The sequence below is a fragment of the Taurulus bubalis genome (assembly GCF_910589615.1).
Source record: "Taurulus bubalis genome assembly, chromosome: 5".
NCBI classification, from domain to species: Eukaryota; Metazoa; Chordata; class Actinopteri; order Perciformes; family Cottidae; genus Taurulus; species Taurulus bubalis.
In genome coordinates, this window is record NC_136593.1 from 21,748,468 (window position 1) to 21,820,556 (window position 72,089).

The 72,089-nt window shown below is 42.4% G+C and overlaps 3 protein-coding genes across 3 annotated transcripts in view; 1 reads left to right on the plus strand and 2 right to left on the minus strand.

Moving 5' to 3' along the window:
• The window catches only part of wnt4 (wingless-type MMTV integration site family, member 4), a gene marked incomplete at both ends in the record, with an annotated part of 22,738 nt that extends 1,732 nt beyond the window's left edge, over positions 1-21,006 (plus strand). The window contains 5 exons of the mRNA XM_079218597.1: positions 18,366-18,447; positions 18,650-18,803; positions 19,547-19,678; positions 19,957-20,099; positions 20,536-21,006. Coding sequence (XP_079074723.1) covers positions 18,366-18,447; positions 18,650-18,803; positions 19,547-19,678; positions 19,957-20,099; positions 20,536-21,006 — 982 coding nt within the window. The remainder of the gene's footprint in view (positions 1-18,365; positions 18,448-18,649; positions 18,804-19,546; positions 19,679-19,956; positions 20,100-20,535) is intronic.
• A 10,425-nt stretch (positions 21,007-31,431) lies between these two features.
• On the minus strand, positions 31,432-44,666 carry cdc42 (cell division cycle 42). Its single transcript, XM_079217950.1, has 6 exons — positions 44,613-44,666; positions 38,700-38,840; positions 38,253-38,325; positions 37,430-37,539; positions 36,889-37,086; positions 31,432-32,447 (listed from the first exon to the last, which is right to left on the minus strand). Exons 2-6 carry the CDS (start codon positions 38,802-38,804, stop codon positions 32,358-32,360), a joined length of 576 nt encoding a protein of 191 aa, XP_079074076.1. The 5' UTR covers positions 38,805-38,840; positions 44,613-44,666; the 3' UTR covers positions 31,432-32,357.
• A 685-nt stretch (positions 44,667-45,351) lies between these two features.
• On the minus strand, positions 45,352-47,920 carry snrpe (small nuclear ribonucleoprotein polypeptide E). The gene is made up of 5 exons (XM_079218424.1): positions 47,754-47,920; positions 47,157-47,183; positions 46,998-47,060; positions 45,824-45,902; positions 45,352-45,572 (listed from the first exon to the last, which is right to left on the minus strand). The coding sequence occupies exons 1-5, from the start codon at positions 47,805-47,807 to the stop codon at positions 45,511-45,513; spliced, it is 285 nt and encodes a 94-aa protein (XP_079074550.1). The 5' UTR covers positions 47,808-47,920; the 3' UTR covers positions 45,352-45,510.
• Between the last annotated feature and the right edge of the window lie 24,169 nt (positions 47,921-72,089).

Below are 72,089 nucleotides of genomic sequence, written 5' to 3' on the forward strand. Positions count from 1 at the left end.
CGAGCTGCCAGTCGGCTCCACGGGAATCGCTCCGGGGAGGAAAACCTGTGTGGCGGCGGAGCTGTGCGTCAGACGCCTCGACGAAGCCCTGGAGCTTCAGCTGGTGCGCTCGGGGGCCAAAAGGATGGGAGGCAACTAGGGGAGAGAGTGTTGCTGTTAGGTAGAGGACCGAAAACAACAACAAACATGTTAACCAACTGTACACACCGAGGAGTTTGCAAAGCACTCTCCGTGCTGTTCCTTTGCCTCGATCCCTCTCACGGCGCTTTACTTCAAACGTCGAGAGTCATTTTGCGTGCAATAAGAACTATTTGCGTGTCATTTGTTCCACAGACTGTATGTAAGAAGTGGACGTCGTCATCGTGGCGTCACCCGTTGGTTTGTGGACCGCCGTTATGAAGCCTTGAGTTTGGCGATTTGGTTGTCGCCATCTTGGCTTTTGTGCAACCGATGAACGGAAGTTACTTTATTTGGAATGTGGAGGAGTGACGTAGAGACGGCGTATAGTCTCTCTGGTAGCGGCAGCGACCTGTCAATCAAAGTAAAAAAGCATACTCTGCTTTATGCTCTATTTGACTATAAATGGGCCATAATTTACTAAATGAACATCATGCTGTATTGAAGAAGACTTGAAACTAGAGATTGAGACCATAAACTCATGTTTACAATGTTTACTTAGGGAATAAATCAAGAGAGAAGTAGAGTAATTTTCTCATAGACTTCTATACAACCAGACTTCTTTTTGCAACCAGAGGAGTCGCCCCCTGCTGGTCAGTAGAGAGAATGCAGCTTTTAAGACACTTCCGCCTCAGCGTCACTCGGCAGAACTGGAGGTTGCCTGATTTGTACGTCTGGTCTGTGCTGACTGCAATGTAGACGCATCTGCATGACTGTGATGCGCTCTCAACAGGTGACTTGCCGTGTTGGTAAATTATTAAGTGAGAGAGAGAGAGAGAAAGAGAGAGAGAGAGAGAGAGAGAGAGAGAGAGAGAGAGAGAGAGAGAGAGAGAGAGAGAGAGAGAGAGAGAGATGGTCAGTGAGTGTTAGTCAGTGACGTTTGTAACGTGTTTTCCTGTTTTGTTTTGTTGACATACTTATTAAAAATATAACATTCACAGTGCTTATTATCATGTAATAAGTATATTGTAATTCTAAAATATATTATTATTAGTTGGGTGAAGAATTTTTTTTTTAAATTCATGTTGCTAGACCCAGACCGACAATGTGATATGACAATCATAATACTGTGTTGTCTTTCCCTAGTTTTAAAGGCTTCATGACAGTAAAGTGATGTGATTTTCTGAATTTACCAGACTGTTCTTAGGTTTATTAGTTGCTGGGTCATTATATCCTCATCACTGATGTTTTATTTATTAGAGATCTCATGTGTAAATATTTAGTAAAAGCACCAAAGGTTGATCCTACAATATCGTTGCGTTATCGATATCAAGGTATTTGGCCTGATATTCTCTTCTTTCCGTATTGCCCAGCCTGTTGATATGCGACAACAAAGTAAACTAGTTGAGCTGATGCCAGCTGTAAGCTAGGTACGTTTTTATCTAAATTTGTGGTGGAGGTGGTGTTATTCTTCTTTTACTCCAAACCTCCACTTTGTAAGCGAGGCTCTCGGTTATAAATCTGTTTCTCCCGACCCAAACATCTCCGATCACTGTGACTTTTAGTTTTAGTTTTACTCCTGTCAAGCACTTTGTGACTTCTGTCTGTAAAAGGTGCTCCATAAATACATTTTACATTTTACTTACTTACTCACAGCGTCAGGGTTATTTTCTCAGACTTCACAAAGCTCCTCCAGAGCGTACATCAACTTCTTTGAGCGAGTGTTAACTTTTCAGATTGCATTTTGTTTGCCAAATTATCCCCTAAAAAAAATGTGCCGAGCTATTTTTACCAAAAACATTCACCTCCTTCTTTTATAATTTGCATAACTTCAAGGTTTTGGACTTTAGACATTTGGATAAAATCTGCATTATGTTGCCTTTGGCTGTCAGAAATGGTGACAGCCATTTTCCCTATTTAATGTTTATTCATTTATTAATGTAGTCATAGTGAAACATTATTATTAGTTGCAGCCCTGTGTGGAGACATTTGACGGGTTATTATTGTATGAAGAGGTGAAATCTCCACTGACACGTGTTGTATATAGAACAACTTTATTATTGAGACTAAATACTAAACTTGTTCTTAATAGTTGTGACCTCTTCAGGCCTCTTCCCTTCTCCATGGAAGTAGGAGAAGTTGTGCCAGAAACCTCCCCCTACTCGGCTCCCAAGTTATTATTGTTTCACACATCAAACGTGTCTTAAAATGATTCAGCTGTAGAGTTTCTAACACCTCTCAGCTGCTCTGACGTCACGCTCAACCACAGCCTGTTTGTTTACCTGCAGCTCCTTCAGCCCGTCACCTTTAGCCCCAAAGCCAGGATGCGATCACTTTGCCAAATCTCCGCGGCCGCTGAGTCATGTATAGTGTCCCGCTGCCCGAATGGGGATTTGAATGCAACTTTTCATTAGTTTGTCCGTCATCACCCTCCTCCTCCTCCTCCTCTTCCTCCACTTGCCCTGCTCCAACTGGTTCTGCTGCACCTGCGTGCTGCTCCAGGGCAGCAATGTGTGTGTGTGTGTGTGTGTGTGCGTGTGTGTGTGTGTGTGTGTGTGTGTGTTGAGCATGTAAACTGGCATCTTCCCCAACAGTGGCACACACTCAGTAATTACCACACTGGCGGAAGAATGGTGGCCACACAACGCATGCTCCAACTCCCACAGAGACGCATGCACAGCTGAACACCATGTTGGAGAAGAAGAAGGAAAGTGTGTGTGTATGTGTGTGTGTGTGTGTGTGTGTGTGTGTGTGTGTGTGTGTGTGTGTGTGTGTGTGTGTGTACATGTGTGTTTGTGTATGGGCATGGGTTTGAAATCAAAACATCTAGGAATGTACTGGCTAGTGAGAAGCCGAATGAATTAGCAAGAGGACTTCACTCTCGTCTTCAGATGAAGAAATTCAGTGGTTTTAACCCTTTTAGCTACTTATTCATGTATAACGTGCAGTTATGCGTGCTAGCGTGCTAACATGCTAACCTCGGTGTCTGAAAAGTCTAACCAATGCAGAAGTGTCTTAAACTTGCATTATCTCTACTGACCAGCAGGAGGCGACTCCTCTAGTTGCAAAAATAAGTCAGATTGTATAGAAGTCTATGAGAAAATGACTCTACTTTTCTCTTGATTAATAGACTTTTTTTTGTAATACTTTTCTCTCAGTAAACATTGTAAACATGGGGTTATGGTCTCAATCTCTAGTTTCAAGTCTTCTTCAATACAGCAAGATGTTAATTTTGTAAATTATGGTCCGTTTAGAGTCAAACAGACCATAAAGCAGGATATGCTTTCGGGCCTGGCTAACTTGTGATTGACAGGTCGTTACCACGGCCATGTCCAGTATGGGTGTTTACATCGCCGCCCAAAAATGTCTTATTCAGCGCTTGTACCTACTACTTCTGGTGGCTAAAAAACGAAATGGCGACAGCCAAAAACCCGAGCACTGAAAACCGCCGTCCACAAACCAATGGGTGATGTCGCAGTGATTTCTTAACTACAGTATATGATAGCACTAAACATCTAGCAGCTCATGGGATAATTATATGGTAAGTATTTGGTCATAAACCAAAGTTTTGGCGGAATGGAAGCTGACAATGCTCTGGTAAAGGTCTGGTTGGACTCAGGCAATAGACTTGGTGAGAGTAAGGGTTACTTGGTTTGGGATAAAATGAGAAGGAAGCTAAGCTTAGCCAAACATCGGGGTGTGAGTTAATGTTTGTCCTTTGTTTCTACTTTGTTCGGGAACAATTGTGGTCATAGTCCAAAGAAATAAACGTTGACTGTAGCTATTAGGAAACCAAGAACAGTCTCCTGTGTTAAAGTCAAGTCTTCAGACTTTGTTGTTCTAAATTGTCATGTGACTTTCTCCTATGCGAGTGTCATTACTCTACCGCTGCTAGAAGGCTTTGTCACTTCATTTTAAATAAATGTTATTTTGGGGCATTTGCTAAAACAATTCGTTTAGTTCTTGGGAAGATTGTCTCTACTCTACTGTCTATAATATAGACATATAAAAAGTCCCGAAAATACATTTTTGGACATGATTGTGAGCCTGGATGAAAAGTCTGGCAATCACCAACCATCAGGGCCTGCTAAGCCTTCTCTGCTGGCCTAAATAGAATCACAAAGTTATAGCTATTATATATATATATATATATATATATATATATATATATATATATATATATATACATATATATATATGTATGTATATATACATATATATATATATGTATATATATATGTATATATACATATATATATATATATATATATATATATATATATATATATATATATATATATATATATATATATATATATATATACATATACATATATATATATATCATGTGCATATTTATGTATACGATATTAGACAGCAGGCCTAGGTATAAAATGCACGGCCCGCCACTGCATTATTACAATTCTGCCAGATGTAAATGTCAGTACCACCTTTCATAACAATCCATCCATTAGTTGTTGAGATATTTCCATCTGAACCACAACGACCCACTGACCAACATCGGCATCCATAAAGCAGAGTTTCAAATATGAATACAGCAGTCTAAATATAGGCCTACAGCCAGGAGCAGATGATGACGCTTTTTTGTTGAATTGACTATTTTGAACATGTTGCAAGGTCCGACGGTCGGCGCGTTTAATAGTGCGGAATTTAATTTGTCAACATAATGCTTTCCACAACAATCATCTGCAGGTCAATACCACCGTAGTGCATGATTACAATTACAATTTACAAATAAAACTGGACCACACTATAAATTGTCATGTTGTATTTTGATTCAGAATTCAGTTCCACAGTTTTCAGTTATCATGTTGTGCTTCACAGCCATACCTGTATTGTACTTCAAAACATTGACCCTGGTCAACCATTGTTTTAGACACTTGAGGAGGACTGGCAGTCCAGAGAAAGGTTGTATTTGATTGATGATTACCATGAAGCTTGTGTGCACTGTTTTTAATATCCAACGCACCTTTTCATATACAATTGAGTAGAAACTGTAGAAAATGACGCGTTTGATGTGCACATAAGCACTGCGGTTTTTGGGTGGTTATTTTGCTAAATGTCTGGTGCAACTAGTGGATGTGCAGCGCATAACTGTGGTGCAGCATCACTCACCCTGTAAGATTATGCCGATAGAGCCGATAGCTGCTGCCTTCAAATAGCTGTGAATAGTCACAAGAGTAAAGGAAAGGCCTTCAGAAGAGGCTGCCTACTAACTGTAGGCAAAACATAAATAAAAGTGTTTGTGTGATTTCAGAGAGGTTTTTATGGGTGTATCCTTCCCCAAATGAAGTGACCAAATATTATGGACCGTGTGAGACACACTCATTCGTGGCACCAAGATTGCAGTGCGCCGCACATCCCCACACCGAGTTACCAAGATACCAAACTAGCGCAGACCAGGGAATAAAAACAAATCGGTACCAACAACTTTCATTGGAGGAACTTTCATTGTGTTTTGATTTTGCTGGTGGTGTTTCCGATCACCAGACTCCCTTTAGAAAACCTTCTATTTTACTGCAACAGGGTGGTTCCGGTTCTCCCGGGCCTCCTTTCCCTTCAGTAGCCTTTGACTGCAAGTCAAAGGCTGCAGCGAAGCCGGATCTGGGTCTGTCCGTGGTGGGCCGGTCGCTGCTGGAGGCCCTGCTAGAATCTGAGCTGAAGGAGTTTCTGGTGAACCTGCATGCCGTAAATGCCGTAATGTAAGGCATTTACAATAAATACATTGTAGAAATAAGCCAATATTCTTGTTCATGGTATTGTTTGCTTATATAGGTAATTTAAAGGCATCAGTTTTAGACTCTGACTTCATTAGCAGTTAAAAGCCCTGTCAAAGTAACTTAAAGCAAAAGCCACCATGGTGGTTGTGAATAATCCATCTCACCGCTGCTGTGGCAAAAGAAGGATTACATCTGGCATCTGTCTGAAGACGAGACAAAAACCCGAGAGCGGCCTCGCACGGCTTAATTTATTTGTTCAGTTAAACTGTCACGAATTGGCTCTGGAGAAAGGATTAGGATCCTCGTTTATTTGCTCAGGAGAGGACATCCCCTTTAAAGTCTCGAATGGGTTGAGTGTTTGCTTTTTAAACACTTCCCTTTCGGTCGGGAACAGTGGGTTCAAGTTTAGACGCCGTTTGCTGCCGTCGACATGAAGCAGAAGATGCGGCCGAAGAGCAACCAACACATGGAAAAACAAATGTGATTGGGAGTTGGTTTTGGTTCACAGAATAGTTTTGATTGCCCTCTAAACTACCAAATACTCGAGTCGTAGCATCATGGTCTTACACAAACAATAGATAACTCTCCAACAGCACCTAAACCATATTTTGGTATGCACTGTAGGACAATGAGCACACACGCTGGTCTCTCTTTCTGCGTTCCTGTCTCTTTGTGTCTTTGTGTGTAAGTGTGTGAACATGCATGCACGTGTCCCCGGCAACCATGGTGAGGTGCTAAAGAGATGGCAGCTGATGGGTAACCAGAGAAAGCAGAGACCTTGGCATTGCGGTACTTACTGGCGCCTCACACTTCTTTAAACGCACGCGCACTCACACACATGAATGTGGTGAAGCCGTGGCACTCTTGTCACTAGAGTGTGTACAATTATCGTAACCCACTCAGAGCCGTGGGGGTCGCTGAGAGACAAGAGGGGGTTCTGTCGGATCCACACCGGCGGCCATGTTTGAAGAGGCTCGCGCTCCGGGGGGCAACAATGGCTGTGAACAGCTGATCGCATTTCTGAATGTACCCTGCAGCTTCTCTGAGATGCATTGGCTAGTAAAGCAACTTTTGAAGATCAATGAAGTGCAAACACTGTGAATCTGGGTTTTTTGGGGAGACTTGACAGAGAGATTGAAGTGAGGCAAAGATACTGCTGAGGTGAACAGGACAGGTGCATGCTGGTTGTTCTAAACGCAGCTGGTGGGTAGTTGTTGTATTTGGCCCCCTCGCCAACACGGTCAGCAGCTCCAACAGCGGTTGTGACTCTAAAACCACCTTGAGGCCGACTGCTTTAATTTACTTCAAAATTGAACTTCCCCTCGAAGTTCCCCTGACTTTACGAGAATATTTCCATCTCTGACGGACCGCCGTGAATCAAGTTCATAAAGTTCTTAAGAAATCATAATTTTAAAAAAGCCGCTCCAGAACACTGAGAATCACTGAGTTTTCTTCGGTGTCAAAGTAATCCAGTGATAGTTGTCTGCAGATCCACAGGGTACGTTGCAAACTTGAAGGGCACTGCGAGATCACAGACCTTCGCCAAGGCCATTTCCATGAGGGGAAAAGTAATGTGCGAGTTCGCCTCATGATGTAATTTAATGTAAGCGGTTCCTCTTTGCCTTTCACAAGGTTTCATGAAAATCGGGCAAGCAGTTTTGTCCAAAGTCCTGCTTAAAAACAGACAAACAAACCGAACCAAAAGACCTCCTTGGCGGAGGTAACAATAACTAGTAATAGCTCATTTGCTGTACTTTTAATCATGGCATTTTCCCAAAATGTTCTAACATAGGCTTAAAAAAAAATGGGACACCAGTTGGGGGTTCCTCACATCAAGATCCTGTCCTGGGTTGAAAACCCCCTAGTTATTACTGCAAGAGTATATGGTTTTGACTTTGGTCTAAGAAAAAAGGTATTCCCCCCTTTAGGTTACTAACACACATGTACTCTTTGTTTTACAATGTAAGGACTTCTGCTCATTAGTGATGAGTACGAGATAGGTGAGAACCGTGCTGAATGTACACACACAGAGGGTTCTTTATACACACAAACTTGTCTACAACACACAGTTTATACACGTGTGTTAACTGTGTAAATAGTTAGCAGGAATGGTGCGTGTCCAAACCTGCCCGCCGCACATGAATGATTCCACTTTCGACAGCAAGATTATCTCTTTATCTATCCAATCTGAATGTGGAAATAAAAAACAACAACCACAAACTCCATCAATTATGCAATCACATTTCTTCTCAGCTCGCGATTTCATAACCTTTTTTTTTATCCAACAAATTGGCAGCACGGGAGAGCCAAGCATTCGTCTGCATTAGTGTCAAGCCGCCCCGTTCACTCGCTCAGTTTGCTGCTCTTTCATTTGAAGCTTAAAATTCTCAACGAAGCCAAATTAGATCGTACTCAGCGTAATATCGTTTTATCCTTTGACATTAAATAGGCCATAACTAACGGGACACATTTCTAATCTCCAATTATTGTTAAACCAATTGACAGGGGTGGTTCCAAGAGGTCACGGGACACTGGCCCCCTAATCCGATCGGCCACCTCAACGCTTCATCACTGAAGGGCTTTTTAGGTACCTGCGGGGAAAAATCTCAGCAATGTCCAGATATTCATGGTCCCCAGAGGATAAATCCTAATGACTTTTGTTGGTGTTTTCAACTTGCGTTGTCATCAGGTAAAAAAATCTCAATTTGCCCAATACCTTGTTTGATCACCAAATACCGGCAAAACAAATGACATACAAATCACCCTCAGTTGTACTGAATCAGCAAATGTTAGCGTCGTCATTGTGAGCACGTTGCCAAGTCGATGTCATTCTTTAGTTCACAGCACTGAGCGTGGCTGTAGACTCCTAAGTCGTGTGTAAATATTGGTCAAAGGGACAAGATGCATACATTTTTACTAATGAGTCATTCAACAGAAGGAGGAAAGAAAACATGTTTCAGCTCTTTAGAAAGTCATGAAAGAAACCAGGTTTTTGGTTAGTTGCCTGAAATAGTGTCTGTGTTTAACACAAGCTTAAGAGATTTTCACATCTGTTGTACTTCGTGAATTTTGAAACTTTTACGTTCATTAAAAAAAAGGAGGTCGCTCACAAGTGTCTAAATGAGACTACCGAGTGTTGTCGGGGACATCAAACATCATCACGCCAAACAGGGAAACTCATGCACCAACGAGTCTGTCTTTACAGACTCTGCTGTCTGTATAGTTGTGTTTCTACTTGTGTTATTGTGGACTAAACTCTCCAACTTGTAGATTCACGCTGGATGTCATTGCTAAGAGGAAAGACTTCTGAGAGAGGTGTGCGAAATCAAATGAGCCGCTTGAACGCTTGGCGGTGGTGACGTTGAAATCACGGGACCGTGGCGTCGTTCATTTATACCCAAACTTTTGCTTTTCGTCTGCCGATTTACTCTTCAAAAATCATGTCAACGTGAAGATGATCTTGCTGAACAAAACGCATATGTAATGTCTTTTGGTGCGATGCTAACTTTTGGGTTGGCCTACACAAATATGTCGTCCCTGCAGCAATCTTTGGGTGATGTCCTACAGACGTACAGAGACTTGCTCTCTCTAAAGCTGATATGATCATCTTTGTCCTACTAAACAGCACAAATCTAAACTCACGCCCCTTTTTTTTGGTACATTTCTCATGTGGTTAGCTAGCTGATAACATGATTTCACCAAAATACAATAATGGTCACAGGTACACGGCACAGGAATCGTCTTAAGCCCAGCCCTGCATTTAGACAAACAATTTAAACAATCTGCAGCAGTTGGTTACCAAGAGCTCCACACCTCCAACATGGTGTTACATCAGAGTGTTGCATCACCTGAAAGACCTTTGTAGGCAGAAACAAGACAATAGAAAGCACGACAGTCCCCGTAGAACAGGCTGATGTCGGCTGGGTGAGGCTGGTATGCATGAACATTGAGCTGACACACACACTAATCGATTCCTGGCCTTCAGTGGGCCACGGCACTAACACCAGGCAAGGAGGTCAATGTCATGGCTTTTATTGCCACTTTTCCCCTGTGTGAAAGTGTGTTTTTGTGTGTACGTGTGTGTCCGTGTGTGTGAGTGGTTGTGGTGTTGGCAGAGCATGTTATTTTTAGGGGGAAATGAGCTCTAGTGGTGCCAGCAGCATATAAATACACCCAGACACACGCGTGGACCCACGCGCTCACACACACACACACACACACACACGCATGCAAGCCTCTAGCTGCTTAGTCACTATGTTAACTGGACTCATCAGACACATTTCACTTCCACCTCTTTCCCCTCTTATCACTTTCCTGTCTCCATGCTTTGCTTTCCATTTTTTTCCTTGTGAACTATAAATGATCCTCTTTGACCTTTTTCCATTGTCTCATGCTCCCTAACCTTCTAATCTTTCATTCCTTTCTTTGAAGCTACCGTTTCCCCCCTGCATTTATTTCATTTGTCACTGAATACATAAGAGCAAAGGCTATTTTGAGCATTGTGATTTAAAATTAGATCCACGTAGTCCTTCATGCAAAAACCCAGCCACTGTTGCTACCTCCACCGCCCCGAGGCTCCTGGACCAACTGCTGCATGTCAGCGGGGCTTTCTGTTTCCTTTTGATGTTTTGTTATGAGTTGCATTCCTCAATGAGACATCATGATTTCAGAATGGTTAGTATTTACATTTTTGTAATTCACTCATGAGAAAACATGACAGATTTCATATTATCTTAGAGCTTTTTTTATTTTTACAAAATCACAATTTTTATGCTCTATTTTAATATTATCAAATCAACAACAAGCGTTCAGTATACAGGTGGCCATTCATGAAAACCCTGGTCTGCCACCTTCAGATCCCCAGAATATTTTGGAAAATCCATTTATTTATTGGACTTTTGTGTCATTCCAACAACAAGCCTGTTGTCAGTATGGTTTGACAAAATAAAAACATGTTGTCAATGTCGCTGAAAAGTGTGTGAAAAGTGAATCCTAAAAGGAGAAAAGATGCAGAGGGAACCTCGACCGAGATGGTCCAAAACCTCCAAACGATCCAAAACCTTTGGAAATGGAACACACACTTACTTTCACCAATGACGGGTGGGTAATGTAACAAGGAGCAGATGCACAGTTATGTTTGAGGCGGCCTCAGAAACCTGCCAGCCAATCAGATACACTTATTTAAACTGTTTCGTGTTCACGGCTTCGATTAACCTTAGTGGGCCGTTCAGGTGAAGTAGTATCTGTTTCATGTTGGCGCTTTAGTGTATCATCCAAATGTTGAAGGGAAACCTCTGTAGGTTTCCCTTGGGGACAACACAATGGGGACAACACACAACGTTGACTCGTTGCTGGAGGACAACGGCGGAAACAAGCTTGCGAGCCGGAGAGAGGAGCGCCGGTGTTGTCGAGGTTTGTTGCGTTGGAGTGGAGAAATTGTAGCTCAGTGTTATCTAGAAGATCGTCAACGTCATGGCTGGATATTTGGAGTTGGGCGATGTGGATGAGGGCTTTGAATTCAACGTCACCTCTCAGAGGCTCCTCCTTGAGTTAGTCTTGGCTAGACGCAATAACAGACTGGATCCAGAGAAACGGTGAAGAAAAAGGGTTTATTTCTCCATAGGGTGCTTTCCATAATGATATCAGCCTGTCAGTTGCAAAAACTAGCCCGTTTTAGCTCATTGGGCAGTTTGTGGGCAGTTGCCCCTCAATACTGGACAAATGTGTTTGTCGTTGTCCACTCAAACATAAAAAAACATGGGGACAACACGGTCCAGGATGAAAGATACCGAAATCTGCCTTTAAGAAAGCTCAAATGTGTCAAAATGAATGATTCAGACACAGGTCAGAGGTCAGCTTCAGCACAGTGTCTTCTTAAGACAGCAGGTCATAACTGGGTCATAACTAGAAAGCTTTTGTTTCTGTGCTGCTGCGCCTGATCTTTCCTTTCTCCCTTTGGAAATCACTGAGGTCTGGTGGCAGCTTTTCTTGGACGTGTAGATCGATGCGTACAACAATACGACATATTGAAGCATTTTATGGATTTGCTGGCATTACTCAGATGTTTCACGTGCTGATTTCTCTAAATGTAGATCTTCGGGGTCCAGATTCCAGATTCTAGATATATATATAATATCTGTCATTAAAGAACATGTCATCAGAAATTGGTCTAACTAGGAAAGAAGGGACTATATTTAAAGGCTTTAAAGGCTTTTCTTTCTGTCTTTTGGGCGCATCAGGCAATCAACGGAGGCATTTGGTTCATCAGGGGAGCCACAAAAGGTTCAGTGCGGTAAAGTGGCTAAAGGTAAACTGAGAGGATAGTGCCCTCTACAGCTCGCTCTATGTCTTACATCCTGTAGGAGTCCACTGCAGAGGGGGGACGGGGAGGGTTAGCTCAGGTCACACTTGTCTTCACACGAGCACTTTGAACCTCTGTCGCCTGCCGGTTCTCTTCCTGAAAAGGCTTTTCTGTCGCACTTCACTTCATTGGCACAAAACTAATGCACAAAATATTGCCCACGCGTCAAAGTCAAGAGCTGTAACCCGCCGCAGCGCCTCGGTGGAGGAGAGCTCTCTTAGGCTCTTTTCTTGCAGCTCTCCTCCTTGCTTTTCCCACCCATGCTATATTTACCTGTCGCTGTGTACCTCTGCTGTGTGCTCAGCGCTGGAAAGGCAAACACGAGGGTATTTTCATATAAATACACAGTAGACGGGATGGATGCTTACAGTAGTTTGCTGAAGCGCATTACTGTCATGCAGATGTGGCCAGCCTCCACCTGCATTTCTCTCTTCCTTCTCACCTTTAGGCCTTCATTTTAGCCGACTTTATAGGCCTACTAGAATGTTGTGTCTCGCCCGGTATAAAATGGTAATGAAAATAAGGAAAATGAGGACAGGAAGCTGCACTGAGGGGGACAAGTCAAGTCCTCTCTTGAGCCATTGGAGGTTTCTCTTCATGCTGAACAATAAAGAAAAGCTGCAACTAAGGCTTCATCTGTCAACAGTTTTTGGGTGGGATCAATTTCTTTGTTGTTTACTCTCTGGCATGTCGGAAAAATAATGAACGAGTTGCCAAAAACATGAGGGATATTTACTAATTGATTCTTCAGTCTGACAGCCCAAAAAGGAGTCAATTAGAAAAAATCTTACCAAACAAATAAAAAACTAATAAGTAGCGAAATAATCTCATTTTAGAAGGTGAAACCAACATATATGCAGTTTGACATTTTGGGAAAATACGCTTCTTGGCTTCCTACTGAGAGTTAGATGAGGAGATCCGAACCTCTGAAGTCAATAGAAGAAATAATCCGGCACGCATGTTGTTTTCACTAGACTTCGTATTGATTAAACAATGTATGAGCTTCAGAGGTACGCATTGATTTTTTATTTTTTGCTTTGGACAGAGCCAGGCCAGCTGTTTCCCCCTTGTTTCCATTCTTTATGCTTACCACACAGACATTACAGATTATTACTTTAAAATAAAGTACTTTTTTTCTCTTTTTTTACCAATCTTCTCTTCTAAATCTACGAGAAAGCAAAACAATGTATTTTCCAAAATGTAAAACTTAACTACTTTAACCACTGGAGGTAAACAAGTTGAGCACCTGGACTCGAGGTCCAACTTTATGAAAGAAAGAAAGTTCCACTTTCCAGCTCCCGGAGCTTTCAATCACTTCCCAAGGTTTTCATTCAGAGTGAAGCTCTGACAGCTGTGGACCTCAAGCTTCTTTCTTTTGTTTCATAGGACATAACTATTGATGGGTTTTCCCCAAAATAATATTCATTTATTTGATGTTGACTAAAACAATCGAATAAACTTTAAAAAAGCAAGAAATCATTTTCCTTTATTTATTCAAATAAATAAAACACCCAAAGATTAGTAAAGTAATATGAAACTAAACATTCATGAAAGAAAGACAAACAAAGAATTCTAAGAAAATAACCAAGTCTTTGCCTTGAAGTGCCAATTTCTATGATCTGCAACACATATCTGTCAAGTCAGCATCCATCACCGATGAGGCAACTCAATGGCGACCGAGCCATCCATGAAACGCACCGCACACTTACACTATACACCAGCTACTGGGTGTCTGTGGCGACGCCCGGAAAAGTGCTGTACCGCAGTCTTTCTCCACACACACATACACTCACAAATGGAAATATGCACACAATTCCGAAAAACCTAAAGCGCATGACCAACAAAAACACTCCAGACTGCCAAACTCCTACTACACAAATCCCATTGTCCTCCCTCAAATAGAAATCCTAATGATCCACCCTCACTAAGTGCAATATTTAGGATCATGTTCTTTATGTTTCTGACTTCAACAACGGCAACTTCTTCATGAACAATGCAGTAATTCACAAAAGTGGTTCAAACGGGAGCTCTTTGTCGGATCCACCATTTCTTATGTTCGCCTTTATTTCCTGTCTCCAGATAACAACCTGCGTCATGAACGGCTCCTCTGTTTAGAATTATCTCTTCTGTTCAGTGCGAGCCTCCCATGCGGCCGTGGGGGGCTCTGGGTGGGAGGTACGGGGCATTCCACCTGGACCGTGGTGCGCTCGCGTGTTTGTGTTGCATTACACATCGCAGCCTTCACAACACCACTGGCTCCACTGGGCTTAGGCCCCTGGGATTGAAGCACGCAACCACCAAGAGGCCAGAGAGGAAAGAGGGGAATGAGGATGAGATGTGGGGATGATGGCGTGCGTGCATGTGTGCGTGTGTGTGTGTGTGTGTGTGCGTGTGATGCTCTGTCCTTCTACGGTTTCGACTCCTCCGTCTCCTTGTTGAGGCGTTTCGTTAACCTCGTCTCTGGGAAGCGAAGGGCACACACATGCAGAGGGAGCAGATAAAAGTGAGACGGGGATGAAACGCTCACACACACTGGCCCAAGGCCTCTGCTGAACTTTTCCCACACACACACACACACACACACACACACACAAAGACGTATCCAGAAAAGGACCCGCATAGCGGCTTATCCGATGTTTATTAAACGTTTCCAGGGTGAATGTCGGGCCAGCGGGATGCCATCCAGCTGTTTGTGTCTTTCGTGAGTGGGATGCTGCCCGTCCCGTCCCGTCGGGCAGCATCCCACGGGCTCTGTTGTGTTGTCGCCTTGTGTTTTTCTGTCCGTGGGTTGTTCTCATCGCCATCTGATGGTCTCCCAGCTGGATGCCTCCACCCGAACGCAGCGCTCTGCCCAAGGCTACGCTACACAACAAAGAGGGATCAAGCGGCACACATGGCTTTGATGAAAACCCCCCTCGCTACTGCAACAGAGCAAATCAGAGCTGGGCAGAGCCGAGTTGGACTCCATCCACACCGGGAAGGGGGGGGGCAGGACCTGCAGATTTTGGGAAAAGATATAACCATGCAGAGGGCTCGAGGAGAGACATCGGGCTTTAGGGTTCCCTCAAGAGTTTAGATTTACCACAACTCAATTAGTATATATTTTTGAAAGTGTTATGTTTATTAGTGTAATACACTCATCCATACTTCCTGCCACAATCTGTTTTGGTCTGGTTTGACCAATAGAGCTTATTGTCGTACCAGAAAGAGGCCTGGGAGGCCTTCTCGTGGTTTCAGCCGGGACGCCTTGAAATCTTTTATTGGCCACTTGGAGGTTGTGAACACAACATCGACATATTATCCTCTTTTAAGGTTTTTGATATGGCGAACTTGTCAGCAGGAAAGCATAAGGAAATACTTTAAGAACTTTCTATAAAGTTCCTTTAGATTTGTTCTGAGAACACATTATTGTGCTTCTCTTGTTGACAGTGAATGTTTCTTAATTGATAGAGCCTCATGCTGCCGTTGGTGTTTATCATTATTATTGAAGTCTATTAGGGTTGATCGCACTTTGAGTCGAGTCTAATTATGCTCTATTGTTTTATAGATCGGTCTAAATGTGAGCTCTGGCCTATTTTGTCACTTGGAAAGAAGCTTTGTGCGTAGTATCTTTACGCAGGTGGAAGGAGCGTGGTCAGCGTCGTGAACCGGTCGCGGTTAGGTTTAGGCAATAAAACTGTTTGGTTCAAGTTTGGAAAGAGAACACGAGGTTTGGTTTAAAATAAATGCGCTCGTATTGAAACGCGTCCTGACTTATTGTCGTCAGTTACTATAACATAAATGATAAATTAATATAATTTTGGTTTCACACGGGACACAAAAGCATTAAGGCGCCGGGTGCTACTGCCCAGGCGTCGCTATTTGAAGCCCAAGGAGCGAGATCCGGCTTTTCAGGTCCCTCTTTTTTTTAAAGGAATTGATGCACCGGTTCAGGTATGTTTTCCACAGGTCCATCTTGGATCAGGTGCAATATGTTGGACCTGTAAATACATCTACCTGTAGTTCAACTCTCCAGCCAAAGATGCAGCCTTGCTCATCTTGTTTCCAAAATGTTGTCAGACCTGGTTTTCAAATATAATAAGTGTGTAAATATAAAATGACTTTGGCTACGTTCTACATTTACTTTAAAAGATCTGTGTTACTGCTAAAATATGCTTAATGAACCACTTAATTCTGTCTCGGTCTGTGTTTGTGGATGGTGTTTCACAGAGTCCATAGTTAATATAGAAATAATTATTCGTGGAGCTTCAAACTAAATGTCGGGGTTGGTGGGGCTCCTGAGTCAACCTCACGAGAGAGTGAGGTCACCCCTGAGGGCGGATGTGGCGGAGATGTGGCGGAGTGGCGGAGAGCGGCGTTATCGCAGCGATGAGTGCTAAATACTGACAGTGTCTGGAGGGGAAGAGAAAAGGAAGAGCATCAAAGAGACGGAGAGAGAGAGAGAGAGATGTTATCTGAGCTGTTGAGAGGAGGAGACGAGAGGGTGGATGGAGAGGAGGAGCTGTTTGACCTCTGGAAGGATGATGCACTAATTATACGACCACATTTACAAATAGCATTGAAGATAATGCACTGATGCAGCACATGCACATTACCACCCCAAAACTCAGGAGGCCGTAAAAGAGCTGAGATGAAAAAGCCGATCCATACGTAATAAAATCAATACCTTGGATTTCACAAGAACACAGCTGGTGTGCAGCATTGTGTCTTGCGTTATGAAAGCGCTGTCAATGATCTGACAGCCGAATTCTCTGCAGTCTGGATGTGCGCCACGGCTTGATTGAGACGGCTAGCAGGGCTTTGCCGAGGTATGTGTGGTCTTGGGAACTCATAACCCGGGACTCATAAAACAAGCTTTTGAGAAACCTTAAGGGAAAACATGTCCGCCTGAACGGAATCATAGCCTGGAAGTTAATTTGGTTGGAATTTGCCTTTATTAAGGGCCATTTTTTATATTCAAACCCACTGTAAAATAAAGTTGTTTTTTACTATTATAATAATAGTTTTATTAGCTACAGGTTTTTGTTGTTTTTTGTCCTTAAAGAATCAGCAGTGGTGCTATATTTCACAAATCATGTCAGCTGTGGACAATCGCATGTAAATGTGCTGCTCGGATTTAATGCAGTTTATGTTTTATATATTTTCTCTATATTGGATGTCAATACTTAAATATACTTTGGGTTTTGCCTGGTAAACGACAGGATGTTTATTCTTTAAACTACCTGAAAGGAATAGTACAACATTTTGGGGAAATACACCGATTTGCTTACTTTCCTTGAGTAAAAAGACACGCTTAATATTATTATGTAAGCATATATATATTGTGTGTTTGTGTGTGTATAATCATCAGAATTGACTACTGCCAACAACAATGTGTTAACACTACGTAAGGAAATCTATGTCAACAATCTGTCTACTTATTCTAGTGCTAAGTCGTAAATATGAAGTAAATATCAAATGACTAGTTTCCACCCTTTACAGTGTAATTAAACTTTCCTTCAAAAGGACTCTAGGACTGTGTTACGTTGACCTGCACTAGAAAGGAGTTGGCACATGGCATCTGCAAAACTTTCCATTGTTTGAGGAACGTACACTTTCTAGACTCAACATACGTTTACATGAGTGCACGTTGAGGAGTGTAGACGGTACATAATCAGGGCTGCTCCGCGTCGGGAGACTCTCCGCCAGCTTATGAGAAAGCCTATTTCTGTAAGGTGCAGCTGGGCCTGGAGATATGAGACTGAAGTGAGGTGAGGTGGATGTGTGAGGGTCAGGGCATCCAGACTGATGCCATTTTCTCACACATCTCAGATTGTGTGTGTGTGTGCCGTATATCTCCCCGACCTGTCTGGCCTGGAGGTGGTGTGTATGATAAGCCACTTTCCCTCCTCTCAGTGTCCTCACAACCAGACATTTATCCAAAACATTCCCACAACGTCATGGGAACCAAAGCCCTTCTATACACAAGCTGCGCTTCATTTGAATGATGTGGTCAAATCTCTGCCTCGCCTGTATCTCACCGTACGTCTCTTCAAACACAGACATCAGATGCTGCACTTCCAGCTTCTTCTCCTGAATGTTCCTTCAGGCCGTCTGCTGCACACTAACAAGGTCCTGTTGGTTGTCTTCTTTCTTCTGTCTGTCAGGTACCTGGCCAAGCTGTCGTCAGTGGGAAGCATCCGGGACGAGGAGACGTGTGAGAGGTTACGAGGCCTCATCCAGAGACAGGTACAGACCTCCATCTTGTGTCCAGCAGTGGTTTCTTTCAGCATGGGATAGCATCTTTTGGTATCTGGTATTGATTGACAATGATGTTTCAGTACCTTTTTTTTTTTAATTCCAGGACAATTATAGTTCTAATGAGAAAGTGAAGTATTTGGTCAGGATGTGTGCTCTCTGCTGACGCAGCTCCTGTGTGTCTCCGCTCCAGGTCCAGATCTGTAAGCGCAGTGTGGAGGTGATGGATGCGGTGCGTCGTGGAGCCCAGCTGGCTATAGACGAGTGTCAGTTCCAGTTTCGCAACCGCCGATGGAACTGCTCCACTCTGGAGACCATGCCCGTGTTTGGCAAAATCGTCACCCAGGGTAAGATGATGCACTGCGGACACTCCTGCCACCAACTCCCCGCCAGCATCTTGGCACAAAAGAGACCGACCCCAGCCTCATTCCCAACGTGTCACATAAGACGGACTTTTGGTTAGGAACCCATGGAGAAGCTTAGGTTTGGTTAGGCTTAGTTAAAATGAATAGTTTGGGCGAAAATTGCACTACGTAGCTTATGTTCAGCGACGTGATGTAAATTAGGTATGTTGCGCAACGTGTCCTACTTACACTGCTGAAAATAGCCTTTTGGATTTCACTGCTAACACAAACAGTGGTCTCCTGGGTGAAAGTCCCGTGTTTGTTTGACCCATCCATCTGCGGCGACCCCGGCCCTGTCGCTCGTTACACTACGTCCTCATATGTTCGCTCTAAGCGACAGATATTGCTTTACTTTGGGGTTACTTGACAGTCCTGAGCATCGGTATCAAACGTCAAGGGCCATGACGAAACGAGACCGAGCTGGCCCTACAGGCAACTGTCCAACCTGCATGCGTTTAGAAAATGTGGATTATTCCATTCCATTCTAAAGTATTGTGACATTTTAGAGCCGGTTTCCATTTGTATTGGCTTAACCAGCTCCTGTAAGTCAATGTTGGCGCTCCCTCCCTGAGACTTTAATACAGTCTTCATCTGTAGAGGTTTTCTTGCCATTCAAAATGAGAAGCTCTTTTCAGTTACATAATGAAACAATACGACGTGTGTGCCTGTGTTTGTGTATGTGTTAGGCACCCGTGAGGCAGCCTTTGTGTATGCCATCTCAGCAGCCAGTGTGGCGTTTGCGGTCACAAGGGCCTGCAGCAGCGGAGAGCTGGAAAAATGTGGCTGCGACCACAATGTACATGGAGTCAGTCCAGAGGGTAGGTCTCTCTTTCCCTTTCACACACACACACACACCCAAAGGAAACAGAAGGACCAACTGATCCAGTACGTTTGAATGCAATGATTTTAAAGGCTAAATAACGCAACATTTTAAATATTCATTCCATTTTGAAAAGGCCAGACAGATGTCATTGGTAGCATTTTAATTATGCCATCTTATCTCCATGTCTATAGAGGCAGATATTTTACAATATCCATATCACACATTACTACAATGAACCATCAATACAGAATGATCTTATCTTTGTTCCCACAGGGTTCCAGTGGTCGGGCTGCAGTGATAACATTGCCTATGGCGTGGCCTTTTCCCAGTCCTTTGTGGACGTGAGGGAGAGGAGTAAAGGCCAGTCCTCCAGTCGGGCTCTCATGAACTTGCACAACAACGAGGCAGGCAGGAAGGTAACTTGCTGCCATATATATATATATACCCTTTACATATATACACTTATTTTAGTACAGCACACCCAAAGAGTCATGTTGGCTTCTTTTTTTTCTGAACCGCTTTGACAGTTCCCTCACAATATGTATTTGATACAAGTCGATGTATTAAGTCATCCAAGAGAAGTCCAGGTCAAGTCTTAATTCATTAGACACAAGTCACAGCCAAGTTTCAAGTCATTAAAATAATTCCAGGTCAAGTCTTCGAGTCATATGAGACAAGTCTATTTCAAAATACAGTATTTTAACTCAAAGGAAATACCAACCCTTTATTTTTGTGACTCAAGTCTACAGTTCAGGTAGTAGAATATGCTATTGTATTAAGGGGTATTATGCATTGTCGTCACATTATTTCAAGGTATTTCTGCTCACCAAAAGTTCTTTGGCATCTCCGCAGGCCATCCTGTCCCACATGCGCGTGGAGTGCAAATGCCACGGCGTGTCGGGCTCCTGCGAGGTAAAGACCTGCTGGAAAGCCATGCCGCCCTTCCGCAAAGTGGGCAACGTCATCAAGGAGAAGTTTGACGGCGCCACTGAGGTGGAGCAGCGCAAGGTGGGCACCACCAAAGTCCTGATGCCTCGGAACTCCCAGTTCAAACCTCACACAGACGAAGATCTGGTCTACCTGGAACCCAGTCCAGATTTCTGCGACTTTGACCCGCGCACGCCGGGAATGCTGGGCACCGTGGGCCGGCAGTGTAACCGGACGTCGAAGGCCATCGACGGCTGCGAGCTGATGTGCTGTGGCCGCGGCTTTCAGACGCAGGAGGTGGAGGTGGTGGACAGGTGCAGCTGTAAGTTCCACTGGTGCTGTTATGTCAAGTGCAAACAGTGTCGCAAAATGGTGGAGATGCACACTTGCCGGTGATGGGAGTGGCGGGGCACAGAGGGCGCTGCTGTTGAACAAAACAAACGCCCCACACTTCTGCTCGATTACGAAACGCCAGATGGAGCAAGGAGGACTTGTTAACCTCCCTCTTCTCCTGCTTGAAACCACCCCACACCCCTACTACTGGTCAACGGAAACTGACTGAATGGCTTAGAAGTCGAATGACATCATATTCATTTTATGACACCTTCATGGATATCAGTAGATCGTGCATGGGATGTCCTACAAAGCCACAGAGGCAGTATGTTCCTTCTCAAGTAGAGAGTGTCTTTCCCTTTCTGTCTCCCTCCCTCACTCTGATGTTTGCTTTGTCATTGATGCTTCTTATTTTTGTAATGTTTAACTTATTTTGTTGAGACTGAGGAAATTGATGAGGGGTGGACCTAGAAGGAGGAGACAGACCAAGTAATAAGGGACAAACTGGACCCACGGGTGGGCAGACGGGTGGGTGGGGTTCAAAGGGTTGGGGTCAAGAGGAGGGTTGTTGGCCCTCTATCCTTGCTGCTGCTGCTTTTGGAGGACTCAGTTGGAGTGCTGGATGTCAAAAGAATTAAAAAGGGAGACGCCGAGTCTGTCGGAGAATGGACTTGAACAAAAGGAGGAACACGTTGCAGACGGACTTTCTGTGATTCGCTTCCTGAGTGTAACATGGCTGAGCTGCGCTGAGGTTCAGTTGCTGTTGAGTCATTTATTTTGCCCCCTTGCAATGCCCTGATGCTGCTCCACACACACACACACACACACACACACACACACACACACACACACACACACACACACGCTCACTGTCTTTCTGTCAGAGGGAGGAGGAGGATGAACAGGTGGACAGCCTCTGTCAGCTCCTTCCTTGTCTTTTCTGTACAGTACTGGCAGGCGATGGTCAAGAGACACACACACACACACCAAGCAAACATTGTTCTAAAATCCACACCCGTCTTCATCCTCAGCTGCTTTGCCGGCAACAAAGAAACCAGACACCATGCAACAAAACAGCTTCCAGATCCCATTGGAAACGATTTGTGAAAAAGTCTTCGCTCATTCAGGATTGCCGCTGATCTTGGCCTCCACCCGCATGTCGCGTCTGCCACAAATGCTCGTTGGGTTATTGCAAACGCGAGTGAACGCGCCGAGACGTGCATGCACCGGCAAACACACGCAAATGTAAACACACGCGTACACAAAGGGGTCTGCCAGAGGGTTGCCGAGCATGCTCACCATGCATGAAGACTGAAGCACTTTCTCTCCAAGCGCACATAGAGCCCTCGACTCCCACAGCACCCAACGATACGACCACATACTCAATATTCCCTGTTCCTCTCACACACACACACACACGGTTTCCCATGCCACTGTCAGGACTCTATTGTTGTCTTGTCCCACCATAAAGCCAAGCTTTCCTATAATAACGTGCTATCATTATAGAGACATACTGTAGATCTGTAAAGACTTATACACTGAAGAAGACTATACTGCCTATGAATGTATGTTAATACGGAATATATGCTGTGTCAAAAATGACTGTTGTCGCTTCTTTCGTGTGTGTGTGTGTGTGTGTGTGTGTGTGTGTGTGTGTGTGTGTGTGTGTGTGTGTGTGTGTGTGAGCAAGAGAGAGAATGCCACCAAAACAATGTTTCCAAGAAGGAAAGAAAGAACGTGAGAGGGATAAAAAGATGGAAAGTGAAAGAGAAGATCCCCATTCCACCACCAAGCCCTGACACACGCACACACACACACACACACACACACACACACACACACACACACACACACACAACACTGCTGACAGACAGACACATATTTCAATAAAGTCGTCCATTTCCCGTGTCTATCAGCTGCGTTATTATGTGGCCAAAGTGTGTGTGTATGTGTGTGTGTGTGTGTGTGTGTGTGTCTGCTGTTCGTGTGAGGTACATTACACCCCGAGGTCCTTTCCACGCACCCCTGACACCTACCAACACAATTTCAATGTGCCATGTACCCCTGCATACAGCATATCAATCAGAGGTAAATGGATGTGTTTCCCGCGGCGCTGGGAACCTGGTCGTCTGGTTTTGGGAAGAACTGGAGGAGCCGCTCGGGTTTCAGCGCCCGCCTGATTGGGTTCGGGGCTGAAGAGGGGAACAGAGGCAAGGAACACCGAGCTCGAGCAGGGATTGCAGCAAAATGCAGACCACATGGCACAAGCTTTTTCCCTCCTTCTGTCTCTATCAATATCATCCTGCCCCCCCTACTCAAGCTTTCTCGGTCTTTCTCCTGCAATATCTTTGACTTGTGCCGGTTCCAGTCCGCTCTCCCTCTGCGGAAAAGTGTAACCCAAACTGCTCTCGGCCTGCGATGGGGAGGATCTGTCCTACATTAAGCCACCATGATGGCCGGGATGAGGTGGGTGGTGGGGGCCACACTGATTGGGAAATGTCTGTGGGTTTGTGTGTGTCTGTGCATGTGTGTGTGTGTGTGTGTGTGTGTGTGTGTGTGTGTGTGTGTGTGTGTGACTGTGTGAGTCTGTGTGTGTGGGTGTGTGTGTGTGTCAGCTGTCAGACAGCCAGATGTACAGTCAGACAGTCAGTTAGTCAGTCAGTCAGAGAACTCTAATGCCTTTTGTGGTTTGCTGCGGTTGTGGCGGAGACAAGAGGCTGACAGTAGGGTTTTACCACTTAGTGTGTGTGTGTGTGTGTGTGTGTGTGTGTGTGTGTGTGTGTGTGTGTGTGTGTGTGTGTGTGTGTGTTTGGTGTTGAAGTTAAGATGCAACAAATACAGGGTTATAAAAGCTGGTTCAAATATTTGTGGAATAAGAACTACTCATAGTCTATATTTTGTGCTAATATCTTACATCCATATGGCCAATTTTCAGGCCAAAATATACCCCCCAAAAATGTATACTCCACATATACACTCTTTTGATAGACATAGCCTACATCAGAACGAGTGTGTAGTCTACTGAAAACCAACTGCTTGATCATCATGTCTTTCTTTCATTAGTAGTCATTTAATTAAAAAGTGTGTTTAACAGTGAGCGTAACTCATTTAGCCTACTGGATCAAATGCAGTAAAACCAAAGACTGTATATCAGTAGCTCATGGTGGCTAACGTTAGCTAACGCTAGTTAATTTTAGGTAGATATTGCTGTGTAATTAACATAATTGTGCCAGTTCATTGACTTTTTCTCTACTTGTGCTAATGTTACTATTATTCTGTAATCATCACTTGTGACTGCCGTTCAGCAAAAGTTACATTAGCGCACTAAAATCCCAAAAATGAAGAGATTACAAATCGTCAATAATGCTCATTTCTCAACATAAGAAGCGAGCCACAGACAAACTGTTGAGTACACGTCCTGCATCTCTAATGCATTATAATCCAAAAGGACACAATAAACGGCAGTATTGGATCAATCCACTTTTAACAGTCCAAGAACTAACATTAGATTTTATTTTTGGTGGGGGGAAAAATTAGCAACACGTGGAAACCTCTCAAGCTCCGTCATAGTCCGAAGATAATCAATTAACAGTGGAATACAGAAGTGTTTGAAATGTTCCTTATTTTAATAATGAAAATAGTTTTACCAAAATGCTACCCCAGTCGCACATATGGGATATATTTTGGGACATATGGGATATATATATATATATATATATATATATATATATATATATATATATATATATATATATATATATATATATATATATTATAGCTAGCATTATATTGATTTCATTATTTGGCTCTTTAATTACAATATTTGTGGGTTGCCATTTATTGTGATCCACTGAAAAATCCAGAGTACAGTAAGTTGAAAAAAGCATTAAAAAGTGATGTATATTATTTCCAAAAATGTTTTTTAAGCATAAACATGTAATTGTAAAGTATAGTTGAAAAACACCCCCAAAATAAGAAAAAAAAACTAAGTAAAAAGAAAGTCATAATATACTATGTAAAAAAGACTTTTACTATTATTGTATGTGGAAAAAAGTCATGGTATAGAACGCCACCTGTAATTTTGGGCAGACTTGTATGTGAACGTGAGGCCAACTCTGACATTGTCTTCTTGTTTCCTCTCTAGATGCGTGCAGTTTCTGGACCGAAATTGATGAGCAAGGAGTTTCACTTTATCCTTGTCGGATTTTACTCAGAGGGTCATTAGGGGTTCATGTGCCACATTGTAATACAACTTTTTTTTAAATACTTGCTTTTGTGTTTTTGTGTTGAATAACCACATAATTTGAAAAAAAAGTGATTATAAAGTTTGTCTGGAAAAAAATGCCCACACTCCTGAAGTATGGCAAAAGAAATCACTGAAAATGTCAAAACAAGTTTTTAAAAAGTCATATAAAAAAGTATAGTACGTCGATCAGTCATAGTAAAGTATGTCCAAATAGTCATAGTATAGTACGTTAAAACATAGTATAGTATAGTATGACAAGTCATACGTATGTATAGTATGTCGATATAGTATATAGTATAGTATGTCGAAAAAGAAGAAAAAAAAGTCTTGGTTAGTGCCGTTAGCTACCATGAGAGCCGTGAGGAAACAACAAATAATGCTCGGAATCTTGCATTTATCGCCGAAACAATGAACATGAACCCTGGCATAAATCACACAAACGTTGTGATGAAAACAGTGTAAGGAAACAAGTCAACGAGTACAACGTGACTGAGGCTTTGCCTAATTAGCATGTGTGATTCACCACCCACAGAAGAACCGGCACTTCTCTCGGCATACTTCCTGAAGGTATGAGAGGTAATGAGATAACGATGCAGTGATTTTGCCCTTTCACATCAATCTTCCAGCCAATTCTCCTCCCAGACAGGCGGCTAATCATTTGAATAACACCTCAGGACCCTCTGCATACCTCGGGTTAAGGTTTCTGTCTGTCTGTCTGTCTGTCTGTCTGTCTGTCTGTCAGCGTGTGCCGTGAGTGTGAAGGGTTAACGGTGCAGGTTGCCTGGATATTAATGCCACTCGCTCAGAGCAGGCTGGCTTTAGCCCAGGGCCCGGCCCTCCCAGGCCTCTCTCAAACTCCCAGATCTCTTCAGCATACTTCTCATATTAAAAGAAAACAAGTTACACAAATGAGACAGATGGTTCTTGTTTGTGATGACAGTTGCATTTCTTTCTCCTGCCCCTACCCCTCCCCCCTCCTCTATTCCCTCTCAGCTTTTCCTCTGGTGTTGCGCAACAGCAACAAGAGACAAGTCTCTGCGGGGCACATCGGACATGGCTACGTACTGGCAGCGCGGGGAACCGTCTGTTTGCTGGTTTTACCTTTACACTGCTTTGGGGTTTTACGTGAATAGATCTGTGCAGGTACAGGGGACCAGGACCCTATTGACCCATGAGCATCGTCTGTCCATCTGTCTGAGGCTCTATTGTTGTGCAGCCAAAGCTACTCTAAGTTATTTTTGTTTTTGGCAAACATTCTCCAGTAAATTTGAGTTCCCTCTGGTGAACAGTTAGGTCTAGGTCTTTTATTGTGAAAGGTCCTTTGTCAAGGCAGAGGGGAGTAATAAAGTCTGGTTTGTTGTACAAAACATAGTGAACGTACGACGTGATTGGTTGATGCCTTTTTTAGGCCAGAAAAACAAAACCTCATTCCCGGAAAAAACTACATTGTTGTTTTTTTGTTTTTTTTTACCATGTAACAGTTCTGTGTTCTGTGTGAAAGTACTCAAAACAAAAACAACAGTTTGAAAAAAATATATACACAGATATGCGAATCAATCACAGAAAATAAATAAAAAGGGCCCCCAGTGTGTAATGGCCTTTATGAGGGAATAATTTAGCAAAGGAGGCAAAGATGGTGGATCATTGGCTGATTTGAGGTCATTGTGGAGGCACAGACACCGCAGGAGAGGTGGAGAAAAGGTTGTCGGTGGTTGACTAAACACATCACTCAACCCGTCCAGTGGAGGAATCCGTGCTTTCCATTGGGCTGACACCGTCCTCACTCACAGCATCTTGAATAAGCCTCTCGACTCTTCTTGTAGAGCGTAGGCGTCCACTACCAAACGCTTCACACAGGCGAATCATTGGAAACCTTCCCCCAAACGGCCTCGGAAGCTTCTTCATCCCGTGGAAATGCTTCAGAACTGACATTGGACCCTGGACCCTCAAAAGACCCCAAAATGGCTCGGTATGAAGGTGGACACTGGGCCAGACGTATATTTAAAGGGATAGTCCACCCAAACATGTTTTAGACCCCATTCCCAGTGAAATCTAACCAGCTCTATCACTCACGTCTATCCAAACAAACTCACTGAGCTTGATCCTAACGAATTCCAAGCAGTCATCTTGAGGCAACATTGTATCCTAGCGCGGGCAGATCAGATAAGAGCGGATCAGTCGGGATGAGTGAAAGTGACAACACACACACGGTGGATCAGGCTGTTGATGAGGGCCTTAGCTGCCACAGCTTCATCTCTGCATACAGGTATGGAGGATCACTGTGAGCTTACGTCTACACACACACACACACACACACACACTCTTCATCGACGGTTATAGCCGTGTGTCTGTCATCGCAGGAGATTTGAGCTGAACTGCAAAGAACTTTCCCTTAACACCTGGACACTAAACACCTGAAAACGTGTGTGTATGCGGGCCAAATGGGGTCGGAGCGTGTGTGTGTTACGTGTATCTATTAGCCGACAGCAGCCTGCCGTGTCAAAATACTCCTTGCAGTGACCAGCGGTGGCGTCGCTTGATGGTCGCCCTGAAAAAGACACCGGCGATGAGGGCGATGCTTGGATCTGCCTCTTTTAGGAGACACATCTCTTTGTTCAATTCAATTCAGTTTATTTTATATAGCCCAACATCACAAATACGAATTTGCCTCGGAGGGCTTTATAATCTGTACACATAACGTCCCTGTCCCGGGACCTCACATCGGATCAGGAAAAACGTCCCCTAAATAAAGATAGTAAAAACTTTCACAGGGAAAAAAGGGAAGAAACCTGAGGGAGAGCAACAGAGGAGGACAGAGGCAATAGATGTCATGTGACCAGAATGAATAATGTAACGGAGTTACAGCACATTCAATGAATATGTAACAGCAGCAATACAATGCAACTGCAACTACAGCAACAGAGCGCACTCATTTTTTTATTGTTAAAAAGAATTAGGAATGAAAAGTATGAAATAGAGGAATTACAGCATTAATGAACCGGATGCAAAATAGTTAAAAATGAGAAACTAAATAAATACAAATTGATTGTACATCAGGCATCCTTTTGGACACCTCAGCGTTCAGGCCGCGTCCACGGCTCCAGCCAGCAGATTTGTAGAGATTTACCCTCATGGGCGCAGACATGGCGGCCCGCGCCGTGCACCGCCGAGGTGTCTGAACACCGATTCACGGCTGAGCTCGGATAAACTGTTTAGATCCTTGCCGTGTTTTTCATCACCAGTCCAGTATCAGTGCGGATCATCATAAAATCGTCTCATAAAAGTGGGTGCAGCACACACACACACACACACACACACACGGGCAGGTCTCTAGCAACATTGTGTGTGTGTGTGTCAGGTAGTTAAAATGTCCCCGGTGGGTTGCCTGATCCTTACATTCCCATCCCCGCCTGCTCGTCCCACCCAGTGATTGGACGACCTTGGAGGACCGAAAACATTTAGCCTCATTTGTCAAACATGATGAAGACCAATGACGGCCAGGTGGTGTCTCTCTGCGATTGTGTGTGTGTGTGCGTGTGTAACCGATATTTCAGCGGAGAGGAATGCCCTTCGTTCGGCCTGCGTGATAATTAATAGCTGTCAGCGTCTCTTTAGCGGAAGGAGGTCGCTGACAGACAGCACTCCAGAAACGTGGGGAATGTGTGAACGCCTCACGGGGGTTGGGGGGGCGAGGGTTTGGGTGGAGAGGTGCGGGGTGAAGAGGTGCGGGGTGCAAGCGGCCCGCCCAACCGTCTGATTCAGATGACCCTGGGACATATCACCCTCATTTGCTGCCATCTGAGGAAGTCCTGGACATCTGTGAAAGTGATAGTGATACTACTCTCTCAACACCAACATTACATATGTGTGTGTGTGTGTGTGTGTGTGTGTGTGTGTGTGTGTGTGTGTGTGTGTGTGTGTACACAAGTATCGCTGTGAGGCCAAACTAATCTAATTTGATCATAATATTAATAATAATAATTATTAATAATATTAATGTTGCTTTTCAGTGCTTTATTTTAATTGTGCTTCTGGTATTGATGACACACATTGTTTTACTGACCTGCACAGAGCGATGGGAAATGTGTATGGCCCAAAAAACACATTGAGGTAAAACAATGACCAGAAGATCATACAAAAGGTGAACCACAAGGCTCTATATAATAGCCCATGTTCCAGTTTCCATTTGACAAATGACAAAATAGGACCGAATAGCCAAGATTCTTATTTTTAGGGGGCATATTCACATTTTCTGGTTCACTATTGTATTTTGGGTTCCTCCACAGAAATGTAAGTTGGCCTTTTATTTAGTAATGCTAATACAGTGTTAGTGTAATTAATCTAATTAATTTAACGTGACTTGTCTGAGTTGTTAGTCACCCGTTGGTCTGATTGGCTTGTTGAATCACATATTTTCTGATCTCGGCTGCCCAAAAAAAGACCTGTGGGTTGTCGTATTTCATAGTTCAGGGGTCAGTATGTGCACAAGCACTGAAAAAGTGAGTTTTTGATGATATGTCACCTTTAAGAAATGTCCTTGTTAAATCTGCCTACTATAGGCATAAATTCTGTTTATTATTCATCTCTCCATTTTATTTGGAAGGGTGGCTCGCAATGATGAGTAAATGAACCTTGATGCGTGAAACAGGTGGACCTTTTCATATTGCATTTCTTTATTTCTATCAATAAAGCCATTGTTTATCAATCGAGCGGTCTTCAAACAAAATCCTGTCATCCAGCTAACTTTGGATCTCTGAACACAAGTTTGAAATTTGTTAATCCAGGATGAAGTCATCTTGAATAACAGTGCACTTTTACTAATTTTTACCAATATAAAGTTTTAAAGTTTAAACAGTGAACCCTGTAGTTAAGAATTTTAATGTAGAATTGAATGTCATGTTTTTGGCTCCATTGGTCTTTTAAAAAGTCAGAATCAACACTACAGTGCGTGTTTTTCTGTATCTGACCTAAATTTGCCTTTTCAGTTTTACCTTCATGTTTTTGTACTCCATCTTCATGGGTGATGGAGTTTCATCTCTCCTCATAACTGTGGGTCACATGCACACCCAATATAATCTGTGTATACAATCAATGTCATTCAGTGGATTATGAAAAGCATCAGTTTCTCCCAACATGTGAAACCAACACCAGCGACGCAAATGTTTGGGTGGCCGGCGCCTCCTGCTGGATGAACACACCATGACAGGCTCATCCAGATGTGATGGAAATCAAACCGAAGGTTTATTGGATGTAGCGGTCCACGAATTGCTCGATAAATATAGTTATAAACATACAACATGTGCTCGGGGAAGAAGCTGTTTTGTTTACTTACTTCTACCCTTGGCATGATTATGATAGCATAAGCTAACATACAGAAAAATAAAAAAAAGAATAAGAACATATTCCAGTCAAAAGCAATTGTTTGGTGGTTTGGTTGGTTATTGGTAAACACAGAATGGAAAGGGACAAGTGGTAAAGGCAATTAAGGTATAAGTTTAATATTTTTTTAAAGAATGCATATACAAAGAACAAAGACTTTCGACAGAGCATTTGGTTTTGCACCAAAACAACAACAGGTTAAAATAATTATACTGACTTGGGCTAGAAATTGACCCAACTCTAAGCCACCAGTAAAGAAAAACAAGAACCAACCGATCACAAATTATCGAAACAGTCTCTGCCGTTGGGGATTTTTTTTTTTATTCAACTAAACCAATCAGAGCTTTTTCTTGGTATAAACTGGCAGGGAAGAATTCAGATGAGTTCCCACCCCTAAATGTAAAAGTAACCTTTTTTTTAATATATATATATCTATATATATATATAGATATATATATCTATATATATATATAGATATATATATATCAAATAAAATAAAAAACAGCACAAACAAAAAATAATGATGAAGAAAAAAAACATTTGTTTTGGTAAAAACACCCGGAGCCTACATCAACATTGTGTGCCAGCTTACATCATAATTACATCTGTTAAACCTATCATTTAGAACGGAGACCTGCAGCACCGTGAGCGCTCTGAACGGGTACGACAGAGCGGACCGGCCTTCAGAGCATCGGACACGCGGCACAGAATTCTGCTGGAAACTCATCCATCGGCTGTTCAAGGATGACTCGGCAAGATTTGGCTGCCAGTGTCGTTCTGCTGTATCTGTTCAAAGTGTGAGGTGACGACAATGTTAAAATAGCTTCCCACCACCCCCCACACCCCCACCCCCACCCCCCGGCAACGCATCAAGAGCACACCGCTTGTTCTGCTAACACTGTTTAAGTTCCCTGCATCTAAAAAGGCCCAATTCCTTGTAGTCGACTGACCCTTTACTACTCGACGCCTTTTTAAGCTCTTCAAGTGGTCACCGCGCTCCAAATAGTCACTAGATGGCGATATCTACTAATCAAATTTCCTCTCTGGCGGCTGTGTGGAGGTTTTTGCCAAGTTGCTGAGTCCTGTAAGACCTACACAGTTTTCATAGTGGTTAGGAGCGCATCTATGTGGAACATGGAATAAATAGCTCAGACGTGTCATGTGTTTGAGGAGGTAAAAGGAGGAGGATGGGGGGGGGTTGGCAAAATAGAAACAAAACACTTCTTTTGTTAGCGTTTATTCTGGTAGCGCTGAGAAGGAAACGTAGGGATCGGCCGACGAGTGTGCTCGTCAACGGGGGCCAGGGACCTTCAGCGCTGAGAGGGGCCGGGCTCACATCTAAAAAGTCAAGCGGGCCACAACACTGACGGAATCAAAAACCAACCTATCAAAAGCTCGACTGGGCGAATTCTACTTGCGTGTGAGCTCGGTATCCGGATCCCTCTGACCGAGGCCGCGCCGCCCTCAGAGCCCACCGCGGCCTTGTTGGCCACGCCGGGGAGTCTCAGGGCTGAAGCTTCTTATTATTGCAGAGAATCATCAGAAACCTTCTTTCTTTCTAGTCTTCTCTGTGGAGGGCAATGCCGACGACCAACCGCGGCAGAGCGAGGGGTAAGGACGGGGGAGGGGGTGTGTGTGTGTGTGTGTGTGTGTGTGTGTGTGTGTGTGTGTGTGTGTGTGTGTGTGTGTGTGTGTGTGTGTGTGTGTGTGTGTGTGTGTATTTAAGATGTATGTGTGTGTGTGTGTATGTGTAAGTATGTGTGTGTGTGTGCGAAAAGGTAGGAGCCTCTCATAGCAGCACACATTTGCGTTTCTTCTTGGGCTCTGGGGGTTCCAGTGCAGCCAATATCGCCTCATCAAACACATTCTTTAGGCCTTTCTGTGAACACAAACACACAAGCACAGGCACAGGCTCAATTGAAACGGACAACGCAAACGCACACACGTCCATCCGAAAGGGAAAAGGGGGGGTGGGGGGGATAAACAATAATAACAGCTTAAACAGAGGGGAAATAACAGAAGAGAGAACAAAAGCAGCATTGAACATCAGTAAGTCATAAGAAACAGTGGGGGAAATGTGCAGTTGGGAAAAACAACAACAACAATTCAACAAATATGTAAATTATTTCAAGGGAATCAATCTGCAACAACAAACAACTGGGGAGAATGTTCTGCTTTCCAACTAAATGTGTCGATTTGTGTGAGCCAGATCAGGGATTAAGACAAATCACATGCAGGTTGAGTGCAAAGTGTAGCTGACCTGTGACAAATGAAACCAAAAGGCAAGTCAAAACAAGAAAGAGGAGGAAAAGAGGAGCACGACCTTCTGATGCGACGCAACACAAAACCAAAAAGGACAAGTGGGCATTTTCATTCCACGCAGACCTGTTTTTACTTCCCTGCCTCTGCTCTCTGTTTTTTGCTGAATTACTCACAAGAGGCCATCCAGGTTCCAAATATATAAAATGAAAACCACCACAAACTCTCTCTTCGTCTTTGCCGCTGAGCAGAGCTGCGTACGCCGAGAGCTTTGGTCATGTGAAGTAACCACAGCAGCGCTACAACGAATCAGTGAACCCATCGCCGTTGTTTAACTCGGTTTATTAACCCGACTAAATTCTCTGACGAAGCGCTGGAAAAAGAAAGAGAGCAAGAGAGGAGAGCAAGTTCATTTGTCCTTTATTATTTATTTCACAGGTAATTTCATACAATTAGAGCTTCTTTATTTGTCTTATTATTATTATTATCTGAACTTTCAAGAAAGCAGGATGTGCACCACAATTAATGGCACGTGTGTCATATGTAAAGAAATTTTTAATTTTTTTTTTCAAGGAGACTTTAAAAAAACAGTAAGCGTAGCTTAGCTATGAACCAGGGCAGTAAGATAGTACCATCATGGTAGCAAACAGGGACGACTCAATGAAGAGCAGGGGCTCTAAATCACCCAGAGTGAAAAAAGGTGACTAAGAAGCCAAACCCCTAGGGTATAAAATGGATTCACACTTGAATTGAGCATGAGGATCATGTAAAGATCACATTCTACAGTACTTTAACCCATTTTACAGTAAATTAAAATCTGTTTATGGAAGTTACAGTTTGAACATGAAGTATAATGGCAACCAAACAGCTGACGGTATCATAGTGTAAAGTGTATATTCTTTGCAGCGCAGTACTGTAGTACTTTTTACAGTAATACTGTTGTAGATTACAGAAGGTACACTGTAGAATAACAGCTTCAGACTGCAGCTGCCAGAAGTTTGGTGTAATCTAACAGGGGAATTTGTTTCAGTGATGGGAAACAACTTGCCCCAGAATTAACGAAATCTTACTGCTAGAGAAGTATTGTAAGTTATTTAAAAAAACAGCATCCAGTCGGTTAACCGCTTGGTTAGTGCTGTTAGTTCTCATGTCGTCAAGATGGCCAAGACACTCCCTACATATGACTCACGTACATAAAAGCCCTACATGTAACCATAGTATGTTTAATCAAGGTACAACAGTATCAACGAGTACAAAATATACATTAGCATTAAAAATGGAAGCTCTGTTTAGTGGTTGAGATCGATCTCAGTTATGAAGTCTCCACCCTCATTTGGTCCAAACCCTCCCCACATTAACGACTACTACGACACAGAGGGGAAAGGCTGACTAAAACAATGGCTACATCCCAAATGACATCCTACATCCTCAGTAACATACCACTCCATGTTGGCCAGGGGCCAATTAGGAATAATACAGTAGTGAAGTTGGGGTTGGGTAACCGGTTACTTTCAGGCTATGCCGCATTATACAATATATATATATATCTTCATATTTTCTCTAAAATAACAACTGTCTGCTTGACCAACTGACTGACTTATTGAATGCATGTGAAACTACATTCACTGCCTGTACCTTGAAGTCATTTCTTAAACGCTCCCGCTGTCATGCTTAGTACACACACGTACTGCAAAACAAGGCAGGGGCTAGTTTGACCGTTTTCTGTAGGCTGACATCTTTCATTCCCGTTTCTGAACTAATTCCGTATCAACTAGCTCTGGCAAGTTTTTCCCCGCTGCCTACTTTCCGGATTAAAAAATAAATAAATAATAAAACACACCCCTCACACTGACCCATTTCTCTTTGTGTCTGCGAGTGAGGCGCCGTGAGAGAGAGCGAGATGCAAAACGTCCTGTAGCCGGCGGCTTAAAAACATTACGGGACAATTTGTACCTTGAGGTTCGCAATATAGTTGCCACTACATCGAGTGTATTTGACACATTGCTCACCACTAGGTGAGGCTTTAGATGTAAAACAAAGTTGGCATGAATCCCTCCAGATGTAACATGTGACGTAGATGAGCACACCAACCAAACCGAATGTCAGCAGTTGCAGGTTAGAAAAGGCAACGAGTGAAGTCATCGAAGCGATGAGAGGCCGCAGGTCAGAGAAGCAGGCCGTGAAACAAAGATAAGTTGCAAAGCACTCCCAATACAGAGCAGAGGTCTGGAGTTGGAGATCGGTCGATGGCTGGGATTTGAGATGACTAGGCCCTCATTTCAAAAGCGGCACATGTAAATACATTGAGGGGGGGAAGGAGAGGAAATGAGAAAGATGAGGTGACTGAGTGAAAAACGCCAAAAATAGTGGCAATCAGAAGAAGGAGCGGTGGCACGGAGAGAGAGACTAAAATATACAGCATTTCCTCTTTCTCTGCGTCTCAGGAGGCTCTAGGGCAGCTAGGATAGCTTCGTCAAACACATTCTTCAGCCCTCGCTACAATGGCAGGAGAGGGAAGAGAACAACAGCACAGTTAGCAACAGCAAACACAGAAAAAGAGAAAGAGACAGACGGGGGGAGGACGGGGAGGAGGACAACAGTGTTTGTGTGAAATGCAAAGAGACAGTATGACAGTTACAGGACGAGTGTATGAAGGAGGTGCATGGCGCGGAAGATAAGCTGAACGGCGGAGTGGAGCGCAAGAGATCGCTCACAGGAATCAGGAAATGACATCAGCTATGCGACAGTTGTGCCAGGGAGCGAAAGGGAGGGGGGGGGGGAGGAAGGAAGGGGCAGAACAGAGAGGTGGGGGCTCCACCTCGACTCCATCAACACTATTGTTCTCGGGCCCGAGTGAGGCCGATCCGTCCTCCCGTGAGTCATGTTCCCTCTGCTCACTTCCCTCCTTCGGTACTGATGACATCACAACTACTCAAGACTCAAGATGGAGCAGATAAACTCCACCGACTGATTTATCAATCAGACAATCCAATACAAGTACTAAGTACCACAATGCTAATGGTATTATTGGTAATTCATCTTGTCTACTCTTGGTCTTCAAAATTTACACTGATAGCATATAACTCATTAGATCTAGTCACTAACTAGCCATTCAAATTACAGGGCTAAAAAATATTCATTATTTTTCATTGTTGGTGCATGAAACTTAACTTTAATCTAACAGCAAAAGTAAAACTATTATTACAAGATTACGTTGACAATTTAATCAAACCTCTGAAGGACAACATATGAAAAAAAACATATGAGCGTTAAAAGATGAGAACATTTCCAATCTGTTACTATATCATTTGAGCTGACTTTTGCTTGTGAAGTCATGTATATTGATATGACTTCAAATTTAAAACATGTTTAGCTTAAATTCACTCTCAAATCTCCGCAAACCTATCACGGGAACTGTATAAAATCAGAACATCTACCGACGGGTTTATTTGGGCGTAATGGCACGGATAGACGTGCATCACAATCCATAAGCAATACGCGCACAGTGTGTAGCTAAAGGTAACCTGACCAGCTTTTTAAGTGAACATTTTTGAGTTCTGAATTCTCATCAAACGTTCGCCCGCACAACCAAAAAGCACGAGTGTTCTCTTCGACTTCGAAAACAGCAACACTTTCACATTAGAAGACATGTAGCTCCCAAAGGAAAATCGTAGTTATTAAGGTGTACTGCTATCACAAGTAAGTGTGAGCGTGTTGACACTTCCAGCACACCTTTAACTCTGCGTGTAGGGATCACGTCGCAGGAAGAGGCCCAACGCCACGTCATGCTGGCAGACTCCCGAGGAACAAGGTACGTTTGTGTTACACGTGGACTCTTACAAGACTCTTACAATAAACCCTACGAGACTCCTCTGAAGGGTTACAGATTATAGCACATAAACCAGGATGCACTACGTTCTGAAGCAAGGTTTCCAAACCCCATATGAAACACACCTGACAGGCCCGGGGGGAATGCTCTTCTTGCCTCCTTTTTCTGTGTGTGTGTGTGCGTGTGTGTGTGTGTGTGAGAGAGAGAGACAGTGTATATTCATATATATTACCTGTGTGAGGGCTGAGCACTCCACGTATTTCACAGCCTTTAGGTCTCTCGCCAGCTTCTCGGCCGTCTCCGGGGTGATGGGCTTCTGCTTGTTCTTGGCCAGTTTCTCTATAGTGGATGGGTCGTCCCGCAAGTCGATCTGAGTCCCAACTAGCAGGAAGGGGGTCTTTGGACAATGGTGGGTAATCTCTGGAACCCACTGGATACACAAAAAGAGGGTCATGGAACGGCCGACACGCTGCATCACAAGCATTTAACGTTGGGCTTCTCATTCGTGGGCTTCTCTCCACACTGACTCAAGTCTGATCAGCGGTCAGTGGAGGTCAGAATGTTCAGATCCAACACAAAAATACTGCAAAGAGTCTGTCTGAAATCATTAGAAACTACAGCTCTGTTAAAAATATCCATATCATTGTTATTATAAAAGTTAACGTTAATGTTCTTGGAAGTGTAACTACATTATCTAGGAGAATAGAAGTCTGATTGAAACAGGACAAATCCGTATTTCACAACGTACTGGGGAAATTAAGGGTTTGACTTGCCTTTTCTTTGACGTTTTCAAAGGAGGAGGGGGAGACAACGGAGAAACAGACGAGGAAGACATCTGTCTGGGGATAACTCAGAGGTCGTAACCTGTCGTAGTCTTCCTGACCTAGAGAAACCACATACAAACATGTTTGACCCTCACTGTCTGGCCATCATTATTCATATTTATACAACCAATGTGTTGATGATTAAAGATGACTAGAGCACAGTGTAAAAACTCTAATTCCTGGATTCCAAATATTACTTCAGATTAGCATCAAATACACGCAAAATAAAACCCCAGCAAAAGTAAATGTTACCTCTTTATGCAGAATAGACCATTTTAAATGATGTATATGGCCAAGTATAAAGGTGCATCAAATGGAAATACTCAAGTAATGTACAAGTACCTCATAATTGTATTCAAAAACAGTACTTGAGTGGTCTAAACCTACTTTGCTACATTCCACTGTAAGAGCACAAAACTCTTCATGGCATAATTTTGCTTTCTATGTTAACCAGATTGATTAATTCAACTTTAAAATACTAATTGTTCTTACAGTTGGTCCCGCCCCCATCTTACAAAGGGTCCGAGGTCCACCTACCATAGTCTTCATAAAATCTTTTTGGAAACATTGAACACAAACCCTACGCCCACAAATGTTAACTTGGGGATAGAAGATAAAGGAAGACAATTTTTTCCCATGATTTCCATTAAACGTCACAGAAACACTTTAGAGTAAATGTATAGTGACAATGGCTTAATAGGAAATAGTGATATTAGCTGGATACCTGGAGCAACAGAACTACTAAGTGTAGGTTGGAATAAGAAATACATACCTGCTGTATCAAACAAGCCCAGAGTGTAGGGCTCGCCTCCAATCATTACAGTTACAGCATAATTATCAAACACCTACAACACAGACCAGAAACAATGGTTAGCTTCTTTTCTCAACAGTGAACAACATGTTATTAACATAAGGGTTTGACAGATATGGCGATGTTATTCAAATGTGTTTATTCAATATCTTTTATTAAACTGACTCAAATTTTAGTTGATGAAGCACAAAACAGTTTAAGATATCTGCATTAAAAAATTCTAACTTTGATCACGCAGCAGGTTAAGCACTTGGTTATACAATCTCCAATACAAATCTTAAATATTAGTAACAAAAGAACATCAGCCAGAAACATTAACACTATGAAATGGACTTACTGCTGAATTAATTTGATGACAATAACAAACAGAGCTACAAAGGTAGAGTAACACTAGGAATCACTACTTACCGTCGGTACATATTCAGAAGGGAACTTGTTTGTGGTGTAGGAGATGAGCAGGCAGGTTTTACCCACCGCACCGTCCCCAACGACAACACACTTGATGGTCTGCATAGCTGTGTTTTACAGTCGTCGCTACTCATTCAAGATCTGGAAGAGAAAAACAAACAGAAGGAAACTTAATTCGTTGATGGCACCACTTATTGCGCATAACATATTTTCTGTTTCCCACCCAGGGATTACAGATGTAATTTAGCTTGGAGCTAACTCTGGTAGCGCAAAGAAGCTGCGCACTGTCTCTGTCAAAGAGATAAGGTGGCTGTACTAACTGTAAGGTCACCGTGACCAAAGGTTAAAAATGATTTGAATTCAATTTAGCCATAGTACTCGCTTTTTTTTTACATTTAGTAACACATTTTCTGGGGAGACCTTGGAAAGCTCAACACCAGATGGCATTTTCATTAATGTCAATGACAAACTGCTTGTAAAAGCACTTATCAACATACCCGTAGCTATAAAGATGTAGCTTGACCTAAGTCTGAAAATTGAGGTGACCCAAGTCCAGAATTAAAATGATCTATTTGACATGAGGATGTTTATGGGGAGATAACGCCGTCCAGTCACAGATCAATAACCTAGGCTCCCTGATCAACCAAAGGATCAAAAGATCAATACTAGTGTCTAGAAGTCCAAATAATGTGGGTTTCTTTTCATTTAAAGAGATTGGGGATCATGTAGAGACACAGCTGGACAAATGACACTGTAGAAATGTGATTCACTCAAACGGCATTGCACATTATGTGGCTGTGCTGGTGTAGAAACGGAATGGAAATCAAATCATACTAGTGTTAGTCTAACACTAGTATGATTAGTCCAACACAAGTATTAAAATGGGTCAAGGAACAACAGATATTAGTTCCTAAAAAACACATTGAAATGTCAAACTATTCAGATATCTATTTGCAGCGCATCGTTTTGAGCTGAACTTTTGTCAGACACCTTGTCTCTTTTTCATGAAATGAGGAGTTATCGATGCAATACCTCCTCATTTCACAACAGAAACCCAAATAAGGAGCAGCAGGCTATTGCGCTGGCTTTATTGTATGTAATTTTCAGTAAATATCACAATATAAATCAGGGTTCTCTAGTGCAGTGGTTCGACCTTTTTCCTGTGAAATATCTTTTCAGCCAAGTACCTCCTAACCAGCGCAAACAACTACTCGTAGTACTAGTAGCCAGCTGGGGGATCGGCCAGAGAGAGAAACACATAATTCTATTGCTTGGTGCTTAGCTAGCGTCATCTAGTGAATTGCACAGCTGATCATGCTAGCAAGCTACAGTCACTTAACTACTTGTCAGACAAGTTGGGCTGCGCCACCCACAAATTGGACATTTAGTGGGGGAAGAATGCAGTCTTGCTGCCTACTCTTTGCTTCTCACACGCACAAGTAGCAGCAAAGTGACAGTCAAGCTTTCGTAAAATAGGGTATGCGTAATTGGATGCAAGGCACCTTACATCATTAGGGCGACAGGTAACTTGCTCGAAAAAAAGAAGAAAAAAAGAGTAACAAAGTAAGAAATGTTTGAATTTCCGGCTGCACAAAGAGAAACTACTTTGAAAGTCATCGTGAACTCAGGGCGAAGCGATCATTACACAAACTTTGTCGGAATGCAAACAGCAACATGGTCATTTTGACTCATCATAGTACGAAAAGCACAGGTGCTACTAATGACATTAACGATGGTTTTGTTCTATTCATGTGTCCCAGACAAGGAACCAGTGAACCATACGAAGAATCCCCGGAAAACTAACGCAGCTACACAGAATTCAGTTAAAGCATCAAACCAGCTGCTTATCTTTTCAATAACAGTACATTGTTTATCTTTGGGTTTTGGACTGCATTACAGACAAAACAGATCATCTGAAAATCTGTTGGAAAAAGCAATTTTTTCCAAACGTTTCAATAATGATTAATGGAGAAAATAATCTGCATATCACTGGATAATGAAAATAATCTTCAATTGCAGCCTGCATTTATGTGGTTTTTGCCCCCGAAATGCCTTCAACGAAAATAGGCCTACAAGACGAGTGAAATAATAAATAAACAACAATGAAAGTTGACCTTGAATCATTGTCTGCAATCTTGGTGATGTGATGCATCTTGGTGCATTGTGCATTTAGAGACAACAAGCTATATGTAGTATGTGGGCCACAGCATTCCCTCGTTTCTCCCCCACAAGTTACAGTGTGTCTGTCGGTGCCAAGCCACTGCAGAGCTCTGCACCACAGTGTGTGTGTGGGGGGGGGTGGCGGGCATTAAATGAAGCAGGAGACGACAACATTGCATGCGCCAAATGTTACTGTGTGAACATGGTTTAAACAGGGGGACAGAGCTCAGGTGGATCTCCCGCAGAAACACAGGGAACACACTGATACGCATTTCTTCAGCAAACGATATCAAGAAACACCTGGTCAAGAAACACAACGTTTTCCTGGACCAGACGTGGTGGTAGAATACTAAACAAAAAAATGTGATTAAAGCATAGAGCTCCTTCTGGTAATGGCCATCTAGTAGATTACACTTGTGCAGACAGCCCAGACGGAGGCGCAGACGCAACAGCTTGCAACCTTGACGAAAGGCCTGTTTCTTTAAAGCTCAAAAGAGGTTTCCCCCACTGTAGACTAAACTGTGTAGAGCCTGGCACTAGACACAATCAATAGAACCGGGCATTTGCACGATATTAAGACAAGCTCCCTACACAAAGTCCCCAAAAAATAAAAATATTTTGTGTGCTAAAAATCAGACACAGAATGTGAAATATCGCTGGGTTCATCAGTCTGTTACAGTCAAGGCTTTGTTTGCTTCCAAACAATAAGCCGTTGTGGGTAAGTTCCATAACTGTGTTCAAAACACGGCGGCCGCTGTGATTGCTGATGCGCGATTATAATGGGACGTTCTGCAGGACAAGCGGAGGGTGCTTAGGAGGCCCCTTTGCAGTCTGAATGGACTGCACTATGACTGAGAGCCCCTGTACCTGTCCATGTGCAGTGCTGGGAACAGGGAAACAGAACAATCTTGATTTCATGTGGTCACAATCACAGCCGTGCCTGATGATGACCATTATTGATGATCGTTGACCACCTGATCTTTCTATGAATGATAATTGACAACATGGCTCCAGACTGACTTCCTTTTCACAATCCTCCCACAAATGTCCTGATAAATAACTATAACCATCCCGAAGTCAGTGAAAAGGGTAAACGTATTGTCTGCTACAGTGGTTGTTTCAATAACACACATAATTTGAAGGATGAGGAAATAAAAAATCTTGACATTAGCAATTGAATTATGTATTATAAGCTGATTTAGAGCGAGTGTCAGAAAATTAAACAGGTCATCAGTTCCTTTTCTAATATATTGTTTATATTGCTGTTAAAGCATATCCTTCAAATAACTTTAGATATTCAAGTTTCTCGGCAAAAACAAAATTTTACAAGATTGCAGTGAAAAGATAGCATTATAATTAACTTTTTTTCCTCCCTAACACACCGTAATGCAACCTTTGCTAACATTAGCTGTTTAGCTCTGTACTGTCAGCAGACAAGACGCTCACTGAGATTACTCTGAGAGGAATGCATCCAAATTAATTACAATATAAGAAATCTCTGTTAGTTGTTCCAACTGTTTTAAAGGTTGCTCCTCCACGTCTCATTTTGGATTTGCAGTTGTGACAAATTGTGAGCTCCATGTCTTCTTCACTCGACGACACATGTTGCTGTGTCGCTGAAAGCTGATGTAAAACTACCATGCAGCGGCACAAATGTCTAAATGTGTCCGGCAATATGAAACTGATTGCCTGGTCACCTGTCATGGCCGATCAGCTGAAATCCACCTGGTTTTGATTGGCAGCCAATCAATTGGGGGCATCTCTACTCAAAAGTCAAGTTTGTAAGTATATAATCAAGAAAATGTAGGCCTACGTGTATTGCACTATGAAGCCAAATGGGCTCTTTATTATATATGACATTAGATTATTAATGTTGAGTAACATAGTTACAATATACAGTGTTATGTTGGTCATACTATACAACTATTTATTGTCTATGTATAGTGAATAACATAGAAAATAAGGAACTTATTTTAAATCACATACAGAATTGATGTCATTCCTACTTGTAGCCATTATTTCTACTGGTTTGTTGTTGTATGGAGAGGGGGTGGGGACATGTGGACCTTCCAGTAAACATGTCTAGATGCAAAGCAGCTATAGCAGTGTCGTTTTAATCACCAAACTTTAGATGGGCCCTTCCTGGGTTGGGTATTTGGATGATCTTAAACTTTTTAACATAAAAATAAATAAATAAGAAAAGCTTTGCCTTAAGCACTACCTAAACCGACTGTTTCGCAAGCAAAAGCCCTGCCATTGCCTGGAGGAATTCATTTACCAGTTTCATTGCCGTTACATCCACACAACAGTGTATGAAACAGAAGTATCATAGTGCCCTGCAGGGCTCACATGTTTCATGGAACAATATGTGGCCGAGGAAAGCGTCCAACTTCTTCTAATGCGAGTAGTTCTGAATCATTAGACAAACTGCGAGTAGTTCTGAATCATTAGACAAACTCTTGAAGCCAAACATGCAGTGAGACGATGGCCATGAGCAACATGGTGACTGGCTGCAGCTGCAATAATGCTTCTAGACTTAATCCACGCATTTGTAGACCAGTAAGCACTCAGAGGGCGGGCCAGCTTAAAGAGTAGTAGCGGAAGCGGATGAAATTCGGTTTGATGTGGTATTTACACGACAACCCTAAACTTTAATGAGTTGAAATCAACTCTGTAAACGAGATAGTGCGTGTATGGCGAGAAGTTTTACAAGACTCTGATTAGCTCACCAGATCTGACCAGTGCGCACTTCTATTGGAAATGGAATAACAATACTTCTACCAAGCACAGAAACAACCACTGAAACCCTCGCGGATTCGTGGTGGAAGGTTGTGACCGCCACTACATCATATTCATTAAACCATTCCTCAATAATTGGTCAAGCGTTCACCTGAAACAAAGATGTAGTGATGCCCTCGCGGTCTTTAAGAGGACCATTTTCTATCACATTAGTGTCCTCACAATGTATGACACGTCTAATAAGTATGCGACCGCCAGTGGTGTGGGGGATGTATGTATGTGAAACGTCAATTAAAGCCAACTAACGTTATATAACAGGAACATTTGGAGACCAAAGCCGATAGGTTGCTAGTGCTACAAGCTAACGTTAGCTCGGACGCCTTAGCTGCAGTATTTTGGCCTAATTTCCGGTCGGCTGTTTAAGCGAACTCCCCGAGCTGTCCCTCTTCTTCTTTTTTAACCCAGTCAGTATTGTAAACCTTTGCGCTATAACACAAACATTAACGTTACACTGAACCACCATTTTATAATCCGAGACCGTGTTTGGAATATAAAAAGCGGCGTTGCTGACCGAGCGTTTGTTACGCCTTTTTTTATTCAGCTCGTTAACCAGCTAACCGCTAGCTAGTAACCACCAACATATTGTGCCGTTCACTGCTTTAACGTTAGCGTTACTTCTAGAAGAAGGGATAGAATATGCTCACAACACGTACATCGACAATACATTTGAAGTGAAATGTGGCTGTTAAACAGCCCCGAGGGGTTTGTTTTCTAGCCGGCACAATGTTAGAGACTGCCTGCTTGCTTTGCTAACTATGCCCTCTTCGATTAGCTAGCCTGCCAAGCTAACTGGCTGAGCTAACCATAGCGGAAGCTGTTGTCAAATGAGCTATTTAATTCGAAAGTCACAACCCATGTATAACAGATAAGGAGCAGATGACGTTGACAGCATTAGATATGAAATTTAACCACAGTTACAGCCCAATATTCATAAAAAACAATATTTTTCCGTACCGTATCCTCTATTTGTGTCTTTACGCCGGGCGTTGGCAGCTCCGCGCTAGGGGCTTCCCAGTCAACAGAACAGGGACACGTTGCGTGCGTAGTGATGTACTACGTAATTACGTTTATCGATTTTAGGACAACCGGGCGGCTTTTCAATAGCAAAGCCAGAAACACTAAACTAAGCAAGCACCTAAAATGGATTAACCGGTAGTCAAGAGAATCATAAAGGTAATTTGTGGTAGTTATAATTGAAAACTACATTTCAAATACGTTTTCCAAAAAAACATGAACTTAAGCTAAATGGTGCAGTTTGGATAGTTTTTTGACGTGACAAAGTTACAAGTATTAACCTCACTTTGGATTCGTCTCCATATTTATCAGAATATTGGCCTTGCTTGAAATGACTGATCCAAAGTAACACACCCCAAGGCACAATATGATTTTTGCTCCACTCCATTTGTCCCATTCGGCTTTCATGTTTAACGCAGCAAACATCTTTTAAGCCTTTTAACAACATGCCAAAGAGTATTCTACTTGTCACCTCCAGTTATTAACAGTCACATTATAGGAGACAGTCCAACTAAAAAACACAACCAGTCTCATCTATTGCTTATTTGGAGCTGTCGGAGCTTGACCTACATAAGCAATAGTGCCATCTGCCACTAGATGGCACAGTAGCCCAATGACCCAAATGTCTCAATTGTGGCATTATAAACATTTAGTGGAATAAGTCAAAAATACAAACGGCTGTAAGAAAAGAAAGATTTATTCTCAAAACCAAGTGTTAGAAAGAATCAATTACAATAGTCATGTTGTATAAACAAACATACTCGACACCAATTTGCAAAAACAGAAAGTTAACATTTCTTTCCAAGAAAGGTAAGATTTTGTAGGCATCGCAGCTGTCCTAGGTGGTGGTCACCACACTCTGCAACAAAGTGATGTTGTCTCCTTTCAACATGAGTCTTCCTGGGAGACACAAGAGGAAGAAAGAGCGAGATGAAGGAGATGCAAAGTGACACTTTTTGCAGCAAACATTTTGACTTGTCATAACAGGAATCGCACAGGTGAAACTGATTGCAGGGACCAGCTCACCTAAATGGACTGCAGATGTTTAATGTTGGAAATTACAAGTGTGCTTTCCCTGCTATGACGGTGATACAATATCAATGCTAAACGCAGAGACAAAGCTACAAAACTATCAAAAATGCATTTATTACCCAGCGGCTTCCTGTTCTTGGTCTTCATGTGGACCTCCTCGGCATCATCTAGAACCAGGTTCATGTACTCATCAAAACCCTTAGAGACGGAACAGTCAGCAACAAATTAGTTTCAGTGCATCAACATTTTCACACTCATCCTAAATCCCCATTTGTCCATGAGGCTGGCTCTCAGGCTCAACTGCATAAATGCATCATAAATTGCTCAGTTCAACTTTATGAATGCCACCGGTTCACGGGAACATGCACGTTTAAAAGATTTGAACATAAGCATTATGTATATAATTCTGCTCAGTTTGTGGGATGGTCTCAATCATAAACATTAACCCCGTGAGAAAAAACAGGAACTGCACATCAGTCCTTTAACAAAACACCCAGCTTGTTGTGGTATAAGGGTAAAGGCGCTTTTACCGATTTAACAAAAATAGAAGTATGTTCAATCTGTCCCGCTGCAATACTAACGTGGTGCATACAGTAAACCAATATAGAATTTTGAATTTGCCATTCTGCATAATGAGAATCTTCATTTTTGATACTTTAAGTATATTGTGCTTTTAATACTTTTGTACATTTACGCAAATATGATTTTTGAATGCAGGAACTTTACACGGTGGTATTACCATTTAAAGTTAGAGTACTACTTCCACAACTGAGTCAGGCGAGCCAGAAACAACCTACTACCCGAAAAATAAGCAGCGCCCGTTGTGTACAGCAAGGGCCTTTTCACCATCTACATGCAACCTATTGCCAAAGGACACTGTTTTAGTAGCTACACAAAGTAACTTATGGACACATGTCTTAGTCTGATCACTGGTTGTTTTTCTTGTGTTTTAGCATCTTGATGAACTTCTCCGAAAATTACTTTGTGAGATTGCATTTCCTGAACAGATGCGAGGTCCCGGGACAGAGGATATTGTATGTGTTGTAAAGCCCTGAGGCAAATTTGTGATTTTGGGCTATTCAAAATGAATTGAAAGTTACATGTGAACAACTTTCTTGTAGACAAAGTCTCAGAATATCCTCCAGGCCATCCGGTGTATTTGTCAGCCATACATTAATGACTTAACTGTGGAAATTAAGTTCTCCTATGCGATGTACTCCAGTTCAATAAAATAGGAAAACAAAAAAAAAAAATATATATATATATATATATATATTAAACTATTAAACTTACAATAATGCAGCCCTCTATCCGCATGTTCACCTGTTCATACAACCAGACCTGGATTCGTGAGCGCTGGGAAAGACAACGAGAGATGAGCATTCCAGTTTAACTTTACATCATACAAATCAGAATAAAATGAGGGGGGGGGGGGGTACACTAAATACTTACATTCTGTAGATACCTGAAAATTAGGTTCTGATACATGGAGTCAAGGAAATGCACGGTTCAAGAGCGAGCGCGCACACACACACACACACACACACACACACACACACACACACACACACACACACACACAAAACATGTTCCATCATAAAGGGTTATTGCACATGCTACTGAACATGTTGCCAGATAGCTTTTCACACTTCTCCACGCTTAAGCACGTTCAACATTAGGGGAAAAACTATGTAAACACTCAATGTATCAACGGATAACTTACGGACTGCAACTTTACCTAAAAAAGAAGAAGTTATTAATTAGATATCGAACCACAAATCCAAGCAACAATGACTCTGCGTGTCATAAAGCCACATAGTACCGGACTTGTTGAACGCAGTTCGGCGTGCCACGGCTATATTAACATATTGCTTCTTTTCGTATTTTAAAAAGAACACACGTGGTTTCAATAAGTCGTTATCTAACCCAACAGCGCGGCTCAAACACGGGGAATGAATGACTAGCTAGCGAGCTAACGACAACGGTTAGCCTAGCTGCTAAGTTATTGTAGCAAGCAACTCGACCACGCAGTGACATACGAAAGGATACAATGGGCTGCACCATAACCTTCTGGACCTTCTGTCCTTGTCCTCTGTACGCCATTTCTTCCAAGAAAATACCAGCAGTAGGTATTTGGTTTAAAAATTGCACCTTTTTTATTAGAGTGCACGTCAACGAAACGCTCACGTTGTGAGGTTGCTTTAGCTTTAATGGCGGGTTTTCTTCCGCGTGCTGATGCCGGTTATAATCAAGATGGCGTATTGATTTGTAACATCGCCCCTGCGGGCGGGAGGTCACCACTGCATCCACTTGTTGCTCCACAGACAGGTATTTACACGCGCGAACGTGTACATTAGACTTTGGAAAGCTAAAAAAAAAAAAGGCGACCATAATCTATTCACAACTGATGATATAAACTGATGAGCTATATATACACTGCCTTGAAGTCACCCACTACACAATGTATGTGTCATGCTTCAAAGTTGTAGAAAGTCCTCCTCAGAAATATGTTATTTTGTATGAAAAGGTTTGTAAAAAAATGTTGTGTTTTGTACATGGAGAACAAAATGCTGTACATGCTGTTCGACCGGACGGACAATTGAAAGTGCAGAACGAGAACAGTTGAATAAGAATAGAAGGCATCAAAAAGTGTGAATTTAAAAATGAATAAGTTCCTCTTTCTGTGTCAAGTGCACAAAAATGCTTGTAAAACGATGGAATAATAACAAGTGTGTTAATATTAACAGCTATTCTTAAAACATCACAATAGAAATTGAATGTTGGTAAATAGGGTTAGCAGTATTGGATCAATGAATATCAGATGGATGAAATATGAACAAACAAATCCCATGTAAAACTATTCAATCCCACCACTAAGTAGACTACAGAGGGCCCGAAATATGTAGAGCACAAATACACCGCTGTGTTTCAAGAATGAGATTGGGACATTGATGCAAATTAAAAAACAAAGGGTATTTGGGGGGACATAGTTGCAACAGTATTCTCCTCTGGCATGCAACAACACTGTGGGGACTTTAACTAAACACAAGTTTTATTCAAGTAATTCTTCTTCTTCTTCTTCTTCTTCTTCTTCTTCTTCTTCTTCTTCTTCTTCTTTTGGGGCCAAAAATATTACAAATGTCAATAATACATTTAGTGTCTGAATTATACTCCTTTTGTCTCTAGTCACCATTGAAGGAAAGAAAAAACCTCAACATACCAGGTGACCCAATAACCTTTGACCAGCAGTGTATATATATATATATATATATATATGTTTTATTATTTGTATTTTTTTTTGTCATATACATGATTCAATAACTAGTGAGAGCAGCCACTTGCTTGCTGTCATAGTGCACTGCCTTGTATAGCTATGTGCTACATGCAGAAAAGCTCCAGAATCCACCATCAAAGAGAAGCTCGCCATTTGTCTCTTTGCTGCATTCATGATGTCCAATGTCTTTATCCATGCGCTCATTTAAATTGATCTGCACATGTTAATTTTAGGAAAACACGCTTTGTCGGCAGGAGGGCAGTACTGTCAAAATCGATCAACAACATGTAACATTCACTTTTAATGAACCCAAACATTCTTGTTTTTTAACAATCAATGTGAAAAATGCTCATCACATTCAACACGTTCTCATGCAAGGTGCTTCCAATGCACACCACTGGCACAAGTCATTATTACACGTATACCAGACATGTCGCATTATTATTTAGCTTTTAATATGTACACAATTTCCTTGTTTTTTTCGCTTGTTCTTCAGAAGCCATGGCCAGGTTAACCCACCAGGTGGCCCCATGGGAAAAAGAAACAAAACAACTGTTCCAGCTCCCTCTCATCCACCAATGCTTCCACCACCAATGAACAGCATTGTTCCCTCAGTGCTTGAACTTGAACTTCCATTAATACGCTCTCCTGTAACTGAATGGGAGCCAATCCTCGCGGCCAAGTTCCAAAATCAAACGAAAAGCGTTAAACCAGAAGAGTGGATGCTTTACAGCGGCTAGTCATTGGCATTGGTTTTGGAACGACACTGCTATAATGTTCAGCGGTCCACATTCTTTGATGTGTTTGTGATTTTTAACCTCTGATGAGCTGTAATGAGCAGGGACTCTTAACACCACGGAATTCAAACATTCCGCTCCAATCTTTGCAAGTTCCAGAAGTCAATTTCCAGACTTGCAGCTGTCGCAAAAACATGACTTTTCAAGTATGAAAAGGTTTCCCAGTCTTAACTTATTTTCTTCTTCTTGGATGGCACGACTGACAAAGCGTGAGCCGAGAGGACGGACGGACGACTGATTCCGCTCAGTCCCCCTCCCTCCCGTGTGAATATGGTCCAGCTTCAAATTAGAGGAGAGAAGAGGAACTCAAATGTCATTGACATTTGGATTGAACGGCTTTTAAAGCAAAATGCTTCATGGTTTCCTTCACTTTCAACCTCATTTGTTATTGTTGCAATGCAATGTCACAATTTAATTAGGTATTCAGTTGCTTTAAATTAAGGTTCCAATTTTCCAATTCCCAATAAGTTCCCAATAAGTTGATTATACACGTATACACGTCTGGAGACCGCTTGTTCGCCGTTGTGAGGCCGGTCTTCAGACCGCTTGGCAGCTGTTGTGAGGCCGGTACCGACCCGCGGTCGCAGCTGGGCTCGGTCTTCAGACTGCTTGGCCAGCCTCTGTAACAGCCTTGGTAACAGCATCTGTCTGGCCGGCTCCGGCTCCGGTCTTTTCTGAGTCTGGTTGTTTGTGAATGCAGCCCAAAGTGTGTGATAAACTCCATCTAGTGCAGTAAACCACTGCGATCATCAGCAGACACTCGGATCTCTGTGGTCAAATCGGCTGCAGCAGAATCTGACGTAAAAAATATTCAAATGAGCGGAAGGAGTCACGGGACCCAACATCCGGTTTTTAAAATACTAACTGATATGAATGTGTTCAGAACATTTCTGACCACATCCACACATCTTTACTCTACTGGTCTTACATACATGTTGTAATATGTCACACACAATGTACTGGTACAGTTATCACCTTCGTCGCTTCCAAACCACTGAAAAGCTCATGAGCAGGTCACGAGCTGACCTCGACCTCTGACCTCTCTATACAACATGCTGAGGAGTCCTCCTTTTAGGTATACATGCTTTTTATTTCTTTAAAAAAAATTGTATCCATAATATTGATATGAGACATGTATAATATAAATAGGGATTAATACATTGGAGTGCAACGCTATGGACGGGAGTGGAAAATGTGAAACAAAAGGAAAATCTGCAAAGACACTTTGCAGTGTGTGTACATCAAAGAGTGACTGCAAACAAAAAATCCACGAAAGCGCCCTGCTTGTCGTTTGCATATCTGATGAATGCAATAAAAAAAAAAGGTTATCAAGTTTAAATCACGTGCAAAAAAAAAGGTCCCAACTGTTTCTTAATTCTACATGTTGCGTCAGATAGGAAATGACTCATGTAAGTAGGTTTTAATTAACTAGGGGTGTGATTAAAAAAGTAGTCAGTTTGCAAAGAGGAAAACAAATTATCATTAAGAAAAATCTATATCTATATATTTAAAAAAAATTGTAATAAAAAAAATGTACTTTTGTTTTTCTCCAAAATGCCACATGTAGTTGACGCCTCTAGAGGGCGCTGCGTCACATATTAAAGGCTCCAGCAGGCACAGGAACCAGCGTTCTGACAGAACGTCTGAAGTTGAACTGCAGCCTCTCCAGAAGATAAATTGAATAATCGGCGTTCGCTTCCAATCTCGTCTTCTACACGTTCGCTACTCATATTTAAGATTACGTTTCTAGAAACCACCTCGCTCTTCATCTTTAATCTCAGAAATTCCGCTCCTCTTTGTGCCGGCGCTCTCGTGCCAAGAAGAAGGCCTTGAAGTCTGGTTGCCAGACACTTCACAACAATCAGCCTGCATCCAACCATAATTGGCCAAAGTATTCCCTCTTGATATTTATAGAGGGCATTATATAAAGCTGGATTGGCAATTTCTCTGTTGTGCGCAATATACCTGTAACATGATGAGCCGAGGGTGGGGGGCAGCCTTGAGTGTGCAGTTAACAATAGTATTAATAACACACAACATAGCCCCCACCCTGCCCAGAGGAGAAAGTGTCACAGAAATTAGCAGCCGAGGACAGACGAGAGTCCGCATGTGGGGAGGGAAAGAGAAGACGCAAGGAGCCTCGGTGGCGCAGGCCGAGGTGTCGCCTTTCGTGGGGCGTGTGTGTGTGACACACAGTCACACACACAGTCACAAACACAGTCACACACACACACACGCACACACACACACACACACACACACACACACACACACACACACACACACACACACACACACACACACACACACACAGGTGTCACGCTGTTGAGGCCTCAGTCTCAGTCCAGGTCATATGGGCATCTTCTGCTATCAGGAAAGGGACACTGGTCATCATCATATCATTGAGAAGGATGGAACGAGTTAAAAAGACTCTGTAAGACACTGCTGGAATATCCTATAAATAGGAAACGTTGCACGCACACTCAAACAGGATACTCTGCCACTACTTGCCGTGTGTGTGTGTGTGTGTGTGTTGTTTAAAAAAAACCTTTCCTAAATTTCCACGCCTGTCTTTTCCTACCCCTCTCATCCCTCGTCCGACCCGGCCTTAACGGAATTGCCCTGGTTAGATCAACCTCCTCTCGACATCACTTCCTGTTCCTGTTAGTGGTGATTGTTCTGAAGGGGAAGGGAAGGCAGACGGGATGGGAAAAAGGGGACGGAGGGCAGCAGTGGAGGGAGGCTAAGGCTTTGTTTCCCGATCTGCCTCACCTGCCAGATCCCCCCCCACCTGGCTTGACCCCTGAGGCCCGTGGCAGAGCCAGCCAGACGACCCGCCGGCTGGCTGTTTCCTGCCACGCTGACGGACAGGATATTCGTAGCGTACTCGGAACACAGTTTGAGTTAGACCGGTAGTCTGAGCCAGTGCTGGCCTTTTTCTTTTGCAGCTTAATTACTTTTTTTTATTTTAATTTTGTACGTATTGTTAGAATACAATTCTTGAGGCTACGTATTTATACTTTTGGGAAGGAGAGGTTACATGGAAAGCTACAATGTGCACCGTCTTTGCCTTACAGAAAGAGGAATGTTGTTACCTTATGGTGCGTCCCATTTGAACTGCAAAGTCGAAATTTGCACATTCCGAGTCGGAAGTTTCAACCATAGACTAAATAAGAAGTGGGCGTAGTCATGGTGACGTCACCCATTGGTTTGTAGAATGCCGGATTTGAGTTTGGCAATTTTGCCATTGCCAACTTGGAATACGGCCGTCCCCATTTAGTTTTTTTTTGCAGCTAAGTGACCATATTTAGAATGTGCAGGAGTGACGTAGAGACATCGTATACGGCTCTGGTAGAGGCAGCGACCTGTCAATCACAGTAAGCCCGCCCTAAAGCATACCTCGCTTTATGTCCCATATTTGACTCTAAATGGACCATAATTTAACGTCACGCTGTATTGAGACATAAACTCATGTTTACAATGTTTACTGAGGTAATAAATTAAGTGAGAAGTAGAGTCATTTTCTCTTAGACTTCTATGCACAGGTGAGGCGAACTGGGTGAAAGCCCCATGCTTTTTTTTTACCCATACACCAACCGTCCTTGTGCTTGTGCAGAGTTCTGCAGACTCATTTAAATCCCTTTTGTCATGCATGGAAAGCTACAACGATCCACGACAAAATGTCCCCCGCTGACATCTAATTCACGACACAATGTAATTCTATGGGAACGTCATTTTTGAGGAGACAGGGCTGCTGTACATGTACAGGCTTTGAAAACTAAAAGAGTTTACAGTCTCACTTTAAACAAAGTGAACGTATAAATCTATTGACAGCTCTAATACCATTTTTCTTTGTTTGACGCAGCAGTGTTTGCATATCTTTATCACAACACACCCTTTGGCCTCCCGATGTGTTGAGATGGACAAACTGTTAAAGCCAGAGACTCTGAGTGTGGGGTTTTTGTGAGTATAGCGGTGGCGTCAGGTGAACCGCCTCTCTATTCATGCTCTGTGTGGCGCACAGGTCGGCATTTTGTGGCGCGGCTTCCCCTAGTCAATGGTATCGCTCAAGGACGTGATAGCAGTCAGTAAGAACAAGCATGATTACTGACATTTATATTCCCTTCATTCAAAGTAGACAATCAAAAAGGCTCTACCCTAGGAAGCAATTATAGAAACATGTGTGATCGTGTTTTTTTTTTGTTTTTTTCTGTGCCCAAACTTGACCAAATATGGAGTTTTCCGATTTGAGTCATGACCTAATTATTTCTTATGTTCCACTTCAATGTACTTGATTTATATATCAGTAGATGTTCCAAAAACCAGGTTATGGTTTGTGGCGTGTGGCCTCACACCAAACACCCATGTTTGCATCTATTTGTACTGTTTTTACTCAAAATGACCTAAAATCCCCATTTTGTGTATTTTCATGTTTTTATTTCATTTGATTTACTACGACTGGGGAAAAAGAAGACAAAAGAATAACACAGTTATCAAGTAACAAACTGCCTTTTTTTAAATTTATTTTTCTTCATGCGGTGGCTGTGCTTGTCGGGAACAAAAGCAGATAAAAGGTGAGATCCTTTGTGGCCTGAGGTGGAGAAAAGCCTGACAGCTGCTGAGAATGTAACAAAGTTATCTGTGTAAATTAAAGACATGTGACTAATTCAAATTCAACTAACCAGCATGATCTTCTCCATGAATGCAAAGGTTCACTGTGATGTTCAGTGTCGCTTTGGTCATGCTGCTTCACGCAATGGCTGCAACAGTTGGTAACTTTTATGAAAAAAACACATATATTTGCTCAGACTATCACTATTTCCTCACAGTCGTACATAAGAGAAATACTCTAAAAAACATCTGGTTCCTCTGCCTCCTTTTGGACAAGATTCCACCAGACCTGAGGGAAAGCGACCAATCAGAGTCGAGGAGTCTCTGACGCAGCTGTTAATCACTGTTTCTGTATAGATGTGTTCCTCGCTGCCCATAGACTGTATATAAGAAGTGGACGTAGTCATTGTGGATTTGGAAGACATGAGTTTTGCGATTTCGCCGTCGCCATTTTGGAATACGGCCGTCGCCATTTAAATGGAGTGACCATATTTGGAATGCGGAGGAGTGACGTAGAGACGCGTGTACTGTTCTGTCAATCACAGTAAGCCCTGCCCTGAAGCATGCTCTGATTTATGGTCTATTTGACTTTAAATGGATCATAATTTACTAAAAGAACTTCATGCTGTGTCAAAGAAGACTTGAAACCAGAGATTGAGACCATAAAGTCATGTTTACAATGTTTACTGAGTCATTTTCATATAGACTTCTATACAATCTGACTTCTCTTTGCAACTGGAGAAGTCACCCCCTGCTGGTCAGGAGAGAAAATGCAAGGTTTAAGACTTCCGCATCAGCTTTACGCAGCAGAACCAGAGCTTGCCGCCTGTCTAGTTTGACAGTTTGTAATTCACTAGCAGTGATTGACAGCTGCTGTTCGACACTGTGATTGGCACATGGAATCTTGCATGTGCCATTAGAGACGCTAAAAGGAGGCAGAGGAACCATTTTTTTTTCCACAGAGCATTTGTCTCATGTACTGCTGCCAGGATATAGTGATAGTTTGAGCAAATACGATTCAAAGTATTTTTTCTTTAAAGCAGCTTTAAGGGGAATCCACACAACTATACACCCATATCTCATGCGGCTGGGTTATCAAACCTTTTGTTTTTGGGTGGTGAATGAATCCGTTTATAACTTCAGCGTGCCTGAATATGTTTGACCTCTGACCTTTGTTTTTTCAATGAGTAATGCCAGAATCAGTGACAATCAATAAATGACATCTAGTGGGGGATTGCCAGATTGGTCACATAAGCCACGCCAGGCCCTCGGCACAGAAGAAAGAGGGAGAAGAAGAAAAATAAATTGTTTCCAACTTGTTCACACTTTCTCTGTTAAACAATTCATTCAATAGCCAGTGCCTCGGACTCGCTCATGTGGTTCTTATCTTGTTTTAACAGCACCGTCGAGATGCACAATACATTTATTTTCCCTTCAATTAACACGGTGAATAATACGCAGGTCCGATAAGGGCTTTTTGTTCCAAACAGTGTTTGTGAAACCGAGGAAATGTGGAGGCATTTTTCATTGTGAGGCTGTTTGGCTGCAACACTCGGGATCTGACGAACATGTGGGCCAGAGCTGCTCGTAAAGTGGCAGGGGTCAGTGGGCAGAGGCACCGTGGGGGTGAGGGGGGAGGAGGAGGAGGAGGAGAGCTTCATCGATATCGATATTTTTTAACCTTTATTTGACCAGGAATATTTCCCATTGTGATTGCCAAACCTCGAAGGAGTCCTGGCCAAGACTGCAACATAAAAAGTTTCACATAAAAGAACAAAATAACAAGCAAAAAAAACAAACATCCAACAATGGATTAGCAGTGTTCAATAACAGGATACTTAATCCAGTTTTTATAATCTTCAAAGCGTATGAAGCAATAGTTAATACTATAGCTACTGATTATTTTAGCACACTCAGTGCTGACAGTGAGCTCCTTATAGACATTTAACACACGTTCTAATGGCATATATTATGTTGAGTGGTACTGACGCGACATATTATGTGTGCTGTTTGATATGTTTTTTTAATTACTATTAATCAATGTAATGTGATACATATCTGAACATTCAGTGCACCGTCGCTGCATCCTGGGTTAAATTAGCGCCACCCAAGATGATTTTGATTGGTTTAAAGAAATATAAACAAACCAGAGTGTTTCCCCATTACCAGAATGCTAGCATGCGTAACCAGACAGGAATCCGCAACTTTTTATTGATTTGGTCAAATATCAACTTTGGCTAACAATGAACATAGTGGGACATCTAGCAACTAAAGAGCCGCCTTTCAGCTCATTATTTAGTTGTCGATTTTCGGCCTGCAACTCTGCTGTTAAACCTCAACCCGGTTTCCAGCAGCAGCAGGCCCTGTTCCCAGTGACGACTCTCTGGTATGCTGTACTCTACTTACCTGTCCAGTACCAAATGACAGACAGACAAAATTAGGGACTTGCTGGTGAATATAGCAGTGCATTTAGCAGCGGAAGAGACATATATCTTTCTCAGCAGTTGGTGGAGACCAAAACCAAGATAAAACGAGAGTGAAAATTGGACTTACATTCATCGACAGAAACTCAACTCCAAAAGAGTCGTTGCCCTTAATCTACTGAATGTGTATGCAATGGTTTGCTAATATATGGCTCGAGTCAGTGTTGTGTCTTCAGCGTGTTCCAACGCCCCCTAGTGGTCACACCATCAATCAATTAATGCAGCTTTAAGTAAAAATGTCAAACATGTTCTACTGCTTCTCAACTATGATCATTTGTTTGGTGCTCTTGATTTCATACCATTTGAAATGATATACTGTGTTTTTATTAATCCATTTTGACCAAGGATTGGCAGCAAGCACATCATTTTTAAAGTAAAAAAAAAAAAAAAAGAAATCTCAGGAGTCAGTCTCAGGAGTCTCAACATACTTTACAAACAAAAAAAAAGGAAAAAGAATCAAAGCAATTTTATGGCATTCCTTCCGGCATTATATTCTTGTTAAAACCTTATGTTGTTGTTGTTGTTGTTGTTGTTGTTGTTGTTGTTGTTGTTGTACAGCTCTGTTCTCAGTGTCTCCAGATCACAGCGTAGAAGCCGGAGAGTACAAATAAATCAACTTGGTCCGAATACTTAAGGAGATAGTTAAGAGATCCATATCACAGTTTATACCAAAGTACTTTCACTTTGGAAACTGTAAAGGCTTCTGTGTTTTCACAGGGGACGGGAACTTTTGGCCCAACGGCATTACTCCACAGAATTTCTATTTTCTGCAAGTCGATCCTCAGTGCAGTTTGCATTAAAAAAAAGTGGCCTCCTCCCTTTTGGGGAATTCCACCCTGAAACTTTTAGTTTGAAATCATTCTGTTGTCTTTATGATTGTGACTGTGAGCATAGCCTGGGCTAACTAAAAATGACATTCCCATTCAGCGAAACTGTATTGTCAATTGCATTTATAATATTTTCTCCCGAATGACGTCCATTTTTGACGTATCACAAATGCATTTTATCACAACACAGGACTTTCACCCAGGAGACCTCTGTTCGTGTCCCCTGTGAAACCAAAAGTAACACACTTATTTTTCCACAAACTATGTTGTTTTACTAAAACCTTACAAAGTAGTTTTGTGGACTAAACCTTAGCCTAATTGCAAAAGCAGTTCTGAAACGGCAAAAGCCTCACCAGTGAGTTGACATACACAGAAGTATAAATGAAAATTATAATTATCTGAAGCTTACTTTTGGTTCAGAAAAAGAACAATGCCGTTCCCATGCCAAACATGGTATTCTTTATTCTAGAAACATTGCATTTTTTCTTTATTATGTTTTACTCTATTACCGCTAGCTAGTTTTGGATGTAAGTACTGGTATCTTCGGCAGAACTAAAGAAAATCCAGCTACTATACTGATAACTCATATTGTATGAGTAAGTATGTTTTGACTTCCCTGTTGCATATATTTGACATTACATATTTTATGTATTATGGTAGCAAGATTTTTTTTTCTGCACCGTCTCTAAGGACTATTATTGTATTATAATTATTAATTAAAGATAGTTTCCCTATTCAAACAAATGCTGTTTCACTCTGGCTCACTATGAGATCTGTACGATGTTGGTTTCCCCCAGACTTGCTATATTAGCTAAATAAAGTTTTATTTTTGTGTGGTCTTGAGTTTTGTGAATGAAAAAAACAACACATCCCGTTCTTGACTGAGTAATGTAACGATACATGTCTGTACAAACAGGATGCCGGCAGACTTGTAGCCTCTGTGTCCTTTTCACTGCAGCTATGACACAAAAATGAGCTGAACTGCATGTGGCTCAGCAATACTCTGCAACTACAGTATAATTACAGTGATAAATGGGTGAACAATGTCAAAGTTCATTTTACAGCCATAAATAATAATAGCCATTAGGCACAGCCTTCCTACCATGCTTAGCCTGCATTAAGCCTACATTATTTAAAATAAGTACGTAATAGTACATCATTTACTAAAGTCACATTTTGAAAATGTTAAAAATGTCTGATCATTTTAATATCAGCACTGTTACTCCACTATTCCTTGCTTGTTACATAGTGATCATTATAAAAAATAATATTGCTGAAACCTGAAATTGTTAAATAGGTACTCAGTGTTTTGTTTTAAAAGCCCAAAAGTGCCATACAATGTTGTGCTCTTCCCTTGTACAAGCATATAGGTACCCCATAGAATAAATAATTAGACTACACATAATTGGTGCGCTGTAACCTAAACAATAGTAAGTTTGTATATTGAACCTACAGGACTGTATAATTCAGTTTCAGTCAACATGTTTTGTGTGATAACATTGTATTGCTTTACAAACAAATTAACAGTGAAAAATGAGACAGAAATTGAAAGGAATAAAATAAAATAATAAAAATGTAATAAAAAAATACACTTACATATGAACAGTCAAGACCACCTTTTTAATAAAATACAAATTACGTTATATGCCTCCACCAACCAGTCAACTGGTGCAGAGCCATGAAAAAAAAGGACAGCGTAATGTGCAACTTAAAATATATGTATGTTTTTTATATTGGTTGCATTGGTGATATTTAAATGTTTCTGTCACAGTCAGAACCTGGAACCAGACAACACTGCACACGAGTTGGTGCTTTAAATTGCATGGACATCTGTTTTAGAGACAATCTTTGCCTATAACTTTTGTATGCTATATGAATTAAAGTGAACACTTAAGATACTAATTATGTAAAGCATCAGATAAAACAACAAACAACAAACAATTTTGCTCAGTTAGTGTGCTAAAACATTTTTTTCTTTCATGTCACATTTTCATCCTTAAGCTGATATATAACTGCATAATATCCCAATTACTTAAAATATAAGGCGACTAGAAATGCCAACTGTATTTTCAGTTTTGCCTGGTTGCCAGCCTGGCTACCACTTTTAAAAGTTGGGCCCTGTGTCTTCTCAAAAACTCAATGTGAGCCACAAAAAGACAACTAGCAGGAAAAGATTCCTGCATGCGCTGTTGAAACTTTAAAAAACACACACCAGAAGATAGAGCCAGTGGGGAAACAGGAGCCATTTGTTTTACAGGTTTATGTTACAATTCAGTCATGGTAAGGGTCCGACTTCTTTCAGTGACTCCACAGGGGGAAATGCTCACATACCCTCTGTGCCTTTGAAGTGTGCTGAATGATTTGCTGACTGTAGAGAAGCTCAACGGAGGGGATAATTAGCATTGTTCCGAACAATTCTTTCAACCAATGTGACATTTGTGGCCTGACTTGTTAGTGCGCAGCGAACAGCGACAGTAAATCATCTGTCTTCTCTGTTCTCCGTCAAGCTTACGCATCTTTCAGAGTGAGACGTGCAAGCTTGACGGGTGTGCTTCCAAAACATGTTGGCCACATTAAGAGCAGGCGGCAACCTCCGGATCTGCCGAGGAAAGCCGATGTGAAAGTGTCTTAGAACCTGCATTCTCTCTACGGACCAGCAGGGGGCAACTCCTCCGGTTTAAAAAAAAAAAAGTCTGATTGTATAGAAGTCTATAAGAAAATGACTCAACTTCTCTCTTGATTTATTCCATCAGTAAACATTGTAAACATGGGTTTATGTTCTTAATCTCTAGTTTCAAGTCTTCTTCAATACAACATGATTATTCATTAATTTAGTAAAATGATTGTCCATTCCCTTCGCGGGGAGCCGGGTGGGGCTGCCGGTGGACTTCACAGTCAGACGGCTGCTGAATTTAAGCCTATTGCTAAGCGTCAAATAGATCATAAAGCAGGGTATGCTTTAGGTATGCTTAGGCTTACTGTAGCAGCCGCTACCAGAGCCGTATCCGGTGTCTCTACGTCGCTCCTCCTCATTCCAAATATGGTAACTTCTGTTCAGCGGCTGCAAAAACACAACAACACTCCGACGGCTGAAATCCAAGATGGTGACGTCGAAATCGCTGAACTCAAGGCTTCATAACGGACGTCTACAAACCAACGGGTGACTTCTTATACAATCTATGATTGTAATTGTTTGTTCATTACCCCCAACTGATGGAAAAGTAGCCCAGCTCACACTCCTTCACTTAGAGCTGCTGGGGCTTGTTCTTCAAAAACATTGAACGCATTTCTGTTTTCTGAAATCCCTCTAGTAGAGTTAAGTCACCAACTTAGCCTAGCACGTTAGCATGCTAACATTTGCCAGCATTCTAGTACATCTTAACAGTCGACATCCATGCTAGTAACTACTTATCTTTAATAAGATATCACGGCTAGCTGTTCCCCCTGGTTTAAATGCTATGCTAGCGGTCTCTTGACTTCTCACGGTATCAATCTTTTTTATCTAATTCTAAGCAGGAAAGTAAATTAAACTTATTTTTCAAAATGTTGAATTATTTCTTTGAAGCTAATGAGCAACCCCTCCCCCCCGAAAAAAAACAGTATGCCACAACACACTTAATGCACAAAACCTTCTTGTATCTTTTTGCATATGGTTCTTTTCTCAATCTACTTTACATAGATGAACCATATGAATAGCAGCTGTAAGATGAGGAGCAGGAGATTCTTTAGCACCCGGTCATGGCACAAGCACAAGGCCTCTGGTGCATTACTGTGCTTCTCAAGTCGACCGGCCCTGTCAGTCTACTGATTCATGATCCACGCTCGCCTCGTCTCTGCCAGATATCTGTGTCATTAGGTGATAGGTTGTCCATAGTTTCTGGACACAGGCAGGCTGCAACAATGTCACCACACAGACTGTAATTCACTCAGGACAATGCCTGTTGTCCTCATGACCACTTGTCTCCGAGGACAACCAGGCCGTGTTTCATATTACCGGAATCAAGAGCTGCAAGCGGATAAAAAACAACCTCCCCCTGCTGTGATGCCGGCGAGGGCTTTTATTTCATCTCAGAGAACTATTTTATCTTGCTTCCTCTTTTTATCTCCTCGTGAAACTGACACCTGCTCACACACACGGACACACGGACACACACATTGGCAGCGGATCCCAATGAAGTGCCTAAATATGGTGCACAAAAGGTCTGCAGGGGACTGAAAGGAGAAGCGGAACAAAAAAACAAATAAGTAATGAAATTATAACAATACAGGGAGAGGGGGAGATAGAGAGACAGAGAAAGAGAGAGAGAGAGAGAGAGAGAGTAGGGTTGCCACAATGGCGAGGAACAATCGCGCCGCGTCAATGGAAAAAGAGAGGTGGGGGGGGAGAGGGCTATCTGGACAATAGAGCCGGTGACAGGAGCACAATGGCTGCAGTGTTTTCAATTAGACATTATCTCATAGACAGAGTGGCAGGTCTCATTGTGAGAGGGGGCTATTTCAGGGCTGCCTTTGTGTGGGGCAGTGCCATATTCTCTCCCCCCCCCTCCTCGACCCTCAACTCCCTGAGTCCCCCCCACCCGCACCCTCGCCCCCGCAGAGGCCCTGTTATCTCGTGTGCGACCGTGTGTGTTTGTGCATGTGTGTGTGTCCGTCGACGCGGCGCAGGCCTTTTTCCGTGTGGCTTGTTATTCGCTTTCCATCAGCGGAGGGTAAAGTGTGGCCTGCAAACGTGGGGCCAGAGCTGCAGTCAGGTGGAGGGAGGTTGTGGGGGGATGCGGGGTGGGGGAGGAAGCGTCGGCCGGTCGGGAGCATCCGACTCCCGTCACGCTGACCCGTTGTGTTCAGGCTCACCCGTCGAAACGGCGTTCGCCGAACAGAGCATCCTCCTGAGACCTTCTGGGAGAACGTCGTGCACATCGCTATCGACCCAATCAGGTCAATGCGGTCTCCGTATCTCTATTGGGGGGGGTGTTGGGGGCTGATGTTTGCAAAAAGCACATCTCGCCCTCCGCACTGCTGCGTTCAGCGGATGAATGGGTCGGAAAAGAGAAGGTGTTGCGGTGTGCTTGCTTCTCAGAAATAATGCGAACATTGCTTATCGGCCGGGATGTCGACAACCTCACACAAACGCTTGTTTTTCGATTCAGACGCCCTAGTGCGGTTGGCTGTGTGTGTCTGTGTGTGTCTTGTGTGTTGTTTGTCACTTTGCCTATTTTGCATGTTGGTTAAGACGAGCTTGTTCTGTCTAAATGCACACATAAAGCAGATCTGTGTTATCGCTGCGATATTGTGTCAGATAAGCAGAATGATCTTTGAGGTTTTTTTCCACTGTTGGTGTTTATCTCAGCGGGGCCCTCCCTCCCTCTGGGTGTGTATCAGGCCGGGGTGTCATGGGCCACACTGAAGACAGTTGCTATTAAACTATACTAAGAGCTTTTGGCAGTAAGAGGCTATATCAAAAGCACGATGTCCATATTGTCAGCGCTCATGCATTCATGGGGCTTTTTCTGTGGTTGTTGAGTGCAAACGAATTGCACTCAACCTGCAACCTTGGAGTGCATTTTGTTGTGTAGGGACACAGAATGTGATGAAAACAGATGTAAGTCGCCATTATTTGCTGGCATTCAACACAGAAACTTTTACAAATTCACCAATCAATACCACCATTAGCTTCACCGTTCTGCTTTTTGGATCGCGTTGAAGGACTCTTGCAATTTGTGCATTCATTCATTCTGTCTTTCTTAGTGAGTCCTTGCTTATTCACACTCGCCACACGTGACGGTGCTCACTGAAGCTCTCCATCGGCACGTGGGGAAAGAGAGAGAAGTTGGGGATTTAAAATTCAAAATTCCCTCAGGAATCAGTTTGTGAAATCTGCCGGGAAAAATGTACTGAACTTGCAAACTCGTCATTCCACATCTAGTCAAAGGAGAGTGGACGATTTGTATTTTCATTGAAAAACCACTAAAGTAAGTGAACTCTGCTTGAGTCATATAAAGTCTGTTCAACACCTGACTCCTCTGAACATCCACTTGAGACCTACCAAAAGGAAAAACCCAAGCACATATCTTGAAATATAATATTGCTTAATATGTTTGTAATTAAGCTTTTGCTAAGTCCCGCCCAGCGGTTGGAAGGAGTTAAACATTTCCAAAAACGTTGTGCCGAGTGACACGAAAAAAACAACAACAGAGTGATTCTGTGACTATTTCACAAACTGCCCTCCGACTGTGTTGGTCCAATGCATATTGTCTTCTTCTTGAGTTTCCATGGATGGGACAAAAAAATCTGGTGAAATGAAATACAAAAGATGTGGGAAAAGTCGAAACATTGGATTTGCATTCTACATTACATTGCATTACATTAATTAGATATACAAAACAGATCAATAGCTGCATTTTCCTGCTGCTGACAAAATAAATACAACATTCATCTTAATATTTTAGGATGAACATGACACAAGAATACAACAGGAAAGTATCAACATTCAAAAGATTAATGCAGATTTGACAAAAAATCAAAAGATACCATCTGCTGTATTATTACCACAGTGAAAATAGAAGTGGCAAAGTAAAATACCATCAAGAGATTATACCTTCAGATACTGATCTGACAAAAGTTTTTGACTAGTTATTGTGAGCAAATCGGTTCTGAGTGACCACTGCTGCCGGCATCACTGGCCCAAAACCTCCCAGGTCCTACTTTTCCCTCTCGAGACTCTCGCCCAGTGTTTTCTCAGTTTATTTCCGTGCTTTGAACCAGTTCTGTGACCCAACAATCTCTGTGTGCATTTGTGAGGGTCATTTTGTGACCCAGTCTCCCAGTGCAGGGGGGTTCATTCATCGCTACCCATGAAGAGCGCTACCCAGCAACTCAATGACTATCACCCATCCTCTGGTTTTTATCAGCGTTGATCAGTGTTATGAGTCGCCATTCAGACTGAGAGAAGACGGGATTGGAAACATGCCTCTGTACCACGCACGGAACGCTGGAGGTGACACCTTTGGCGTGCATTCAAGAGGCAAACAAGTAGAAGGTTGTGAAGTCTTGCAAACAAGAAGGGCGCTCTCTAAAATATATTGCACCACATTGAGGCTCATACGTAAACAGCTTCGTGCAAAACTGAAAGGACTGACTTAAAAAAAAGAAAAATGTTGTTGCACCATTTGCAGAGTTTTTTCGTCGTTGGCGAAGTCCATCAACTCAGCATGGATTTCATGTTCAAGCATTTGCTGGGCATCATCCCGAGTGGTTTAGTGAGCGTACATATGTTTGTGTGTGTGCATGAGGAGCAGAGAGAAGCGGCAGGTAGGCCGTGTCAGTCAGCAGCCCTTTAGATAGGGCAGATATCTGAGTGGAGACAGCAGTCAAGTGACCTGATTCCAATCTCTAACACCAAGATCTGACAACCCCAGAAAAAAAAGGGGGCGAAGTGAGACACAGGAAGACAGTGTGGCTTGATCGACTTCGGTTGTGGTCGGGGGTTGTTATGACATGTTGCGCCTAGATTACGTTGGGCCGCTCAGGCACAACAAGCCTCCAGCAACTGCCACCCTGTGTTGGTGTGTATGCAGCCTATAAAACCCATATTTGCCCTCATAACACATACTGTACCTTCTGTTATTTGTCAGAAACCTCAGTTTCGTTTCTGGTCACTTGCCAGACACTACAAGCAGATTGCAATAAGCGCAAATAAACGTCCGTCACTATTAAAACCATTAAGTTAAAACATATGTTTAATGCAACATGATGCCAGTAACTTTACTTTATGTATTACGGTACCTTTTACAGGCACTATCGAGCACTATCTTATGAAGCCTGCAATTCCAAAAATCCCCCTTATTATCTACTTTTTGCCATATTTTCTCTGATTTCTATTATCAAGTATCTATTCATATATTACAACATCAGCTGAGATGCAGATGGGTGACAGATGTCAGCATTCTTTGAAAGTCCTTCATTAGTTTTGATCCACAAAAATCTACCAAAGTAGGTGTTTACCTGGGTGAGGGCCATAGCAAAACCATTCAGTGAGACCTTGTTCCCCTCTGTGAGAAATAATCGGCATTCTGTCTGTTTCTCCATAAAAAATAAAAAAGACATGTACAATGTCAAGGACAGGGCTGTGAAATGTGTTGTTTTCAGAAGGAATTTCACACATAGAATATATGAAAATGGTGTGCCAATGTGAAAAGAAACAAAGTGTGTTTGACAAATGATATATTCTGCTTTTTTTGTTGACAAAGCCTTGTAGTTGTGATGGACATGTCATTTTGCCTAATATATGTGGATATGCCACTTTTTAGCAGTCTGTTTTTGCAGGGAATGATACAAAAATCGAAACTTCAAACCACCGTGATATTTTCCTGATGGAACAGCACCAATGTACAAAACTTCTTGATTAAAATTAGTATTAGAATAATAGTATGCAATAGTAGTTTTGTATACAACTTTAATAAGCACAGTAAATGGTAGCAACAAATATTAAAGGAAAACAAAAGGGAAAAAAAGGTTAAAACTGTTGCTAAATCTGGATCTGAAAAAAGAAAACGCCATGTGTCATTTGTTACATATCTTTCGACTTTTACACTTTCCGTCCCCAAGTGGAGAACCCACTCCACAGCACTGTACATGTCCGACAATAATACATATAGCAGTATCAACATTTAATCAACAATTATTTAGAGTGGGCTGAATAATGCTCTGATAGGCTACAGCAACAGGAGGACACTAAGGTCTTCTCAATGGATTTATGGGACAACAAATGTTCCCCAACAAATGCACTATTGACCCCAGGTGTTTACACTAAAACTATATAATTTTTGGGATGTACAGTTTTTATCGTTATAATTTTTTTCAGGCATTTATTTTCATTAGAAAGCAAGAGAAGTGACAGAAAATGAGGGGGAGAGGGGGGAAATGACATGCGACAAGAAAAGATAAGATGAGGTAGAACGTTATCTAACCCGAGGGAAATTGTTGAAAGGTCCCATGCGGGGCACCCTGTGTAACCCATTTCTAAATACACAACACAAGTTGTATCCTTTAAATGCCTAATAGGGTCAGTACAAGAAGCTGCACACTACACTGGAATACAGTGTTAGTATTACCATATAGAGGGCTGCAGGAGAAGACATATTCTGGGCCAACCCTGGGAGTTAGTATCGCATTAATCACCAAAAAGCCAACAGGATTTTATTGCAAAAATTAAGCTTTGTGCTAAACACAAGTTTATGATACGTTTACACACCACTTTTGTGGTATTTTGAAGTGGGAATGCATTTGGCAGAAGTAAAAAGATAACGTTAGACTGTAAACAAACTACACAACGGCCGCATGAATGCGAGTACACGCAAGACGCTATGAAGGCGAGTAAGTCGCGTGATGGCGTTTTGTAGTCTCCTGCGGCTCGAAACGAGGCCGATGAGAACGGGGAGAGTCAACTAAAACAGTACGTCCAAAACGATGAGCTGAAAGATACAAATGAAGATGCATCAGATTAACTAACTTGGTTGTTAACGGATTGTAACATTTGATTTACATACAAAGTGAACTGTTACTAGAGATCCACTCCCTGTCTGTTACTGCATGTAATCCTGTTACTCCAATATAAACATTATTTTCAATGATACGTTTATACTAAACCAGGTCAAAATAAGCAGGTGTTACAAGTTGCTGTATGTCATTTAGTCTGCGCTAATTTACATCCTCCCATTCTCCGCTGTATCCTATTTTCTGCTGTTGCAACAGCTCAACATCCCCATGGGAATAATTAAAGTTTATTCTTCCAAACAATCTGGCACACTAATATGGAAACTCTGCTGCTCTACAGAGTACACATAGAGGTTGAGGCTGTATATCACAGAGCGGGATAACACAAGGCTACGCTAGGACCTACAGCTAACTGTGTGGCTGAAGGTGCTGTCAGCCTGGCGGAACAAACAGAGCGGGCTGGCACTGCTCAGCTAGGCTTGGCCGGCTTCAACAGAATTGACAAAGGTAGGCGACCTGAAAGGCCGGAGGGAGAATAAAGCTCCGAGATTGTTAAACTGGCACTACGCCTTCTGCTAAAACAAACAACAACAAAAAACGGTGTGGTTGTACGGAAACAAATTACACACTTTGGAAGCATATAGAAGCACCAAAGCTTTTGTGTGGTGAGTTGAAGTCCCATCATCATCAGTATTTGGTCTTGAATGACATAACTCAATGTGCCTAAACGACAAACACGCGAATATGATTGGTCCAGGGCTTTTGTTGTGAAAGGTAAGAACGGAAGGAGAGGATCTGGTCTGTGACAACCACACCCGACGTGTGTTCTTTATGTCAGTCTACTCCGTAACTTAAACCTTTATGTCCAGTCTACTCTGTAACTTAAACCGTTATGTCCAGTCTACTCCGTAACTTAAACCTTTATGTGCAGTCTACTCCGTAACTTAAACCGTTATGTGCAGTCTACTGCGTAATTTAAACCTTTATATTCAGTCTACACCGTAATTAAAAACCCGCTTCACAACGACAGGAAGCAGGGTTTTCAGAGCTTTTTGGCGATCTCAGAATACTCTGCCTTGATTTTAACCCAGAACACCGGCAGAGTTGAAACTTGTTTTTAAATTTCATTTTTGGACTAATGTATCACGTGATCTCTTGACATGTGTCAATGTGTAAAGAGGCGGATGTATCCGCTCATTTTTCAAAATAAAACATCTTTCCGAGCTTTGGTTTTTCTTCTGACTTTTTTTTCATTCATTCTTTCTGTGCGGCTCCGGTGCCAAGGGACCCACGGACACGGACCAGAACTGCTGGAGAGCACAGGTTTCCAAAGTCTGACATGGACGTGTGTTTGTGTTTTGCATTCATAGAGAACGCACTACATATTTAAAACCTGTTCTTCAAGAGAACATTTTTTGTCTCTTGTACTTTAAAATGATGAAGTTTGTGGACATGACTTTGTCGGCAGTAACTTTCAACGTGTCTCCAGTGACAGAACCCCACCTGGCTCCACAACACCAGGACGAGAGCAGAAAGTAGCAGAAATAACTGCGTGCAGAGTTCTGTTTTGTGTTGGCAAACACAACGGTGACTTTGGAATTTTGAGGCCAGAGGCACATGGCACACCTGCAGCAGAGCTCGCACACCGAGGAGGAATCCATTATCAACAGATATGGAAAGTCTCCTCCTTCCCTTCCCGTTCGTTCATGGCTAGACTTTGTAATATATTAATAAGTTACTGTTATTCTGCTGACCTCATGCATGTCTACAAAAACATATAATCACCTCTCGGTATAATGTGTTCCAGCAAAAACACAGGTACAACACGTTGACCATGAGCTCAATAATAAACGTGTAATTGAATTTCCACATTTACGACAATGTCATTAAAAACTGAACATTATGAGCTTTGTGAACGTACAGAGCAGTTGTATTGAATTGCAACAGATTTCTAAGGTGTACCTTGCTTGTAAGGGAGAAAAGAAACACAATGGTTACTGCGTTGCTACAGTCATACAAGAAACACACATCTTTAATGTGTGCAGCCACCTTTACGGTTCCAACCGCATCACGGTGCAAAAACTGATGGCTGTGCGTTGGATAACGATCACTCACACCACAGCAATGTGTGTGGGGCTCAAATGAAAAGTGCTATTCCCTTCATGTTTTAGCCTGAGAGATTTACATCAGTGGCCAACTTATCTTTAAAAAAGTTCAGCTTTGAATTGGAACCACTCACACATGTATAACAGCGAAGCCACAAAGCACATTACTGACAACTGTGCTTTGCACCCTGCGCGCTGCCCTGGTGTGAGCAAATGCAAATCCTGGTAATAATTGACGTGAAAATTGCACTTCACAGCTTGGTTGTTAGTGGAACTGCACCCTGCTCCCCACACAGACACAGTTAACTTTGTAACGTTTGTCTGTCACCAAACAGGCCCAAGTGAATAAAAGAACCTGCCCTCTTAGAAATGAAGAGGCTCACCAGAATGTCTTGGGTTCTTCGGCTTGACCTTTAGGAGAACCCTTGTTGGTTCCTGGTTGAGCCCTATGTACCCCCTTTCAAAGGGTTCCACCTAGAAACCAACATAATGGGTTTATACCTACAACCATCTGTGTCAGGTTCTACCCAGAAACTCTGTGAGAGGTTCTACACAGAACCGTCCTGTGGCGTAATGATGGTTCCACCCAAAACCTGCTCAGGGGGTTTTATCCAGAACTCTTTTATATTCCAAGGGTTTCATCTAGAACCCTTCAAGGCAGGGGCTGAGACGGCCTTCAGAACAATGTACGATTGTTTTCGGGATAACGGGTATAGTCAGACCAATGGGCACAAATCCAATGGCACATTTATCAGAGTATTGGGGTTTTGGAATATGAAATATGAAGTTATGACATGAAGACATTGGCTAACTTTACTAACCGTTCAAGGCTGAATCTTTATCATTGTTTTGTCAAATAAAACGCATAAAATCAAAATACGTTGTGGTCACTGAAGTTTAGTCATTTAATTTAAAATAATTGTCAGAAACAACACTGCATATTTTTTAGGGGAGGGGGACAACACATCTATGTTTTAGTTTGCAAAATAGTGAATGCCGGATGCTGAAATGCCAGAAATGTTAGCGTGTTCCAAGACTCTTCATACCATTAGTAAAAAGCACAGAATGGTATGTGAGAGCTAATGCTATGACAAAGAAAAAGAAAAGAAAACGTAGAAGGGATGGCACGTGGCTCACAGCCAGAAGGTCCTGGGCTTGAACCTGTTTTCCACCTCAATCTTGAACAAAGAGCGTTTTAAGATGTTCACTCCTTCATATATACTACTTTGCATCCCCAATTACTACCGTGATTTATTTTGCTCTTTTCTTTAAAGGCCTCCTCCAATGCACCCCCGTGTCTCACAGCTGCACGTCCTACTCGCTCCACTTCCATAGTTTGACATGCTGCAGTTCGTCTCCATTGTTGGAGACAAAAGGCACAGTTTTGAGGAAAGGTGACGGAAAAATCGACTGTGCTTCAGTTTGCACAGCAGCGGAGAGATGCTGTAACCCCCTCGTACAATCAGTTCACACCTGCATGCATAAGCAAAACAACAAAATGTGGGGAAATATTTGAGGCAGTATGTACTTATTTTTATTTTGCTAATTTTCATCGCCTTGCCCTGATCCGGGACAATGTATACGGTCCTGAACTTCAACATTTCAGTCACAGATCCACTCAAAAGAATCCTAGAATCTGTTATGTTCATGTTTTCAACGTTTTTCATTACACATTTTATATTTATTATTTCAAGGAAAAAATGACCTCCGGTGGTTGTAAAGGAACAAAAGCATGATTTATTCAGATGAGAAAAGATCTCTTTCTCATCTCGGTGGTGAAGGACTCTTTCATCGCTCACCGCTTATCGCCACGGTGGCCTGAGTGCTGCTGTCACGTCATGTTGCGGGAGGTAGCCACGCTGGCCTGGGTGCCATGCCATTGTTCCTACGGCCTATTGTTACGAAACCCCAGCAGTCTGAAAGATTTCCACGTTGGACTGGAAGCAAACCGCCATTGTTCAGAAAATGCAAACTCCCCTGCAACAAGCAGAAGCACATGGCTAATTATTATGCAAAATTACCTCATTGGACCTCCTCCTTTGAAGTTTATTTTCCCAACACAACATGGCCCGCCCTCCTCGGCATGTGATACCCCTAATCTCATTTCTCATGCCTCAGCCTGACCAACCCAACCTAGAAAAGCCATGTGCTTCTGTTTGTTGCAGATGTAGTGTGTATTTATAAATCAATATGGCCCTTGGAGCAATGGCCATTGTTTTTGGGGGTTAACGGGCCGTTGGACAAATAGGCCTTCAGTCCAATGGGACATTTTCGGACTAGTGGGGTTTCGGAATAATGGGCAGTCCCCCTGCCCCGTATGTAGCATATGGCTACACATTGTTCAGTTTGACAATGTGATCATGTTTGGCATCTTTTCACATCTCCACTGTACATCTCACAGCCACATTTCCGTCCACGTTCTCTAACATTCTACACTTCTACAACACTACAAGGGGAAAATGCTGCAAACCAAATTGCTCCCGATGGACGGCCGGCACCCTCGGTGAATGAAAGGCGAAGCTGTGTGAATAAAAATGCCATGTATGCAGCGCGTTTCCATATTTCTACACGGTGAATGAGTCAACACTGCAGAAACTGATTCTTTCTTTGTTGGGTCAAACTTTAGAAAATTGAAAGCAGAAGCAGAAAAAGCATGTTAAATACTACGTCTTTGAAGAGCGTGAAGACACTAAAGTGACAAGAACCAACCCGGGTGTTTATAATTAAATTGTTGAGAGCACTTTTTTTTCTTTCTTTTTTTTACAAAAGCGCAAAGTTCTTTATTGATCTATTGTC

Bases quoted from the DNA above. Each gene is read 5' to 3' on its own strand.
- snrpe (XM_079218424.1), bottom strand. From the start codon at position 47,807: ATGGCGTACAGAGGACAAGGACAGAAGGTCCAGAAGGTTATGGTGCAG. The intron at 47,184-47,753 runs GTATCCTTTCGT...TCCATGTATCAG, and splicing joins AGGTTATGGTGCAGCCCATT to AACCTAATTTTCAGGTATCT. The intron at 47,061-47,156 runs GTAAGTATTTAG...TGTCTTTCCCAG, and splicing joins TTTTCAGGTATCTACAGAAT to CGCTCACGAATCCAGGTCTG.
- cdc42 (XM_079217950.1), bottom strand. From the start codon at position 38,804: ATGCAGACCATCAAGTGTGTTGTCGTTGGGGACGGTGCGGTGGGTAAA. The intron at 38,326-38,699 runs GTAAGTAGTGAT...TCTGTGTTGTAG, and splicing joins CTTCTGAATATGTACCGACG to GTGTTTGATAATTATGCTGT. The intron at 32,448-36,888 runs GTAATATATATG...TTGTGTTCACAG, and splicing joins AGTGCTCAGCCCTCACACAG to AAAGGCCTAAAGAATGTGTT.